General features: G+C 23.4%; 4 protein-coding genes across 12 annotated transcripts in view; 2 read left to right on the top strand and 2 right to left on the bottom strand.

The window, feature by feature from the left end:
- The window catches only part of LOC122507885 (centrosomin), a 36,865-nt gene extending 15,737 nt beyond the window's left edge, over positions 1-21,128 (bottom strand). For 3 of the 4 annotated variants that reach the window (XM_043620853.1, XM_043620854.1, XM_043620857.1), the window contains exons 1-2: positions 17,872-18,974; positions 5,139-5,194 (exon numbers count right to left, since the gene is read on the bottom strand). In XM_043620853.1, coding sequence (XP_043476788.1) covers positions 5,139-5,194; positions 17,872-17,972 — 157 coding nt within the window. In that variant the 5' untranslated portion in view covers positions 17,973-18,974. Of the gene's footprint in view, positions 1-5,138; positions 5,195-17,871; positions 18,975-20,927 lie in introns of those variants that run through there. The other variant, XM_043620855.1, reaches the window with a different exon arrangement.
- A 513-nt stretch (positions 21,129-21,641) lies between these two features.
- On the top strand, positions 21,642-30,341 carry LOC122507887 (golgin subfamily A member 1). Its single transcript, XM_043620859.1, has 8 exons — positions 21,642-22,031; positions 22,646-23,039; positions 23,179-23,267; positions 23,464-23,592; positions 25,015-25,542; positions 28,301-28,828; positions 28,934-29,164; positions 29,251-30,341. The coding sequence occupies exons 1-8, from the start codon at positions 21,921-21,923 to the stop codon at positions 29,404-29,406; spliced, it is 2,166 nt and encodes a 721-aa protein (XP_043476794.1). The 5' UTR covers positions 21,642-21,920; the 3' UTR covers positions 29,407-30,341.
- A 2,342-nt stretch (positions 30,342-32,683) lies between these two features.
- LOC122507888 (probable phospholipid hydroperoxide glutathione peroxidase) lies at positions 32,684-36,670 on the top strand. Of its 5 annotated transcripts, none has more exons than XM_043620863.1 (7): positions 32,684-32,807; positions 33,409-33,458; positions 33,981-34,016; positions 34,103-34,196; positions 34,267-34,376; positions 34,480-34,571; positions 36,086-36,670. In XM_043620863.1, the coding sequence occupies exons 4-7, from the start codon at positions 34,108-34,110 to the stop codon at positions 36,305-36,307; spliced, it is 513 nt and encodes a 170-aa protein (XP_043476798.1). In that variant the 5' UTR covers positions 32,684-32,807; positions 33,409-33,458; positions 33,981-34,016; positions 34,103-34,107; the 3' UTR covers positions 36,308-36,670. The 5 variants fall into 5 exon arrangements, with proteins under 5 accessions (XP_043476798.1, XP_043476799.1, XP_043476795.1 ...); XM_043620864.1 differs by having other exon boundaries at positions 33,981-34,032; XM_043620860.1 differs by having other exon boundaries at positions 33,409-33,542.
- An 8,520-nt stretch (positions 36,671-45,190) lies between these two features.
- Positions 45,191-71,864, bottom strand: LOC122507866 (long-chain fatty acid transport protein 4-like). Of its 2 annotated transcripts, none has more exons than XM_043620824.1 (12): positions 71,847-71,864; positions 71,526-71,539; positions 65,535-65,738; positions 57,551-57,701; positions 56,602-56,839; positions 56,249-56,474; positions 50,526-50,730; positions 49,840-50,032; positions 49,525-49,671; positions 49,037-49,174; positions 45,678-45,835; positions 45,191-45,556 (listed from the first exon to the last, which is right to left on the bottom strand). In XM_043620824.1, the coding sequence occupies exons 1-12, from the start codon at positions 71,847-71,849 to the stop codon at positions 45,248-45,250; spliced, it is 1,986 nt and encodes a 661-aa protein (XP_043476759.1). In that variant the 5' UTR covers positions 71,850-71,864; the 3' UTR covers positions 45,191-45,247. The 2 variants fall into 2 exon arrangements, with proteins under 2 accessions (XP_043476759.1, XP_043476760.1); XM_043620825.1 differs by lacking the exon at positions 71,847-71,864 and adding an exon at positions 69,358-69,789 and having other exon boundaries at positions 71,526-71,584.
- Positions 71,865-72,089: the final 225 nt, after the last annotated feature.

Raw genomic sequence — 72,089 nt, 5'->3', positions numbered from 1 at the left:
TGATAAGATAAAAAGGAAGATGACGATAAACCATACAAAGAAGCTACTATGTGACTTCAAAAATTCCTAACTTGGTACTGAAAATAATTTTCAATTTTTCGATTTTTAATTTTCAATTCTCAAAATTACAGAATGTCAAAAAAGAGATGGATTTAGAGAAATTCTGGTTTCGCAAGATTCATCAAATTTAATTATCAAGAAACATGAAATCTGCCAAGAAGGCATGACAAATCTAGAACACTAGGCCATTCTTGGAACAATTCTTGGTAAAATGTAATCGGAAAATGTCGCCAAACTTTCTGTCGTCTAAAATGTAAAATTTCTATTTCCAGAAATAAATTACACTTTCCTCGAGATCTAAAATTTCTAATTTCTTTGAAATACGCAAATAAAACTGACCAAAAATGATTTCGAATGGTTTAGTTACGAATAATTTTCTTGCAGGGCTCGAACCAGTGAAAGTATTTAAAAATACGGAGATTAAGGACCAAAAATGAAAATTTACGGACCAATTTTGGACAAAAATATAACCAGTCCGAGTAAAATAAGAGAACATTTTACTTAAAACTACAAATTAGAATTCTCAAAACTATAAAACATAAAGAAATCGATCAATCCGAGTCGAAGACTCGGAGTTATCGATTTTTTATTTTCAAAAAAGTTCTTTGGCAATTTTCAAATGCACTTCTTTACAATATTCAATTTTGTAAAATTTCAATTATTCGTAAATTCTTCAATTAAATATATATTAGAAAATAAAAACTTCAAATAATATAAAAGAAAATTCAATTAAACTTTTTCAAAAAAATTAATTTCAAAATTAAATTATTTCTAAAAATTCACGCGCTATATTGCTTTTAATATTCAATTATTATATAAAATTTTAACTGAATTTTACTTTCAAATCAATTTTTGTCAGAAAACTCTACTAAAATTCTCAATTATTTAAATACAAAAATAAATAATTTATTGAATAATTGAATATTTCTTAGAATTCAATTCCCATATAAAGAATTTTATCAACAAATTTTTAAATAGTTGAACACTTTTGACGAATTTTAATAAAATTTTTAAGAATAATTACATTTTTCGAGAAATTCGATTAAAATTGAATTAAAAATAATTGAATCCCTAAAAAGAATTTTATTATTTTTGAACAATATTTAATTTTTGCAAAGAAAATAATTGAATTTCTGCAATAATTTGTAACTTTTCCGAAATTAAATTTTTTTTTTGTTTTTAACTAAAATGTAATAAAAATTCGTTGCAAGACTTCTATTATTTTCTTAAATAGTAAAATTCTTCACAGGATTTCAGTTATTTTTAATACAATTTAAAGTAAATTCTTAGAAAAACATAATTAATTTCAAAAATTTTATTAAAATTCATTGAAAGAAATTAATAAACAATTATCAATTATTTTTAATAATTTTTGCAAAAGTTTCTGGATAATTTTCAAATCCATTTGTTTACAATTCATTTTTATAAAATTTCAATTATTTGTAAATTGTTCAATTAAATACATACTAGAAAATAAAAACTTCAAATAATTTTTTAAATAAATCCGCAATTGAACTTTCTGAAAAAAATTGATTCCACAGAATTGTTAGTTAAAAATATAAAAATTCAGATTTTCAAAGATTTTAATTTGAAACCTTTTCAAAATTCAATTATTTCTAAAAATTCATAAACTCATAAAGAATTTTATCAATAAATATGTAAATAATTGATTTTTTTTGACGAATTTTAATAGAATTTTTAAGAGTAAATATATTTTTCAAGAAATTTGACTAAAATTGTATTAAAAATAATTGAAATTTCCACGATGAGTTTTATTATTTATAAAAATAATTGAATTCCTAAAAAGAATTTTATTATTTACGAAAATATTAGAATCCCTGTAAAAATTTTATTATTTATGAAAATAATTCAATTATTATTGCGAAGAAATATATAAAAAATTTGTAAATAATTAAATTCCTATAGAATTTTTATTATTTTATGAAAATAATTAAAAGTTTGCGTAGAATTTTATTAAATTTTTTTTAAATAATTGAATTCTTTTGGATACTGTTATCAAAATAGTAAATATTAAAAATCATTTATGGAGGAAAATTTTTGAAAATAATTTAAATTTTGCCAAGAATTTTATTAAAATTGTTTAAAATAATTGAATTTCGGAGAAGAATTTAATTATTTCTAAAAGTAATAGAAATTTCGACGAGAATTTTAAAAAAATTTTTAACATAATTGAATTTCTGCGAAGAATCTTATTAATTTTGAAAAGAATTGAATTTCTGCAATCAATTGTAATTTCTCCAAAATTCTCCAAATTATATCGTGCAATTTACGAACTTTTCGTCTTTTCTCAATCAAATTACGGACTTTACGGACCTTTTTAAAAAAAAAGCGGACTTTTACGGGCTTCAAGCAAATTTACGGACCTAGTTGGAGCCCTGTTCTTGTCAAAAAGAAAAAACATTTTTGTCGAAAAAAACTATTTTCCTTTTTACATAACTCAAATAGAGTTCATTAGTCTCCAGTTAGATTTTTATAATTCCTATTCCCGGGTACATAATGAAAAACAAGGAGAAAACCAAAAAAAGGGGACTTGAAAGCTCTTCCAAGAAGATGTTTCACTTTGAATCTTTTATTCAAAGAGGTCTTCATTCTTTGGGTCTGGCGATTCGCTTCGTTCCCGATTAAAAGGAGAGAAAAAAGAAAAATTCGGAATTCAGAGAAACAAAAAGAAAAGTAAACGAGCGAAAGAAAAGGTAAAAGGAAATTGCTCGGCTGATCTACATTTCACGAGTGGCGCCTCTGATTAGCCGAGATCCATTCATAGTTGGTCAGCGGATCATTCAAATTTTATTTATGTCACTGAAACATCAAACGAATTACGCCGATTGTTCCATTGAAATTTTAATTTGCAATTCGAATTTCCAGAAAAATAGAAAAATCAAAACGAATTACAGAATTCTCTTTTTAGCGAGAAATTTTGAGAAATTTAGAAAAATATCTTTTGATAATTGAATTGAAATAATTATTCAATACTAAATTCGTTCAATTAGAATTTTTATCATTTAATCATTAGAATTGAAGCATAACGATGATAATTTCTGATGAGTAAAAAATCGGAATTTTCGGAAATTGAAAGATTGTTGATAAATTCGGAGACAAAGAGAAGTTACATAATTGAGAATAGAGAAATACAAGAGGAATTCTTATCTGAAGATTAATTGTCAAGATCGCGGAAGTGCAGAATCATTCGCTAAAGTGTAAATGTCCGACACGTCTGACATGAATTTGCTATGGTAAAATCCAAAATTTACAACATCTTGTTGTACTTTCTCAAAGCGTTTACCAGCTTATTCTGATACAGTTCATTGCCCTTCTGTCCAGTCTTGATGATTGCAATTATTTTCAACACAGCCACAATGATAAGTTTCATGCACAAATGCGAGAGATCACATGTCTATAAATGCGTCTATACGAAAATATACAATGTCTGTTTGCTGAAATTCAAATAATTTTGTTTCAACTGCTGTGAAAATTCGTCTTTTTTCAATTTTTTCTCATAAAAACTTTCGTTTATCCAAAATAAAACTTTTCTTTTTACATTTTTTTTCGGCAAAATGATAAAGATTCGAATATTATTTTAACTGCTGTAAAAATTCTTCTTTTCCAAAAAGAAATTTGGGGAGAATTTTGGTACTTTTTTCCGCCAAAATTATAGAAATTCGAATTATTTTATTTTAACTGCTGTAAAAAATCTCCTTTTTCTCCTCTCTAAAAAGATCCATTTCTCTAAAAAGAAATTTGGGAAAAATTTTTGTTCCAAATTTGCAATTCTCCTTTTAAGTTATTTTTTTCTTCGCTAAAATGATAAACGTTGTCAAATATTGCCAAATGATAAATATTGTCAATTCAATTCTCAGTATCCAGTTGAAATATTCTCCCTCTTGTGTTCCGGTCGTTACCTTTTCTTATGCTTCATCCATCACTTTCAAGATCGAGTAACTTTGGATTTAATTCTAACTACACCGCATTCTTTGTTCATTAAAAAAAATTCCAAATTAGCGAACGCCAAATTCCCTAAAAAATATTCAATTCGTAAGTCCGAAGAATCGAGAAAGAAAATCGAAGATAAACATTATTCTGTAAAACTAAAAAAATATTATTGATACTTATATTCGAAAAAAATCAATTTTACCAAATTTTAATATTTTGTCAATTATTTGTATTCGCTTCTAGAAAACAATCGTCTAATAATAGTCAAAAAAAGGACTAATTTGAAATTTTCCACGTCCTCCTTTGGTGGTCGAGAGTACTTAAAACAATTCTCAGAAACTTTTGTGTCGACAATTTTGTCGCAGTCCTACACTGTCACTCAAATTTAGAATTTTGACAATATTTCAGGAAAGCTTTGATACTTATTAAGTGTAGAACTACTTATTTATTAAATAAATGAAAAAAAAATTATACAGAAAATTAAAATTTTTTGTACTTAATCAAAAAATCTGAACATTTACAATTGTTTCAAATAAAAAATAATAAATTAAACACAATTACTGTTTAATTAAAATTACGATTAATCGAAACGAATCCTGTCTCTAATCTATCGAGCTTCCTCGAAATGTATAAAAAGTAAATTGTCAATTTACAAATTGAAATGAAAAAAAATACTGTCAATAAAAAGACTATCATTTCGAGTGATAAGAGCCAATCGAAAATATCCAAAATGCAAATGACTTTTTTTTCGACATTTTCGATAATCATTTCCGTTAACTGTGGCAAAATGATACGCTTCACTTGGGAACCAATTTGTCTCGGAAATTAACAATAAAACGTTGGGTGCGGTAGTGACGATCGAGAAAAGCAAAGAAATATAGTCTCATTGTCTATCATATCAAAAGTACAGTGAGAAGACCTTCGAACAATGAACCAATTCATTTTGATGTCTGATCGATTAATGACCCCAGACGAAAATTATTTCACATTATTAATATCGTTTAAATTAAATCTCAAATATTTCTCAAGTTATTGTGAAGTTGTGACAATTTAGACAAAAATAAAAATATTACAACTACAATTTTCGAAAAGCGAATGCAAATAATTTAGAATAAAAAATTATTCACCATTGACTAGAGGAAGTGTTTGATTCATAGTTATGTCCTGCAGCGGCATATTTGTACTGAAACAGAAAACAAAATTCCACAATGAGTAAATTTGTAAATTGATAAATTGGCCAAATAAATTAATAAAGTATTAAATAAATAATACATATTTATAAATAAATAAATATATAAAAATAAACTAAATTTCAAGAAAAGAATTTTGTAAATTCTTTTCGCATAATTATTTTCTGACAATTGATGAGATTTTCAAATCGAGTAAAAATTTTTTTCTTAAATTGCATAATGTCGAATTTTTACGATTCAGATTTGATTTTTAAAGAATTCGAAAAGGTAAATAGAAGACGATTTCAAGAGAAGAGAGTTGATCTTCCTTTGAGCTAAGAATAAATATAAGAGTAAAAACTATACTGGTTCTTAAACTTGAGAAAGTCCTAATATTAGAAAGATGTTAGGGGATTTAAACATTGGGAAAAAAAGAGGGATGTGAAGTTATTTGTCTACTACTCTTGCCACACGTTTAAATTCATGACCCACACGTGAAAATTAAATACACATAATTAATGTCCCTTTTTCCTATTCTGAATTCTGCTATTTTCATTAATTCAAAAACTAAATTCTACTGTTTTAAAATTTCATTGTAGAATAAAATCTGTCTAATTTATTTCTTTTATGTTTTTTTCTAATTTTTAATTAATTTAATCTTCTAACTTTCTAATTTCTTTTAATAATAAATAATTGAATAAAAAATAACTAAATAAATTTATTTATCATTTAACAAATAAATAAATAACAATAAAATAATAAATAACGAAATAAAAATAAATGAAACTAAAATAAAAATTTATAATTAAATAACAAAATTAATTAATCGATAACAACTTTTTTTTCTGCAAAGTCTTTAAGGAACACCCAAAAATATACACTATCGAAGAGTTATTGAACGAATTATGGTCCATTAAAATAAATTGATGAGATAATAAACGGAGTTTTAAAAATAGCAATCCATCTGTGTAGAAAAGAACCATTTTTACCTTCTTTTTTTTGTTATCAACAAAAAAACGTTTCGAAAATATCTTCAATACTAAATATTTATTCAACTATTTTTATAATCAATTATTGAATTTTTTTTTTTTTTAAATTTTGAATTTAAATCACTGAATTCTTTTTTGTAACTTTAAAACACTTTTAGAAATTCTTTTTTACAAAACTAAGCACACTTTATGTGACCGGAAATCTTTACCTAAAAGTGTCTTATTCATACGGGCGGATATTGTCCCTAACAGATGCTGATCGAATTTCTGAATACAAGAGAAAATCTAACAGGAAATCGGTGCTTTTCTTTGTTTTTTTGAAAATCGACCCCCGTAGGATAGTCGATTTTTGTCAATCTTTGTTAAACATATTTTCTATGTAGTTTTTGACCCAGTTTAATAATAAATTTATATATTTTTAAGGGGAATAATTTATTAATATATTTATAAACGGGAATAATAATTTAATTGCATAAACAATATTTTTTTTTAAGGAATAATTAAATTAAAATATATTTTATTGTAAATAATAGAAAAGTAAAAATAATTAAAGAGAAAATAAAATAAATAAATAAAATAAAAGAAATAAATAAAAATAATTCAAAAAATTAATAAAAGCAAATAAAGAAATTTTAAGAAAAGGATAAAAATAAAGAAATAAAAATATAAACATAAAAGAAAATTTGTAAAATTAATAAATGACCGGAAAAACGAAAAAAAAAATGTTGAAAGAAATTCCGACAGGCGCGCGTAAAAAATGAATTTCTCATAATTTAATAATTGTAATGACGAATATTGAGAAATTTTCAATCTAATTTTTTCGGTTCTTTATTGTCTCTTTCCTCTTTTGAATATATAATGTTCCGCACCAATGAATATTATTTGCGAAGAAATTATTTTTTCTTTTGCAACAAAATGGAAATTAGAGTCAAGGGACCGAAAAAAAACTCATGAATCGACCCACTTTTTTTTGTTTTGTTAATAAACTAAAGTTTGTCAATATTTTTCATTGATATAAATTGAGATAAGACTGAAAAATAATTTAGTCTATCGACTCCCTGAGATCCTGACAGTTTTCATTGGAAAATTTCTCATCGAAATGTCAGTGTTTCAATTTGTAAGTGTTTACTTAAATTTTTTTTTTATTTAATTTAATAAATTTATTTTTTTAGGTAATTTTATTGGTTTTTTTGTCAATCACAAAAAAATTTAATTAATTTAATTTAATTAATTATTTAAAAATAATTAATACGAATAGAAAAATTAATAATTAACACGAATAGAATAATTAATAATTAACTCGAATAGAGTAATTAATAATTAACTCGAATCAGAATAATTAATAATTAACTCAAATATAATAATTAATAATTAACTCGAATGTAATAATTAATAAGAATAGAATAATTATTAATTAACACGAATAAAAAAATTAATAATTTACGCAAAGAGAATAATTAATTAATAATTATAATAAACTCAATAATTAATTTAATAAATAATAATAATTAGAAAATATTTGGAATTGAACAGAATTTTGTTGAATTAAAGAAATTGAATGAAAATTGCAATTGAATTTTTTTGAATTTATTTAAAAATTAATTATTAATTAATTAAATTAAATTAATTAATTATTTAAAAATTAATTAATTTAATAACTACTTAAAAATTTATAATTTATGAATAATTGCATATTATTATTTTTCTTGATTAGTAATTTACAGAATTTAAAGACGAAATTTTTTCACAGATTCTTCCATTATCAATTTTAATATTTCTATTGTTTGGAAGAAGTTTGGGATCATTTGGACATGACCATCATCACCACAAAGCCTATTCGTTTGCACATTACAATGGACCTGTCCATGGCCATCACCAAAAAGTCTCTTGGGTAGATAAGCATGGACATCATCATCACGATTATGTTGCATCGCCTCATTATAAGTTCTCTTATGGTGTCAAAGATTATCATACCAAAGATTTTCACGGTCATAAAGAACATCATGACGGTCAGTATTAAAAAAAATTATTTACTGGAAATTCTAATTATTCTAATTTAATTAAATTCAAATAATTGAATATTTTATTCAAATAATTGAATATTAAACTCAAATAATTGAATATTTAATTTAAACAATTGAATATTAAATTCAAATTCAATAAATAAAGTATAACTTTATTGAAATAATTTTTTAAGCAAAAAATTAGAATTTATAATTTTAATTAAAATTTTGTTACTTACTAATTTTTTTTTTTTTAATTCAAAAAATTATTTCAATAAAGTTATACTTTATTTATTGAATTTGAATTTAATATTTAATTATTTCTGTTCAATTATTTGAATTTAATATTTAATTCTTTCTTTTCAATTATTTGAACTTAATATTTAATTCTTTCTTTTCAATTATTTGAACTTAATATTTAATTCTTTCTTTTCAATTATTTGAACTTAATATTTAATTCTTTCTATTAAATTATTTGAATTTATAATATTTAATTTTTTCTATTTACTCCTACTTTATTTTTAATTATTCCCGTAATATTTTTTCATTCCCAAGATAGACTTTTACCAGAATTAAAAATTTCCATCCAAATTTTTTAAAATCTAAAAAATGTAACGAAAATTCCAATTTACGGTTGTCTTATTTTTCTCTCAATCAAATTAAAAAAACTGAATGGTAAATTTTTGAAAAATTATTCAGGACATCACGTGCATGGAGAGTATACTGTTCACGAACCTGGCGGTAATATTCGAACTGTGAAATATCATGTGGATAAATACGGTTTTCATCCCATTGTCCACAATAGTAATGGAATACATCATCATTATTGAGAGAGAGAGAGAGAGAGAGAGAGAGAAAATTCTCAATCATCATTTCAAATCATTTCTATCACTTTATTGCTTGTTAGCCATTTTTGAAAATACACAATTGTTACTATAATTTAATTTTTTCCAGTTATTTTTATCCAAAAAAACAAATTTTCCTGTCGACATTTTTCTCTTGGGTATTTTTTTTAAATATTTATTTTAAATTGAAAGCGGTAATAAAAAAAACTTTATTGAGTAGTAATAAAAAAAACTACTGAGCAGTAATAAAAAAATATTAAGCAGTAATAAAAAAATATTAAGCAGTAATAAAAACGTAATATTTGTTTACTGCAATCTAATATTTAATTTGTATCAATTAATTATAATAGAAATTAATATGAGTAATGAATCATTTAGAGATAAAAAAACGAAAAAACAGACTTAACCATATGGTGCCTATTTATTTTTCATATGCAAATTAATGCACATAGTCTGCACTTAAATTTCAAATTAAAATGTACACATCTGGCTCGCATGAGGAGATTTTATATCTTATTTACTATAAAGTAATTTAAAAGCCATTTTGTGAATAAAATAAGAAAAGAAAATTAATTTGAAAGCTATTTGTTACACACTAAGTTAAAAAAACAAATAAAAAAACATGTGACAAATTTTTTACTCTAAATTGTATAGTTAAAAATTCGAAAATAACACGAAAATCGATATTAGTGAGATTTTGGAAAAAGTCCAAACATTAAAATAGTTACCGATGTCACGAAATTTAAATAGAATGTTTTAAATACCTTTAAAGAGCAAATTAACATTTTTTCCCCGCCACAGAATGTCAAAGAAATTTATTCCTTTAAATTTAATTTAAAAATTGAAAGATATAATTAAAAATTAAAAATTAAAATTTTTGACAATAAAAGTAGACTTTTTGGATAACAAAAAGTAAATGTAGCGCAAAAATAAAAAAGTAAAAAATTAGTTCTAATGAAAACATTAAAAATTCTTATTATGAATAATTATGAGGATCTAATTAGCAGTAATAGAAACGCTAATCCAACCATTACGAAATTAAACACTTAATTCAATTTTCCGGAGTAAATTCTCGTGCAGAAGATGAAAAACGAAAGGAATGCTTCTCGGTTGGAAATTTTGTCATTTCTCCGTAATACCTGCATATATACGATTAAGTTAGTTCTAACTCGTCCCGATGTAGACTTCCAAGAATCTCTAGAAGGGTTCATTTAAAATGACGCAAAAAAAATATATTTCTCCCTTTCAGCCATCTTCTTTGACATTCTGTGCGGCTTTTCCTCTACAAAAAACGGAAATAGAAACAAACAGCAGATGTTGCATTTGAATTAAGTAATTAATAATATTAAATCCCGGCAATATTAATTCCTAATATTAATTCATAATATTAATTTTCCGTAATTTTAATTCGTAATATTAATTTATTTTTTTTAATATATTATTTTCAATAATATAAATTTTTAGTAATTAAATTATTTAGCTCGCATTGAAGTAAATTAACAAGTACCGCATAACTACACTTCAAAAGACATTACTTAATGTCAGGAAATATTTTTCAAAGAAGTATTTTTCTGTATACTTTTTTTTCCTGTTCGGTAAAAGTGAATAAAAAAACACGCGTCGAGCCCTTAAGAATGAAAGAAGAGCTTGAATAAAAATAGCATTGTAATTACGTCCCAAGCTAACGACTCTATCATCTCAACCTTTTAAACTTTCGAAGTAAGCAACTTTATATTTTTTTTTTTGATAAAATATAAAATACTGTGTACTGCGATTTCATTTTTTAAAAACAAGTTTCCCTATTCAATGTCTAGGTTTCGATTACCTGTTTTTACGTAATAATTCACATATACTTATATTTTGTTTAAAAACCAGACTTGTAATTAAATCCGTCAATTTAAAAAAATTCAATCAATATAAATAAATATGTATTCTATTTCTTTCAGTAGAACAAAATGCATACAAAATCGATTATTTGAATCAAATAAATTTTTTCCACTTCAATAATGAAAATTATTATTTTTTTGGAATAAAATAATAATTAATAAATTAAAATCTATATTAATGATCGTTGTATTCCGGTAATCTGTTCGCAGTTTAAAGTCAGTTGTTGTTTGCTTTTTTGTTTAAAAATCATTGAATTCTTGCAAAGAATTTTATCAAAAAATTTAAGAATAATTGAATTTCTTCAAAGAATTGTATTATTTACAAAAATAATTGAATTCGTGCCAAGAAATTTAACAAAAAATTTTGTAATTGAATTTTTTCAAAGAATTTTATTATTTATGAAAATAATAATTGAATTCTTGCAAAGAATTTTATCAAGAAATTTGAGAATAATTGAATTTCTTCGAAGAATTTTATTATTTATGAAAATAATTGAATTCTTGACACTAATATTATCAAAAAATTTGAGAATAATTGAATTTTTCCAAAGAATTTTATTATTTATGAAAATAATTGAATTCTTGACAAAAATTTTATTAAAATTTTTGAAAATCCAAATTAAATTCTTTTGAAGAATTTCTTTGAATTTTTTTTTTTAATAATGGAATTTCTTTAATAATTTTAATTAAAAATTTTGACAGAATTTAATGAACAATTTCTTTCATGCTTTTAAAATAATCGTGTTTCTTAATAAATGAAATCAAACAATTAAATTATTGAATTTTAATAAAATTTTTAGAAAATATAAAAAATTCTTCTCAGAATTTTATTACAATTTTCTAAAATAATTTTATTCTTTTTAGAAATTTTATCAAAATATATAGAAAATAATTGAATTTTTTAGAAAAATTTTATTAAAAATTTTTAAAAAAATTGAATTGTTTCGAAGGATTTTAAAAAATTTTAGAAAATAATTGAATTCTTTAGAAAAATTTTATAATGATTTAAGAAAAAAATTGAATTCTTTCGTGAAATTTTATTGTGAATAATTGAATTTTTGTAATGATTCTATTAGTTTAAACAATAATTGAATTGTGAAAGATTTATCAAAATTTTAAAAAATAATTGATTTTTTTCGTGAAATTTTGTTATACATTTTTTAAAAATTTAATTCTTTTTTGAAATATTTTTAAAATTGTATTAAAAATAACTGAATTTTTGCAAAGAATTTTACTATTTACAAATATAATTGAATTTTATCGAAGAATTTATTAAAATTTTAGAAAATAATTAAATTGTTTTGAAAAATTTTATAACGAATTAAGAAAAAAGTGAATTCTTTCATGAAATTTTATTGAAATTGCCTAATTGAATTTTCGCAAAGATCTTACTATTTAAAAAAATAATTAAATTGTTTCGAAGGATTTATTAAAATTATAGAAAATAATTGAATTGTTTCGTGAAATTTTATTGAAAGTTTAAAAAAAATAGAATTTTGGCAAAAATGTTATTATTTATGCAAATCATTGAATTCTTGCGAAGAATTATATTTAAATTTTTAAAAATATAAACATTAACAATTAATTATGTACTAAATAAGTCACTAATTCAAATTAGTAAAAAAAATTTACTATAATTAAAATTTACTAATTTAGAGAGTGATAATAAATATATTCCGAAATATAAATATTAATATAGTAATAATAGTAATAATAATAAAAATAATAATAATAATGATCATCACAATCACAATGGAAAATAAATATAATAATAATGTATTTCTAAACGAAACTCTTCAGAAGTGTATAAAATTTAATTTCGTGGGTTTCTGACCCTTTGAGAGATTCGAATGAGTCGTGTGGGTGAATAAAAAAGATAAACGCCCAAAAAATTACTTTCAATTTTTTCGTCCTTGATTTGAAATTTCGTTTATTTGCGAGACTAATAGAATAATAAACTATAAATATGAAAAAAGTTGAAATAGATAGAAACTAATTTATCAAGATTAAAAATTCTCTCTATAGTTAAAGTTTTATAGTGAAAATAGAATTTTTAAAAGCAAACGAAATTTCACAAATTTTTCACGAGCAATTTTTTATTTATTTTTAACTATATACCTATCATGAAAGCAATATATAGTTTAATACAGTGGCAAAACATCTTGAATGGAAGTTTAAAATTGGAGTTAACTAGACTTTTCATCTCTCAATAAATCTGCTGATTAAAGTTATACTTTGCAAAGGGAGAGCGAAATCAATGTACCCAGGGACAATAATTTATTCATAAAAATTGTATATCTTAATAAAAAAAGATTTTAATTCCTTTCTCTATAATTTTTTATTGAACCTCTCTAACTTATCAATTCCAAGAAAAAATAAAGAGAAATTTAATCTTCTCAAATTAAGATTATTATTAAATAATTAATCTATTAATTCTGGAAAAAATGAAGCGAAATTTAATCTCAAATTGAGAGTGTATTCGAAGAAGAACTATTACACCAGGTATCGTCTCATTTGACTGATAGTATATTATTACCGTTAAGAAATATTTGCAGACAATTAACACGTCAATCTCAACAGAACGAAATGTTTATTATTATTTTGGAAAATTTATTTCCGCTCTATTTTTTTTTTTTTTGCGAAAGAATATAACAGAATGTTTTGATGTGTAAGCTAAGAATGACGTCATTAAGCTTGAAAGAATAATCAATACGTAACAAGAGCGTATTATGGACCAACGTGTGATGCTGCTTGTTGCACAATTGGACGAAATACAGGAAAAAAAATTCTATTTTCCATATAATGTCGGATTTGTTTTTAAATTCGGAAAAATATAAACAAGGATGTAAAATAGGAAATTTCCTTTTTTTCTCCTTTTTGTTCTATTTTTGCTGATGAAGAGCAACAGAAAATCCAATTGAAGAAGAAGAAGAGATTTCTTTCTAACGAAACTGGAAATCATTTTATATCCTCAATGACTATTTTTTCCAGAATAATTTAAGGGATTAAATTATTTCCAGTTGATTTTTAAAATGAGTGGGGTATCAGTGACTGGGATGTGAAGCGACCTTTACTCGAGGAGGGTCGACGATGTCGACATCCTTTCAAATGCGCATGCGTATTTCCCACCAAATTATTTCTGGATTCCAATTTTTGCAGAGATTATCAGCAGGCCAGGAAATTTTGTCAATAGACCCGCAAAAACTAAAAAGGAAACAATAGCAATTAATTGAATCTAATTGTGAAGAATACGTATTTATTAAAACATTATTATGCAATTTTAAATCATTTCCAATTTGTCAATTTTAAATAGTCAATTGGCAATTGTCAGTTGCTAATTTATAGTCAACAATATTCAAACAATGTCAACAATGTCGAAATTAACAACAATTTCAAACATAACAAAAAGTAAAGAATTCAAAAACTGAAGAGCACTTGAAAATTAACAATCAAATCATGTGAGTCTGAATTTTTTAATTTATTATTTTTTAAAATTAAAACTGAAAAAATGGGGGACTAACTCTGCTGGAGATGGAAAGCCAGGATTGTTATTTTTATTGCTATTTATTATTTTTTGAAATTAAAAAGGAAGTTATTGATGAAACTAAATTTTACCAACAAGTTTATAAGAAAACAATTACTTTAAATACGTTTCAATTTTACAAATTGATAAATGTTTCAATTAATGATGAATTAAGACTACTTACGACATGACAAGATATATTATTTTTTATGTTACTCAATAAAATTATATATTTTTTTTCATCAATGCTTTCCTTTCAATTAATATTACTTTTATCAGAAAAAGAAAATTATGATTTAAATTATCAGTAGTTCGTTCGTTTTCTCTATATTAATCGTAATACAAATAATTACATATCGGGAGCAAAGTTAACGTAAAATAAATCAAATAAGTTAAAAATAAATAAATCTAATTTATAGATTCTAATATTTAACTAATTTTGTTTCAGGAAAATAAAAATATTTGTACAAAGCAATTATCGGAATTAGAACAACAGTCGAAAAAAATTTAACAAAGGAATCTTTTTGTGATAACAAATTTCGAAACATAAACTCTCCAGGAAACAATATTTGGTACAAGATTATTTAGAAATTTTCCCATTATCCCAGATACAAATTTAGAAAACTTGAATTAAAACTAAAATTTTTCAAAATCGGTATCGAATAATTTTACAGAAATATTTAAGTTTTCTTCGAAAAAAATATATATTCTAAAGTTTCGAACGTTAAAATGGACGAAATTTTTTTCCATTCAAGTATTTCCCAAAAATTACAAAACTAAAATGAAAATAGAATAAATAAAATATTTTCATAGCTAAAAATTAATTTTTTAAAGTACAAAAAGCTCTTTTTTTTAATAATTTTGTGCTTTTCTTTAGTAAATCCGTTTCTATCAAATAAATAAATAGAAAAAAAAATTCAAATTGAACAAAGTGACGAAAAAATCTCTCTTCATTGAACGTTCAAAAATTTAGACGGGAAATAAATAAATAAAATAAATTTCTTATTGCGAAAAAAGCGAATAAAAATATAATTCCAATTTTATGGGAAATTATTTTTTTTTAAATTCGTTAAATGAATTCGTTAAATTAATAACCGGGGATTAAATAATTGGTTCAAATTAACGCTTTTGTTTATACGCGGCACTAATTTATTTTGACTCTCTTTTGCATTTCATGTAGGAGTATATTTCGTAGGCGTAGTAAATATATACAACTCGATATTCCATTCTTCACAAAAACTCCATTTATGATGTCCGGAAATATTGAATTTATGTTAATTGATGCAATTGCGTTGCATCTTTTCTTTATAATGAAGAAATAAATCAATATTCCCATACAATCAATTTCTGGAGCAATAAATAATCGTATCGAAATCAATATAGTTCAAAAATCAATCAATTGATTTTCGATTCGAATGAAGAAAAAATTCGCAAACATCAATAAGTAAATTTATAAATAAGTATTTTATTATTATTTTTCCATACTTAGGAATTAAAATTCTTCAAAACATTCAAAATAAAACATTTTTAAAATTTAACAACTTATAAGAATATTAATATAAAACATGAAGATATCAATTACTCCGAGTCTTCGACTGGGAGTAATTGATATCTTCATGTTTTATAAAAATTTTAATTTCCATAAAATTTAAAAAAAAAATTAAATTATTTACACAAATTATAACAAAATTCGTTGCAAGAATTCAATTATTTTCATGAATAATAAAATTATTCGCAGAGTTTCAATTATTTTTAATACAATTTTAAGTAAATTCTTCGAAAAATGTAATTATTTTCAAAAATTTTTTTTAAATTCTTCGAAAGAATTTGATTATCAATTATTTTTAAAAATTCGTGCTATAATGCTTTTAATATTCAATTATAATCTAAAATTTTAACTAATATTCATTTTTTTATCAATTTGTGAAAATAATTGAAGCCCTAAGAAGAATTTTATTATTTTTCAACAATATTTAATTTTTGAGAAGAATATTATTAATCTTGAAAATAATTAAATTTCTGCAATAATTTGTAACTTTACCAAAATTACATCTTTTTTCGTGTTTTTAACTAATTTAAAAAAAATTGTAATAAAAATTCATTGTAAGAATTCAATTATTTTCCTAAATAATAAAATTTTTCACAGGATTTCAATTATTTTTAATACAATTTTAAGTAAATTCTTTTGATAAATGTCATTATTTTCAATAATTTTATTAAAATTCTTCAAAAGAAGTCAATTATCAATTATTTTTAATAATTTTTACAAAACTTCCTGGAGAATTTTAAAATTCATTTGTTTACAATTCAGTTTTACGAAATTTTTAATTATTCGGATATTATATTACTTTTGAAAATATAATTGAATTCTTTAGACGAATTTTATTAAAATTTCTTTTTAAATAATTGAATTCTTTTGTGAAATTTTATTGAAATAGTAGGTAGACATTGAAAATAATTGAATTTCGACAAAATTTATTAAAATTATTTTGAAAGAAATTGAATTGTTACAAAGAATTTCATTAAAATTTTTGAAAATAATTTAAGTCTTTGAAAAAATTTAATTAAAAATGTATTGAAAATATAGGCAAAAGTTTTTAAAATAATTGAATTTCTTTGATAAATTTTAATCCAACTTTTAAGAACAATTTCATTTGTCGAGAAATTTAATGAAAATTGTATTAAAAATAATTGAAATTCTATGATGAGTTTTATTATTCATGAAAATAACTGAATTATTGCGAAGAAATTTTTTAAAATAAATGTTTTTTTTTAAATAATTGAATTTTTTTGAAAAATTTTATTATTATAGTAGAAATTGAAAATTATTGAATTGAGGAAAATTTTTTGAAAATAATTGAAATTTTTGCAAAGAATTTTATTATTATTAAAAATAATTGAATTTTGACGAGAATTTTTTTTAATTTTTGAACATAATTGAATTTTTGCGAAGAATTGTATTACTTTTGAAAATAATTGAATTTTTGCGAAGAATTGTATTACTTTTGAAAATAATTGAATTTTTGCAATCATTTGTAACTTCTCTAAAATTCAATTTTTTCCAGTACTTTAATAAAAATCCCTGACTTTTCCCTCATTTTCCTGACCTATTTTACTTTCCCTGACTTCCCTGATTTCCCTAACCTGTGGCAACCTTGATTTAGTAATAGAGAGATAGAGACATTTTGTAATAAAATTTATAAATAAAAAAATTATTACAGTCTCCATTACTTTCTCGGAAAAATTTGTTAATTTCCTCTGCAGAAAAAATAGACCCTATAAAGAGAATAGAATACTTAGGTAAATTGGGACCCTTCATGAGCCAATTTCAATACTCAATAACTTTAGAAATTGTTCAAAAGCTATAAAATTATACTACAGAGAAATTTTACTACCTGAAGACATGAAAGAAAATTATTTCTAAGTACCGGCAATTTCAACTTACTTTCTGAATGGACTTAAAGCACTTCCCCAAATACTAGTTCTCGTTGGCGATTGAAGGTTGTTTTGATTTGTATTCGAATATCCTAAACCTCCGAGAAACATTTTGATTTTTTCCCCCTTCCTTACTTTGGAAAAATGCAATAAAAATATATATATATATTACAATTCTATTAACGATAACAATCCAATTTCTATTAAATACTGATTTCTTTGTACTTTCACCCTTTGGCACAATTTTTGGCGCGAAAAATCAGTCTTATGTAAGAGCAGAAAATTTAAAGATTAAGTGAGTAAAATTTCAAAATTTGGAAAAATTTCTTTCTTTCAATGATGAAAAGCGATGAGGGGGAGAGGAAATAAATCTAGCTTTTGTAAAATGTCCTTTGTAATGAAAACTGTTTTCGAAAAAATCACTTGACAATAATTTTCAGTCCGGATGCTGTGCCAAAATGAAACTCAAGGCGAGATGAGCACGTTGCCTGAATTATTATTGTCCATCCCTTACGGCGCACATTCGCCTCAAATGTATCAGAATCAATTCGTGATAATTCAAGATGATTTCTAGATAAATAACACTGAACACAAAAAACACAATGTTAACCGATTCTAAACAAACAACGAAAAAAAAGAAATTATCACTTAAATCAAATGTCCAGAGTTAAATCACATTGGGTCCATTCGTTAAAAAATACTGTCACCAACTTTTTCAGTCAAAAAATCCCAGAAAATCCGTTTATGGCACAGAACGAGACGAACTAAATAAACAAAGTTTAACAGTTAATTAAAGAGTTGAAAATGTCATTCGAAAGAAAACTTCACTTTTGTGGTAATTTTCCTTTTTTCACCATTCTCTTTGCAAAAAATAATCTCTTTTTCGCCGATGGTCTATTATGACCCATTGTTTTAATTTCTTTTTTCAATTGTCCTTTTTGTCTCCCACTAAAAAAGTGATGTCAAAAATATCGCACTTTTAAAAATAAGAAACTTGTGTCATTAAAAATATATTAATGCAATATTTGTTCTCTACTGCGGGTGTAAATAGAAATTGACGATAAATTTTATCACATATACACACAAACGACTATTCGACGGACTAGAGTCGACTGAAGAAGACGGCAGCGTGGATGCGCTGGAATGATGAAGAGGGGGTGAGAAATGCAACGAAAGAGGGGCAGAAAGCTCCACTGAAAGTGGGAGTTCACACATGTGATGATCGATCTGAAATTCACAATAAATCTCTCTTTCGAATTTCCAATATTCTCAAGTCTCAAGCTCCAAAATCAATGAATAACGACACAAATTTTGATCAAAAAAATCAAAACCTTTTAGATAAAAAATCTAGAAACAATATATTTTTTTTAACACAATTTTCGTGTCACGAATCTTGAAATTATTATCGAAGTCAAGCAATCTAAGCTCCTTAAGTAGTTCGCAAAAGGTCAAGGTGTCTTAAGATGCGAATCGATGGAAAATAATGCAGTAAAGTTGATCCTCCTAATTTTGTTTACATCATTAAATCTTTTCTAAAATTTTCAACTCAAGTAAACGAAAAGTTTACTTCTGCGTAATTTCCACTCCAAAAAACTGACCTAAACAATAAAAATACGTATTAATTTCTGTAAGAACTAATTGTAGAAATTAATTTTAGAAATTAATTTTAAAACTCTTGTATTAATTATAAATCACTGCAACTGTAAATTTAATAATAGTAATCGACATTTATTCAATAAATGATATAAAATTTCTACAGTGAGTGGCTTTTGACCTCAAGAATTGTTGATATGATAGAGCGAGAAGAAAATAAATTAATGGAAAGTTTCGAAGTAACCTGAACAATTTAAATAAGATAATATTTATAACTTGTGCTTTTGGCTTGAAAAAGGATCTGTGACACTTAAGCGAATCTGGAGCATTCAATGGATCGATAAGAGGATATTTAGAAAAGGAGAAAAAACAATAAATTAATAAAACACTTGCCAAAAATTATAATAAGTGTCCTATAAATTCCTAAATTATTAACCAAGAAAAAAAATATTTTCAAGTATACCACAAAAAGATAATTCTTTTCTTTTTCACCAAAAAAAAAGTAATTTCAAATAAATAAATAAAATAAAATCCTTCCTGAAATAAATTATTTTCTACATTTTACAGCTAAACTTCGTCTCTAAATCAATTATCTATATTCATTTTAAATAATTTTCCGAATGTTCGATTAGAATTTAATTATTTGAATACAAAAAATCAATTTTTTATAATAATAGTAATTGTCCATGTTTTTTAATTAATAAAAATTAGTAATAAAAATAATAATAATAGAAATTATAATAAAGAAATTCTTACAATTAACTTTTTAAAAATACTTTTAAAAAAATTCTAAGAATTAGTTTTTAAAAATATTTTAATGTAATTTTTCAAAAATAATTAAATTTCTTAAAAGAATTTTTGTATAATTTAAAAAAACTAATTAATTTCTTGAGGAATTTTTAATTAAAAATTTAAAACATGATTATTTTCGCACTATAAAAATCGAAATATGTTGCACTTTTTTAATAAAAATTGTGGTATTTTGTTGGAATAATTGGAAAAAGAGTCGAAAAGGTCGCAATTTTTGAAAATAAATCGAAAAAAGTCTCAATTTTCTTAATTTTCCTGACAAAAAATTGTTTTCCCCGACATTTCCCTGACTTTACTGACATGTGGCTACACTGTAAACAATTATGATTAATAGTATTATGATTCAAATATAGAAAGTGATACAAAAATAAATTCCCTTATTGCCGTTTTTGTGCATTCAAAGCTTGAAAGATTCTGTGGAGATAACCTTAAAAATATTATGCGAGATGAAATATGAAAATAGAGGTTATGTGAGAAATGTGAAATTATGACAAAAACTGCACACAATTTATGCATCAATCATGTTCCCCTTTAAGAAAGAAGAACACTAAAAATATTCCGATTATTGTTTTAGCTTTATTAACTTTATTATAGAGAAAAACCCCCGTGTGTATAGGATAAAAATAACACAAAGACGCAAGTCAAAACTGAATGGTTACTCACATTTCAAAGCAGTTTATAGACGCTATAGTGTCGTCCTCCATTTTTCTCGTGATATTTGTTCAAATTAACGCACAATTAAACACTATTTATCCATTAAAAAATTGTTTTTACACTCTCACAACAACAATAAGAATAAAATCATCAGCAAACCGTCATTTTCAAAACAAACGTTTGATTGTTGATTGGTTTACAAACTCCATTTGACGCCATTTTGTTTCACACTAGTTCCATTAGTTCTGATTGGATGTTCGACAAGTGTTGCCAACTTCGTCTTTTAAAACTTCCCTCCACTTCCCTCATGCAATTTTTTAACAAAAAAACCCTAATGCGTTGTTTTTTTATTTTAATTTGATCCTAATTTTGACAGTATCAGACAGTCTTCAGTTTATTATTGTATTATAAATCATGCTAATTTTAAAATTTCCAAAGTTAATATTATAATCCCGGTTTAGTGCGAAAATGAATGAAATAGTTGAAGTAGTGTTAAAAATTGCTCTTGGCACTGCAATTCTTAATTCGTGTAATATTTTTGTACTTAATATTATTTACACAATATTCTGGCTTTTTCTGACTGCTTTTGGAATTTTTGTATTCTCGACTTATTTCCCCTTTTAGATATAGAAAAAGTGTATTCAAATTTCCCGCGATAAACTAGTTACTTTCGATCGTTTCAATTTCCTAGAATTTTGTGTACGAAATTTTTAGGTTAGTTACGTCACTTATAAAAGTGATAATGGCAGTCGTGTGGTGGATGATGATTTTTGTTGTTGTCAGTTAAAATGCAACAATTACCGGATCAACAATTATTAGTAGAGTGTATAAAACAGAAATTAATATAAAATGAAGTTTCATAATTTTATCTACGAGGATATAACGATTTGAAGGTACTAGAAATTGACCCATATTTCGTTATCAATTGTGACGTTGACATTTGACAGGTGGTTACTGACATCCACCTTTAATCCTTATCAATAAAGAAAAAAAAGCTGCACTATGTTCGCTAGTTTGAAGAACAAAATAAGAGAAGAAATTGGAAGTGACGTTTCTACAGTTGTCAGAAATGCAGGAAGTGTCAGAGGAATTAATTCCAAACTTTTGTCCCAGGTAAATTGTTTTACAATTATTAGATTTTCCTATATTTCCTACATTTACGACCTTGATAAGATTTAATTATGTTTTCCTTACGCGGCGTCAATACTTTTTATTAGATCTTGTTTTTTATTTCACTATCGTCACAGAGAATAATTCGAAATTGATTTAAATTCATTCAATAGATAAATCGATTCATAATTATGATAATCATATTCATAAAATAATTTTATAATTTATTTTATTGTTAAAAAACTTAACGCTTTTAATACGTTTGACAATTTTTCTATTTTTCGATTACATTTTAAAGTATTTTATTTTTTGTTACTTAAATTGTTTTCATTTGGTTCAATAAAAAGCCTCCGAATCGTTTTTTGTTATTCTTAGATAATTGTTTTTGTATTTGAGTTTTCAGGTCATTGTCAACAGTGTTATATTCGTCACTTTCAATTAATATTCTTTAGTTTATTAGTTGCATTCAAGTTCACGAATAGAAGCCTTTGTTGTCTTTATAAAGATTCAATTTATATTTTACATTATCTTTTTAATATTGCATCATTTTTAATAAAATAATTATTTTAGAGAATTTATAATAATTTATAATTATAATAATTTTTTTTAATTTACAGACAGGATCAACCAGTAGTGTCAGTGGATCTCAGATATCTCTAGACGATTCTCGAGATGAAAATCCTATTTCGTCTTCGCCGCCGATATCGTTAAAACGTGAGAACAGTTTTGATTTTAAATTGACCGATGGCACACAACTTTCTTCCAAAGATGTTAAAAAATTTGAGAATAGAGAAGACGAATGGCGACGGAGACTTCAGAAAAAGGAAACTGAATTGCTCAAACGAATGGAAAAACGAGATGAGGAATGGAGAATAAAGATACAAGAGAAGGAAAAAGAATGGAAGAAAATAGTTGAAAAACAAGAAAAAGAAAAGGCGAAAATTGAAGAGGAAAAATTGAGAGCAGAAAATGCGAGGCGTTCATTGGAATTGTCTTTAAATGAAGCAGAAGGTATTTTCAATTTCAATTTGTTTTCTAATTTTGTAAAGTATTTAAATATTTTTTAAATTAGAAAAAATTAATAAGATCTATGAAAAACTATTTTTTATTTTCAATTTCGACATTAACTCAAAATTAATTTTTTCTATAGAATACAAAAAGAAATTGTACTCTTTTCAAGAAGATGCTGAACAATTAGAAGGTTTTCAAACTCAAGAAATGGCCAAAATCAAGCACCTTGTAAGTTTTGCATAATTAAAATATTTTCTACTTTTATTTATTAAATTTCAATTTTTATTAAAATTAAATTTATATTTACATAAATTTAATTTAATTTTTCGTTACATTTACAAAATGATCAATTAAATTCTACTAAATTTGTAAATTACAATTTAATTTGCATTTGTGTTATAAATTTTCTCAATTCTCTATAAAGCTTTTAGCCAAAGAACAAGAAGTGGAGGAGAAGTCACACCATTTAAAATTCGCAATGACCGAAGTGGATAATTTAAAAACAGAAGTTTCCCGTCTACGAAGATACGAAGACGAGTTAAATAATGTTCAAGTGAGTATCGCTTGAAAGAGATTAAATTGTTTCGTAACATATTTCGAAGCTTCTTATCACATTGACAATAATGAAAATTTACATATTATGAATATGCAAATAATTCTCTCTATAGTGAAACCCAAAATTGAAGCCAAGAACAGAGACACACAATTTTTTCTGCGTGATTTTTTTTTTTTTTTAATTTTGCACTTTATCACACAAGCATGATCCTTTGAATTTTTGTTTGTATCAATTTTCGCTTTTTTTGAGTGGCTCAATTTAAATTTTTTTTCTATTTGTTTTTTTTCAAAACCCTCTTTTAATTTAATTTGCAATTTCAGTTGGGGATAAGCATAAAAATCTTTCTTTTAAAGATTATTTCTTTATGTTTCTAATTTGCTTAAATCTTCAATTTAAATATTAATTAATATTTTTGATCTTGAAAATTGTTTTTTCATTGAAAGAAATTCGGATCAAAGATATTTTTATGAATTTTTTTTATCAAAATTTTGCATTTTTAATCTAAGGAAATATTTTTTCTGGAATATTAACAATTATTTTAATAATCGGGAAATTCTTCTTAAAGGACTGTTTTTTTGTGGGCATTTTGAGATTTTCGCTTTGTGTTTTGTCCTTATTTCCTGCACTTTCATAAACTACGAATATTTTCGCGATACATGGCAAAAGAAAATATTATCGCATATATTCTTTCGGAAAAGAAAAAGTGTAGGTAATTTTTCTGCCGCTTGGAAAACACGACTACGAAAATAAAATTTTTGTGTTAATTCTAAATGATTCTGTTTACATTATTCGGATATAATGTAAACAGAAATGAAAATTCTAGTAGAAAAAAATTTAAAAAAAGAAAAACAAAATAGAGTGAGAGAAAGGGATCGGAGAGTTGAAAAGTTTGAAGCACAAGATTATTGGAGAACAAAACAAAAATTTGCGGCTATGATCGCAAAATTCTGCTGCTACCGCTGATGCTAGAGGTACGTCTTTCAAGCTTTGATGCACTCTGCTATACATCTATTTCAAATTTTGAGAAATTAAATTCTGGTGATTCTAAAACTTTAAGGTGCTTACGAAATAAAAAATTAAGCGAAGGGAACAAGACAGTAATTTCGCTTGGGAATTTCAAACTTCATTCACATTCATTGCTTTCTTTTTTTTTCATTTAACCACTTTAGCTTTCGACACATTTTTATTGATAAAAACCTTTTGAAATTTTTATTTTCGATTATCGACTTTACAGTCAGTAAATATTTTCATTATTCAAATTTAATATTTTAATTCGAATTAAAGAAATTAAAAGAAAAATATTGAAATAAAATAAAAATTATAGGGAATTGATCCATTGGTCTGTACTTTCGCATCATTTTCATTAATTTCAGAAATATTTTGTCAAAAAATTTGCAATACTGAATAATTTGTTTTCAGGACGAAATGGAAACATTGCGGCATTCAACGCAAAGAGAGAAGGCACAACTTTCGGGTCAATTGGCACAAACCGAGGAAGAAGTTCGTCATTTGAAGGATAAAGTTTTTGTTTTAGAGCAACGCGTGGCCTTAGATTCAAATGATCAATTAACGGTTGATGAACGAATTGCCGACCTAATGAGGGAGAGAACACTTCTCGAGAGAAAATTGGAAGAGACACATTTACATTTGTCCGATATTAAAACAAGTTGGTCGGGAAAAATTTCAAGTCTTGAGACACAAGTCGGCAGATTGAGTAGACAGGCAGGTGAAGAGGGTTTGGAGAGGAGGCGAGTCGAAGAGGAAAAGGAGAAATTGAAGCAAAAAATAAAGCAACTCGAGAGTGAAATTGAGGTGAACAATGTGGTAATGGCGACAAAAGACGCCAAGCTTTTGCGCATGGCCGAGGACATCGACGAGATGGCCACGGAACTGAAAGAGCTCCGGGCCAACGTCGATGATGAGGTCGAAGAATTTAAACAACAAATTGTGAGTTACCCGTGATTCGCAATCGATGATGCATGGGCTAGAACATCTTTTTGGAACAAAAAAAAAGACTGTCTGGCACACTATCAATTGTTCATCCTAGGATTCTTATTCACACTTTTAATACACCAAAAAAATTCTATTTATTTCATTATAAAACAAAATGAATATACGAACGTTAAAAATATTGTTAATTGTTGAATAACTATTATTGTTAGTTATCTTTATAGTCTATTTTCTTTTTGCATTCGGTTCAACTTTCAAAAAAAAGTTCAAATTATTTTTTATTTTGTCGATATTTATTTTAACGTAGAACAAATTATTCATTTTTAGTTACTAAATTAAATTCGAACTAATTCGAGATAAAAAAAAATCTTGAAAGTACATACGTGATAAAATACGAAAGAAAACTACCACTGAGACACGATTTGTCGTTACTGCATGACCAAAAAAAAGAAACAATGCTTGAGGCTTGAAGCACATTTTTTAGTTTTTCGTCTACTTTTTTTTATAAAATATTATAAATGGCACAATTATGAATTTTGCTTTTTCTTTAACAGGGTTGCTACGCAACCTAGAAACCTGGAAAACCTAGAAATGTCAGGGAATTTTATAAACCTTGAAAAAATTTATAGAATAATATAGATTTATAGAATAATTTTTGTTAAAAACACTAAAACAAATTGAATTTTGAAGCAATTACAAATGATTGTATAAATTCAATTATTTTTAGAAATAATTAAATTCTTCTTCGAAATTCAATTATCTAAAATTTTGTAGGTAAAATTCTTTATGAAAATTCAATTTTAAGAAACATTCAATTATTTAATAATTGAATATTAAAAGCATTAGAGCGTGAATTTTGAAAAATAATTGAATTTTGAAAAGATTTTAAATTAAAATCTTTGAAACTCTGAATTTTTCATATTTTTAACTAACACTTCTGTGGAATTAATTTTTTGGGAAAGTTTAATTGCGGATTTTTTTAAAAATTATTTCTAGTTTTTATTTTCTAATAAAAAATAATTAATTGAATAATTTTCAAATAATCAAAATCTCGTATAATTAAATTGTAAACAAATGGATTAAAAAATTCTCAAGGAACATTTGTAAAAATTATTAAAAATAATTGATAATTGACTAATTTTGAATAATTTAAATACAATTTTTGAAAATAATTACATTTCTCGAAGAATTTACTAAAAATTGTATTAAAAACAATTGAAATCCTGTAAAGAATTTTATTATTTAGGAAAATAATTGAATTCTTGCAACGAATTTTTATTACATTTTTTTTAAATTAGTAAAAAAAGGAAACAAAATTAATATTTGGAAAAGTTACAAACTATTGCAGAAATTCAATTATTTCAAGAGTAATAATATTCTTTGCAAAAATTAAATATTGTTCAAAAATAATAAAATTCTTCTTAGGAATTCAATTATTTTGAATACAATTTTAAATACAATTATTCTTAAAAATTTTATTAAAATTTGTCAAGACAATTCAATTATTTAAAAAATTGTTGAAAAAATTCTTTATGAAAATTCAATTTTAAGAAACATTCAATTGTTTAATAAAATATTTATTTTTATAGTTAAATAATTGAATTCTCGTAGAATTTTCTAATAAATATTGATTTAAAAATTAATTTCAAATTAAAATCTTCGAAAATTCGAACTTTTCATACTTTTAATTAAGAATTCTATAGAATTAATTTTTCTCATTAAGTTTAATGGAATTTTTTTTAATTATTTGAAGTTTTTGATTTCTAATATATTTAATTGAAGAATGTCAAAATAATCGAAATTTGGTAAAATTAAATTGTAAACAAAAGAATTTGATAATTCACAATGAATTTTTTCAAAAATTATTTTTAAAAAATTGACTTAAAGAAGAATTTTAGTTGAAAATTCTAGAAATCTATAATCGAAATAATGAAAATAATTTTTGAAAAAGTTACAGTAACAAAGTAGCAAGTTTTATAAAATAATATTTTTTTTTATAAAATAATATTTAATTTATTTATAAAATATTTTATATTTTTTTTCTATAAAAAAAATAATGATTAAAAATTTATTTAAAAATGAAGATATTGATGTTTTCGAATAATTTTTGTTTTAAAAACCTGGAAATGTCAGGGAATTTGAAAAGAGCAAAAAGCGTGGCAACCCTGTTTAATTTCAAGCATGCCGTTGCATTGATTAGTTTTTATATTTTTTATTTCTTGTTCTTATTTTGAACCTAATTTAGGAAGCTTTATTATCATTTTTATCTACAATCGAAGATGTATTTTTCATTAAGAGAAAAAAATAAATAATAAAGTGAATTATCAGAATATGTATTATTTCTTATTGGCTTATTTTTACCTTTTCTTTACAACATTCCTCCCCTTGCTGCTTTTTTATTAATTCGTTTTATTTGTTACGAAATATTTTTTTCTGCTTATTTGTAGAATAATCGTCTCAAATTTTTAACAATTAAGTTTTAACACTTTTGTCGTTTCTTAACGATCTTTCCTTTAACGAAAGATTTGATTTTTTTTAATATTCTATTTTAATTAATTAATTTAATTTATTTTAAATAAATATATTTAATTTACTTTAAATAAATATATTTAATTTATTTTAAATAAATATATTTAATTTATTTTAAATAAATATATTTATTGTTATTATATAATAAATATATCAATAATTGCTAATTATCATGATAAATTTGGAAAAAAGATAAAAACTGAAAATCTTTGTTTATTGTCGACAGGAAGCATCGTCGAAGGAAGTGGAGGGACTCAAATCGCAAATTGAAGAAATGAACGGAAAATTTGAATTGACAAATTCTGAATTATCACATTTGAGATTATCATTGGAAGATGAGAGGACAAATAATTCGTCACTTCATTTAGAAATGGCTCGTCTAAGGGAGAATTTAGAATCTGAGAAGACTTCGTCAGGAACACTTCGTGTGTGTTTAGAAAAGGAGCGGAACGAAAAGGATTCGGCTCTATTGAGAATTGCTCGAATTTCCCAGGAAATGCAACTTGTTCAACAAGACAGTTGTCAACAGGAAACTGAAAATGTCGAACTTCACAGTAAACTTGAGAAATTGGAAAATATTTTAAAAGTCAAGGAAAAAGATATTGAGGATTCATTGAAAAAGCACGAGGAAACAAATAGAAGAATTCAAGAATTAGATGATGCTGAACGATCCAGAGAGAGACTGGAGGGAAATGAGAAGGTGCTGAAAACAAGTCTTTCCGATATGGAGGAACAACTTCAAGAAAAAACCAAGGTATTTATTTAAAAAAAAAGAAAAATTGAAAAACTTGGAAAAAATTAAATTAGTTGGTAATTATTTAATTATTTCGAAAATTAATTTTGAAATCTTCTTTTCCAGACAATTAAAGTTTTGCAACAACGATTGGCTGATATGAAAAAAACTCTTCAACGGGAATTAAGAGTGCCATCATCGTCATTAGACAGTGATGTTGAGTCATCAGTGGCTGTATTGAGTCCCAGTTCATCGAAAACAGTCACCTCGAAGCAAACTAATTCCAGGGAAGACGATATCAACTTCAAATATCTGAAACACGTTCTTATTAAGTTTCTAACCAGCAGAGAATACGAAGTAAATTATTTTTCAATTTTAAATCAAAATAATTCATTCCAATTTCAAAAAAAAAAAATTAATTTGAAAAATTAAAATTTTTTTAGGCTCTCCACTTAACAAGAGCGGTGGCGACACTTCTTCATTTTTCCCCCGAGGAAGAAAGACTATTGCAAGAAACTTTAGAATGGAAAATGTCTTGGTTCGGAACAAGGCCAAATTTGGGTTTCGGACAAACAGCAAAAGCCATTCCACCAAGTTGATAAGAAAAGTAATAAACTTTTTAGATAGTGAAAATTTTTCCAAAACGATAGTTCGAGAGTGAGTCTTACAAATACCAAAGTAAATTTACTTGAATTTAGAATCTCCAAAAAAAGACAGAAAAAAAATTGGAAAACTTTACTCTAATAAATAGAAAATATTGTCTGAATATTAGCATTTTTATGCTTTTCTATAAAAAGGGAAAATATTGTATAAGATACTAGAATTTTTCATACTTTTCAAAGTTCGTTAAATTTCAATTTTACGATAATTTTCAAATAAAAGAATTTTTCCAAAACCCAATTTTTAAATTTGTATAACGTAAAAAGCACAAAGAGTAAAGTGCTATTTGTTGTATATCTATTTTCAATGTAATTATTAAGACTTAAAAAAAGTAATTGAGGGAACTAATTAACTTAAATGAACGTTAATATATTTATAAAATGGAATAGTGTAAAAGAAATAATTGTATTGCAATTCTTTTTTAAATGTCTCTTGTCAACGAGTTTTTAATTTTCCGAACAAAAATAAGTTATTTTGTGTTAATTATTATAAATGTAGATGGAATTATGTGATATTGATTATATTGCCAGTCTCTGTGTAGAATTGAATTTTAGGGCTCATTAATATAAGACTCGCAAATCTCAAAAACAAAATAAGTATTAAGTCGCGCTAGTACAATTAGATTTAATAAAAATTAATTAGTGCATTATGGTATCAGACACGTTCTGCCATTTATATCAAAAACTCCAGTAGAAAACTGATAGAGAATGACAGTGAATTGAAAATAGGGAGACACGTTGATCGTGTCTTTTTTGAAAAAAGGTATAAAATTGTGCCTAATCCAAAAAACGTCATACTGCGTAATAATTATAATAATTAAATTAATCAATTCTCAAATTGTATATTATCGATTATTAAAAATACTCTTAACTTATTTAATTGTTCTTTTTATACTGTCATCATCTTTTGTTCTTTTCCTTATGAATAAGAATTAAAAACTTAAACTACAAATTAAATTTTTCATGACTATATTAATTAAAGATGACCGAGTGATAAAATCATTATCAATTACATTTTTCGGGAAATTCGATTAAAATTGTATTAAAAATAATTTAATCCCTAAGAAGAATTTTATTATTTTTGAACAATATTTAATTTTTGCGAAAAATATTATTACTTTTTAAAATAATAGAATTTCTACAATAATTTGTAACTTTTCCAAAATTAAATTTTTTTTTCGTGTTTATTAACTAAAATTCTTCTACATAAACATTATTATTAATAATTTTTGAAAAAGTTATACAAGAATTTTCAAATTCATTTGTTTACTATTCAATTTTACAAAATTTCAATTATTCGTCAATTCTTTAATTAAATATATATGTATTAGAAAATAAAAACTTGAAATAATTTCAAAAAAAATCTCTAATTAAACTTTTTCAAAAAAATTAATTCCACAGAATTATTGTTAGTTAAAAATATAAAAAATTAGATTTTCAAAGATTTTAATTTGAAACCCTTTCAAAATTCAATTATTTCTAAAAATTCACGCTTTAATGCTTTTAATATTCAATTATAATCTAAAATTTTAACTGAAATCCATTTTTAAATCAATTTTTAGTCCAAAATTCTACTGTAGAATTCAATTATTTAAATATCAATAACAATTTAATGAATAATTGCAAGTTTCTAAAAATTGAATTCTCATAAAGAATTTTAACAATAAATTTTTTAATAATTGAATTCTTTTGACGAATTTTAATAAAATTTTTAAGAACGTTTCTCGAGGAATTCGATTAAAATTGTATTAAAAATAATTGAAATTCTTCAATGACTTTTATTATTTATAAACATAATGAGATTCCTAAAAAGAATTTTATTATTTACGAAAATAATTGAATCTCTGTAAAAAATTTTATTATTTATGAAAATAATTGAATTATTGCGAAGAAATTTATAAAAAATTTGTAAATAATTGAATTCCTGTGAAATTTTTATTATTTTATGAAAATAATTAAAGGTTTGCGTAGAATTTTATAAAAAATTTCTAAATAATTGAATTCCTGTGAAATTTTTATTATTTTATGAAAATAATTAAAGGTTTGCGTAGAATTTTATAAAAAAAATTTTAAATAATTGAATTCTTTTGGAAAATAATTGAATTTCTGCAATCATTTGTAATTTCTCTAAAATTTTCCGAATTATATAGTACAATTTACGAACTTTTCGTCTTTTCTCAATTAAAATACGGACTTTACGGTCCTTTTTTCAAAAAATAGATTAACTAAGACAACCTTTTTTTATTTTGAATTTTTTTAGGAATTGTTAATAACAACATTCAATTTTAATATTAATTATTAACTATTATTGGGATTGCGAACATTACAGGGAATTGACCTTTTGCAAAATAAGGCATTAGTGGTAAATTAGTAGATAAATTAGATACTAAATAAACATTTTCCAAAAAGCGAATTATTAGTTATAATAATAATAATAATAATAATAATAATAATAATAATAATAATAAACATAAAAATAATAATTATTATTATTATTAATAATTCATTATTGACAATTATAATTTAATAATAATGTCATAATATTTATTATTATTATTTTTTCTATTCTTATTAGTAGAAAGCTTCAATTATTCGGTTTAAAGTTTCCACATTCATTTATCATTATGTATTAAATGCCCTATAAATAAATTGCATGTTTCTTTTTTATTTTTTCTGTATAATTTCACTACATCAGTTTCAAAAAAAATTCACGCTATTTAGTATTAGCGAATTTTTTTACACGTTTTTTAGCTTTCCTTTTAGAATTTTTCTCATATACTTTCCTATTCAAAATTCGCAATCTTATGTGCGTTCGTGTACGTACCAGACACAATAATACCTTTATATCTAATTTATCCAGTGAATGTTGCTTGGAATCTTGAAAATCAAATTACTATTTATTGCAATATTTATTATTATTATTAATAACTTTATATTTATTAATATTAATACTAATTAAAAATAATAATTATTATTAAAAATAAAATAACATTCATAATAATTTATTAATATTAATTACCATTTATTGTAATATTTATTATTATTATTATCAATAATTTTATACGTATTAATATTAATAATAACAATTAATAATATTTATTATTAAAAATAAAAATATATTAATAACAATAACAATCTTATTTTCTGGATTTGAAACACATTTAAAAATACGCGGCTAGACTTTCAATATGGTCGTCACTTCGTCCGCATTCTGATTGGTGCTTGGTTCCACGTTTTTTTTGCCTGCGCGTGGCGAGACCTTGTTACTTGGATCATGGGTCAGAGTGAGTTTCGTTTTTGGATGAACCGGATGAATATTTACGTTTGATTTTCAAAGAACGGTAAGAACTTTATTACAATTTTTAATCCCGTGTATTTATGTGTAAACTACTTTCATTTAAATACGTAAATAATTTTCGATAATATATTTATAAACAAATTATTACACTGTAAAAAAGGATTTTTTGAGAATTTACTAATGAAATTGTAAGGTTACAAGGATTCTGTAAATTGACAACGTTAGACGTAGTTTGAAAGCAAACCATGTTTAATAATGCGACGTCTAACGTTGCATTTTTACAAAAAATTTGTAAGGTTACAACGTTGGACGTAGGACATATTTCGAGTCACGTCAGACGTTGTTTTCTTACAACGTCTGACGTGACTCGAAATATGTCCTACGTTCAACGTTATAACCTTACAAATTTTTTGTAAAATTGCAACGTTAGACGTCGCATTATTAAACATGGTTTGCTTTCAAACTACGTCTAACGTTGTCAATTTACAGAATCCTTGTAACCTTACAATTTCATTAGTAAATTCTCAAAAAATCCTTTTTTACAGTGTATATTCATTTATCAGTAGAAAAGAAAAAGATAACCTCAAATATTTTATCTTTTCAACAAAAAAAAAAAAAAATATATTTTGTATTTGATATTTCAGAATATTTGCAAAGTTGAATTGAAACATCGGTGGATCCAGAAAAAAAGTCGGTGAGAATATGAATATTAAATCTATAATCCGCACATCTCTGATATTTATAAACACAAACATTGGAATCAGAAGTTTTGCAACAGGTTTCTATTGAATTCGATATAAATTTGATCTCCTTTTTCCTTTAAATAAAAACAGAGACATTTTTCTATTGTGTAATAGTGATTTCCTGTTTAACATATTAATGTTAATTTAAAAATAAAGACACAACCGCTGACAATATTCCACGCATGCGTTTTTAAGTTTGTAGTTTGTAGTTTAATTTTTAATTTGTTATTGCTCTAACTCAAGAAAGTCTATTAATAATTAATTTACATGGACTTACTTCAAATTCTTGTTGTCATAATAAAGCTAATTTATAATCAATTCGTTGTTAAAGAAATACTTTTACTGTTCTTTTATTTGTAATTTTATTTTTAATTTTTTATTTAGAAAAACTGGGAGTACCGTTAATTAGTTAACTCAATTTTTTTTTCAATTTTATTCAAATTTTCTTGATTTTTCCAAAAATTTCTTTTTAGTTTCAGGATTATCAATTTTGCTCTGGTACTATTTTGGTGAGTTTATACAAATGTACGGTACTCCTGGTGATATTTATTTAATTTTAAAAAAAGAATGTTAAATTAATAAATTTTTTTCCTAGCAACAATGAGTGGGAATGATGATTTTAAAAGTGCAACATCAATTTACGATTTCACGGCAAAATCAATAAAAGGGGAGGATGTTCCTTTATCAAAGTGAGTATTTTGTTTTTTTTTTCTAATTTTTTCAAAAGTTACATCAATTTTATAAGAGGATTGTTTTTAGCTATAAAGGACACGTTTGTATTATTGTCAACGTGGCTTCCAAATGTGGACTGACAAAAACAAATTACAAAGAACTTAATGAGCTTTATGATAAATATGCAGAATCCAATGGTAATTAAAAAATTAATAACTAAGAATTAATTTTCTAATATTTTTGAATTTCTTTAGAGAATTTTATAATTGAAAATAATTTATAATTTTGGTAATATTTCAGGATTGCGTATACTCGCTTTCCCTTGCAATCAATTCAATGGTCAGGAACCAGGTACTTCTGATGATATTTGCAGTTTTGCTAATCGAGAAAAGGTAATTATGAAAAAAATTTCCATACATTTTCAAAAAGATAATTAAAATTCAGAAAATTTATATTTTTAAATTTATTCAATTATTATCAAAACAATTTCAATTAAATTCCTCGGCAGAATTCAATTTTAAAAAAAAATTTTAACACAATTCGAAAAAATTTAATTTTTTTCTAAAATTTTAATAAATGCTTTAAAATAATTCAATTATATATATATATATATATATATATATATATATATATATATATATATATATATATATATATATAAATAGTAAAATTCTTCGCAAGAATTCAATTAACTTTATAAATAGTAAAATTCTTTGCAGGAATTCAATTATTTTCAAAACAATTTTAATTGAATTCCTCGGATGAATTCAAATATTTTTAAATAAAATAAATTTCAATTATTTCCTAAAATTTTAATAAATTCTTCGAAACAATTCAACTAATTTTTATGATTTACGAATTTTCACGAAGAATTTTATCAACAACTTTCGAAAATAATTAATTTCTTTTAAGGAATTTAATTAAAATTTAACTGAAATTTCTTATATTAAAGAATTTTATAACAATTTTTGAAAATAATTGAAAACTTTTTGAAGAATTTTATTAAAATTTTTAAAAATAATTGAATTCCTGAGATAAATTTTGATATTTCATGAAAATAATTGAATTTTGAAAAAGAATTTTATTAAAATTCCTTAAAATAATTGATTTTAAGGGGAGAATTTTATTCTTTAACAAGATAATTGAATTCTTTTGCAGAACGAACTTATTATTTTATTGAATAATTGAATGTTTCTTAAATTTGAATTCTTTCGTCAAGTTTTAATAAAAATTTTAAGAATAATTACATTTTTGGAGAAATTTATTTAAAATTTTATTAAAACTATTTAAAATTCTGCCGTGAAAGTAATTGAATTCCTAAATGAAATTTTATTATTTATGAAAATAATTAAATATTTTCGTAGAATTTTATCAAAAATTGTTTTCAATAATTGCATTTTTCAATAAATTTTATGAAAATTTTTAAAAATGTAAGAAATTAGGACAAGAATTTTTTTAATAAAATACAAGAATTTGTATTTTAATAATTTACATTATTAAATACAAGAATTTTTTCGACATTTATTAAAATAATTGAACTTTGGAGAAGAATTTTGTTATTTATAAAGATAATTGGGATTTTTACGAAATTTTTTTTTCAAATTTTGTACATAGTTGAATTTTAATAAAAAGAATTTTATTTTTTTTGAAAATAATTGAATTTTTGCAATTATTTGAAATTTCTCCAATATTGAATTTTTTTAGTGTTTTTAACAAAAATTTAAATTAGTAAATTTTCAAAGTCTATTATTTTTAAAATTGCTAAAAATTAATTAATTTAAATGTATTCAATTAATTAATTAAAATGCATTTAATTAATTGAATGAAATCAATTAATTAAAATTGTAATTAATTAATTTAAATATAAACAATAAATATTCAATTAATTGTGTTGAATAATTTACAGGTAAAATTCGATTTATTCGACAAAATCGATGTCAATGGAGATAATACTCATCCATTGTGGAAATATCTAAAAAAGGAACAAGGAGGAACTTTAGGCAGTTTCATCAAATGGAATTTCACAAAGTTCATTGTGAATAAAGAAGGAAAAGTTGTCGAGAGACACGGACCTAACGTGGATCCAAATAGTATGGATTCAAATCTCCAAAAATATTTCAATATGTAAAATTCATTAATTTTTACAAAATGCACAAAATTCAACACCAAATTGAATATTAAAAGTGTTTTATAAAAATTAATTAATTATTAATATGTTGCACATTTAAAATTGTATTCTATACAATTATTGCATTATAGAGACGTAGAAATCAAAGTTTATTAAGATTTATAATCACGTTTGCGAGTTATTTTTTATAATATAAATCTCTTTATAGTTATTATAAATTATAATTTATAGATTTCCATGCAAGAGAAGAAAGCATAAAACTCTTCATAAATTTCATAATGTACGCTATGTAAACCAATAAAAATTAAATAATTATCGATGCGAATTATTCTTAAATAATAAAATTTTGGTAGAAATGAAAAATATCGTTTATAATTTAAAGACTCACCTAATTTTTATGTTTAGAAAATAATTTTGCCTTTCTAACCTCAAAATTAATTCCAATTGTATAGAAAGATTCCAAAGATATTTATGATATTTATCCAACTGTTTAGATTCATTTCGGTTTGTTCAATAGTTTCGATGACAAAGAATCCTGGAATTATTTACAGTTGATGATAATTTTAATTTAGTTTCCGTGATTGATTCGTTGACATATACGTTTTATTAATCTAATTGATCAGATATATTCCTTATATTTTCGGTTGTACTTTATAACTGTTTACAACAAAATTTCAGTTTGTTCAATAGTTTCGATGACAAAGAATCCTGGATTTACACTTGTTGATAATTTTAATTTAGTTTCCGTGCGGTTGATATAAATGTTTTAATTAAATTGTTGCAGATATTCTTTATATTTCACGTTATACTGTCTTTATAACGGTTTTTAACGAATTTAAGCGTTTCCGGAAATAAACATAAACAAGGAAACTTACACTGCCCTCTAGTGACTAATTTCAGAGATTAACTTCCGCTTCCGCTTGGAATTTCTGTATTAAATAAATTGATTTCTCTTTTACTTTAATTAAAATTTTTCTCTTATTTAAAATTATAATAAATTAAAAAAAATATTATTTTCTTATTTAAAAATAATTAAATATTAATTATTAATATATTTAATTATATTTTTTAGAAAAAATTACTTAATATGTTTGAATTTGCCGCCTTTTGAATGGACAAGTTTCCATTAACATCCGCGAGTGGCGCTGCTACGGATTCATTCCGCTCCTCGTCTGTCAGCAAAGATGGATGCTACTTGTGTTTACAACATTAAAAAAGGTAAGAAATTCAATAAAATCAATACAAATTTCACTCCCAAACTATTCATATACAATAATTAATGTATTCCGGGCCGAAATATAGTATAATTTAATGAGTACAAGCTCTTTTCTTTACTTAAAATTGTAGTTTCAATGAGCTCCAAAAAAAGGTAGGTTAGAATCTACTGTCGCAAAAATCTTTCCAAAATATCAGTTTTCATTAAAAATTATCAGTATTTTATAGAAATTCGTCATATTTAGTTGATATATTATTGTTTTCTTAATACCAATAGAAGAAATGAGGTATTTTTGTAATTATCATTTTTTCAACATTCATCCCCTCCCTTTTGCCCAAAGCCGCCATTTTCTTTACATTCCCCTCGGATTTCGTGAGTAACGTGTCGATCGGCCGTCAATTTAGTTAAAAGTTCTTAAAATTAAATCAATAAATGTCAAGTTTATTAAAGTTTTTCTCGCTTTTGGTAAAATTCTTCATCAGTAAAAGGAGGTAAGAGTAATTTCCCCCGAATTCTTTCATTACTGATCGCTTTCGCGGATTTCATTGTCGAGGGTCAATTCAACAATCAATACTTGTGGAAATAATTCGAAGCAAATTTGTTCGGTCAAAATAATTATATTTCAGGACAAAGTTTTTTGTTTATTTAAAAGTGGAACTTTGATTAAATAATTTGATTTATTGAAAAGAAAGTATTTTTTTTTAATTTAGTTTACAATTTTCTATGGTTTATCTATTTTCTAGCAGTTGGCACCACTTTTTCCCCCACTTTCCTTTTGCCGCCATTTTCTTTACATTCCTCTCGGATTTCGTCAGTAACGTGTCGATCCTCCGTCAATATTGTTAAAAGTTCTTAAAATTAAATCAATAATTGTCAAGTTTATAAAAGTTTTTCTCGTTTTTGGTAAAATTCTTCTTCAGTATGAAGGTAAGAGTAATTTTTCCCCGAATTCTTTCATTATTGATCGCTTTCGCTGATTTCATTGTCGAGAGTCAATTCAACAATCAATACTTGTGGAAATATAATTCGAAGGAAATTTGTTCGGCCAAAATAATTATATTTCAGGACAAAGTTTTTTGTTTATTTAAAAGTGAAACTTTGATTAAATAATTTGATTTATTGAAAAGAAAGTATATTTTTTCTTTGAATTTAGTTAACAATTTTTTATGGTTTATCTATTTGCTGGCAGTTGGCGCAACTTTTCCCCCCACTTCCCTTTCGCCGCCATTTTCTTCACATTTCCCGCCGATTTCATGAAGGGCGTGTCGTTCTTCCGTTAACTTTAATAAAAATTCACAATATTAATTAAATAATTATCAATTTATCCAAATTTTTCTTGATTTTGGTTAAAATAATTGTGTTAGTGACAAAGGTAAGATTATTTCTTCCCTGAATTCTCTAATTATTGATTTTTCTCATTTTTTTTTCTCTGATCTCATTGGTAGAGTGTCAATTTTGTAATCAATATTTGTAAAATTAATTCAAAGTAAATTTTTTTATGCAAAATAATATTCTGTATTAAAAATTTGTTTTATTTAAAAAAAAGTGTAATTTTGGTTTAATACAGTTTTAACTTTGAGAATAAAGGAAAAGTTTCTGTTCTTCCTAGAATTTACTTGATTTTTTTATTGTTTACTTAGGTTTCTGATTTGTCTACAGAAGCTGCTATTTAATTTTTATTATTATAAAAAATATTATTTAGTTGATGTTTTTATTTTTTTAATCTAATTTTATTTTTAGTTTTTAATTTTAATTTAATTTTTTTCTAATTTTATTCTTGGTTTTTAATTTTAATTTAATTTTTTATTGTAAGTTTTTTTTAAACTTTGTTATATTTTCTTGATTGTTTTCAGCTTCAATGAGACGTAACAAAGGGATTTTAATAAAATTTTACTTGGTAGAATTTTGTCTTATTTTCAGATTCTACGTTTTTTTTAGGCAAATCGTACTATGAATATTATTGAATAAATAATTCAATGAATAAATGCTTTTTATTTCAAATATAATTTATAATCAAATTTTTTTTTTGGGAAGAAATTACTTAATTTCAGAATAAATATTTTTATAAATTTTGTTTTGAATTTTATGATTAATATTTTTGGAATATATTTTCAGCTTCAAAGGATTTTGTTTGGAAGAAGTCGTTGGTAGAAGTAACCGTCGAATAAATGTGTGTGTGAAAAAAAGAAAAATTTCCAACGTCATTCAAAAGTCATTCCAATGAAAGAGTGGAAATTAAATTTAAAGTGTGAGTGTTAATTTTTTTTCTTTTAAAAAAATTTTTTACAGTGATTTTGATGATGAATAATAATCATAAATAATTTTCAGTTTACAAAACTGATAGTAAATTTTTTAATTTTTTGTTTTGAGAAAATTTTTGAAATATTTCCATATTTTTCTAAACAAAATTAATATGTCAGATAATTTTTTGCTTAGGAATTTTAAAAGCGGATTTTTTAATTTAAAAAATATTTTTAATATTTCGTTTTGAGAATATTTTTGAAATATTTGTTTATTTTTCTAAACAAAATTAATAAGACAGATAATTCTCTGTTTAGCAAATTTAAAAGGAAAAATTTAGAACAAAATTAATATGACAGATAATTTTCTGTTTAGAAAACTTGAAAACAAATTTTTTAAATTGAAAAAATTTTTAAATTTATTCTTTTGAGAGAATTTTTGAATATTTGCATATTTTTCTAAACAAAATTAATAAGACAGATAATTTTCTGCTTAGGAATTTTGAAAGCGGATTTTTCTAGTTTAAAAACTATGTTTAATTTTTCGTTTTGAGAATATTTTTGAAATATTTGCAAATTCAAGGTTGCCACAGATCAGGGAAAGTAGAATTTTTAGGAATTTAAAAAAATTCTTTGCAAAATTCAATTATTTTTATAAATAACAATATTCATCACAAGAATTCAATTATTTTCAAAAGTAATAAAATCCTTCGAAGAAATTCAATTATTTCTATAAATTGTAACGAATACCTCGTCAAGAATTCAATTATCTTTATAAATAGCAAAATTTTTTGCCAAAAAAATCAATTATTTTCAAAAATTTAAATAAAATTCTTTGCAAAATTTCAATTATTTCCAAAAGTTTTTCATAATTCAATGATTTTCAATATTTACTATTTTCAAAAAATTTAATTATTGAAAAAAATTTTTGATATAATTCTACGAAAATATTCAATTATTTTCATAAATAATAAAATTTTATTTTGGAATTCAATTATTTTCACGGCAGAATTTTAAATATTTTAAATAAATTCCTTGAAAAATGCAATTATTCTTAAAAATTTTATTAAAACTTAACGAAAGAATTTAAATTTAAGAAACATTCAATTATTAAATAAAATAATAAGTTTGTTCTGCAAAAGAAATTAATTATCTTGTTAAACAACAAAATTCTCCCCATAACATCAATTATTTTAAGGAATTTTAATAAAATTCTTTTCCAAAATTCAATTATTTTTATAAAATATCAAAATTTATCACAAGTATTCAATTCTTTTGAAAAGTAATAAAATACTGCAGAAATTAAATTATTTTCAAAAGTTTTTTAAAATTCTCGTCTATAATTAAATTATCTTTGTAAATAGGTAGAGAAATTCTTCTCAAGAATTAAATTACTGTCAAAAATTTTAATAAACTTCTTGTCAAAATTTCAATTATTTAAAGAAACTTTAATAAAATTCATCGCATGAATTCAATTATTTTCATAAATTATTATTTAAATTTTTCTCAGGAATTCCAATTATTTTTAAAAATTTTAATAAAATTCTTCAAAAAGTTTTCAATTAGGTATTTTCAAAAATTGTTATAAAATTCTTTAATATAATAAATTTCAGTAAAATTTTAATTAAATTCCTTAAAAGAAATTAATTATTTTCAAAAGTTGTTAATAAAATTCTTCGTAAAATTCGTAATTCGTAAAAATTTTCAATAAACATTCAATTATTGAATAAATTATTTATTTTTGTGTTTAAATAATTGAATTCTCGTAAAATTTTCTTATAAATAGTGAAAACAAATTGAAAACATTTTTAAATTTATTCTTTTGAGAAAATATTTTGGAATATTTACATATTTTTCTAAATAAAATTCATAGGATAGATAATTTTCTGTTTAGGAAATTTGAAAGCAAAATTTCAAATTTGTAAACATATTTTTTCTTTTGAAAAAAACTTTTGACTATTTGCATATTTTGTTTTGAAAAAATTTAATAAGACGAATAATTTTCTTGAAATTAATGCCATTTATTGAGTGATCAAACTGTCATATTTACATCCAACGAAATGATTAACAAAACATTCATACGGTACATACGCAATTCAATCTTACATTTATTTCATGTGTATACTTGCTCGCCCGTATTCAAGCTTTTTTTTGTATATATATATATTTTTTTTCTCATTTAAAAATGTTTAGGACGATTTTTGAAGTTTTCACGCTTTTTCGACAAATTATAAATTTTTAACTATTCTTAGCAAGGCACACGACACGATATTGTTATTTCTTTTTCCATTATTGACAAATTAAGTTTTGTTGGAAGTCGACTTGTCAGCAGCAGGTTTATTTAAAATTTAATAACAGCACCAAGTACTAATACAAATTTATTTAATTTGATTGTTCACTTTTTGCTGAGCATTTTTTTTTCAAGTCATAATAACAAAATGTTCGAGTCATGTTTTTTTTCATTTTCGCAACTATATAGGAGTTTCAAAAAATTAATAATATTTAAAGTTTTTATCGTCTTTATCACTAATTAAATAAATTATTTTGAGAAAAGGTTTGAAACGTTGACTTTCATATTTTTAAAAATTTGTTTGCTTTAATTTAATAGGTTAATTTCAATAAGGTTTCTTTAAATTTAATCTAGACGGAACATTGTAATTTTAAATTGGGGTTTCATCTCTTGTGCTTGCAAAAAAATTATTCGAAAAATTAGCCATTAATGTAGCTAATAAAAAACGAATATAAAAGGGCCGATTTAGCAGCACACATACAAGGGTATATAATTGAGCTTTATTTTAGAAATTATTTTTTTCTAATAGGGAAATTTTCTTTTCTTCAATAAGTACTTCTGAAATTTAATTGCTTTATAGAAATTTTAGAATCGAGAAGTGTGCTTTTAGTAAATGCATTTTAAATATTGAAAAATATCACAAAAAAAATACAGGCCTCGGATATATTAAGTTTTCGACTATTTTCGAATGATGCGACTTTTTCGACTTTTTTTTCTAAATTTTGCAACAAAATACCACATTTTTAGTATAAAATGCAACTAATTTTGATTTTTATAGTGTGAAAAATATAACTATAGACAAATTTTTGAAAAATTATTTTTGAATATAATTTTTCTATAATTAAATTTTCGAAAAATACAATTAAAAATATTTTGAATAATTGAAACATTGTAAAATTTAATTGAAAATAAATCATTTTTTCAAGTATTTTATTGCAATTTTTGAAAATTAACTTTTAAAGAACTTTAATTGAAAATTTTGGAAATAATTGAATTCTCAAAAAATTTTAATAAAAAATCTTCAATATTGTAAATTTAATAAATATGAATATTAATGAAAATTAGATTATAAAAATAATATTAAAATATTTTTCGAATAAAATAATTCTCAGAATTTTTTCATTCTAATTTTTTAAAATTCGCAATTATTTTCAATATTTTCGATTACATATTTCCAAAAATTCAAATACATAAAAAAATTAATAATATTTTCGAATTATTTTTATTATTTTGGAGAAAAAAGTCGTGTTCAAAATTTTTCAAAATAATTATTACTTTTTTTTTAAATTATATAAAAATTCTTTTTAGAAATTCAATTATTTTCGAAAAATTACATTATTTTGGAGAAAAAAGTCGTGTTCAAAATTTTTCAAAATAATTATTACTTTTTTTTTAAATTATATAAAAATTCTTTTTAGAAATTCAATTATTTTCGAAAAATTACATTACAATATTTATAAGTTTAATTAAAATTCTTCAAAAATTTGATTTTTTAAAAATTCGATTTTAATTGTTTTGCAAAGATTTTACCAAATTTCAATTATTTTTAAAAAGATTTTACCATATTTCAATTTTTTAATTGTATCTAATTGTAAAAATATTGTCTTTCAAAAATTATTTAGAAATATTTTTAAAAAATTTCAAAAATTTCTTTATTAAAATTTTTGAAAATATCCTACCTTAATATCTTTAAAAAGAAAAATGAGCAGTTTTATTTATTATAAAAATTTGAATTTTTTTATTTAAATAATTGAATTCTCGAAAAATTGTCGAAAAATTATTAAAGATTTAATTTAATTATTAAAAAATTAATATAGATAATTGATTTAGAAATGAATTTTAGTTTAAAAATTGTAGAAAATAATTGAATTTTGGAAATACAAAATACAATTTTTTGTGACAATAATGAATTAGATAAACGACTTTTTCGATTTTCTTTTCTATTTTTACTTTTTTGGCTCGTTAAAGTCGATCCGAGGCCTGAAAATATATTAAAAATTTCACAGACTTCTGTATTACTAGCTTCGTAGGTTTGAAAACAAATACTTCTACAGAAAATAAATTTTTGATTTTTCATTACTTGGAAATGCAATTCCATAATTGATTTAAAAACTTTTAAGCGTATGTTTAATTTTTGGCAATTTTTAATTCAAGAAAATTATTAAAATTCTTTTCTAATGAATAAATTAGAATAAAGGAAATTTTTTTCAAGTTTTGAACATTTAAAGAAAGGACATTTTTTTCTGTTTTTTTTTTTAAATACGAAAAATAATTTAAATTAATAAAATTACTTAGGAATTAATTTCTACTATACAAAATAATTTTTTTTTGTACAAAAGAAATACAGATAGAATGAATTGAAAAAAGTAAAAAAAAAAAAAATGTCGTTCATTTAAACGTTCGAAACTCTAGGATCGTAAATTTCTACTTTTCACAACGAAATCGATATGAGAATGAATTTAAAAATAAATAACACTTAAAAACGATTTTTATAAAATAGAAAAACAGTTTAAGGCATTTCACCTGCGAAAGTTTGTAACGAATTACTAATATTTGGAAAATTTTTAAAAATAGTATAATCGAATTGAAAAAATGTTTTCTTATTAAAAATTTTGTTTAAAAATTTTGTTAAACAAATTCTTTTTTGTACACATAAGACTTGCAGATGAATTATCTTAAATCACAAATTCATGAAATTCATATAATATTAATAATGAATTCTAGAAAAATGTCAAGAATTGACAATTTTGCTCTAGATTTCAAGACTATTTTTTTATATATTTCTCGAAAGACGTGTAAAGAAGCATTGTGCTTAGAAATTTCTATAATTGCATACAAGTTCTTCGATTATTTAATAATCTATAAATATACTAAATGCTCGCTTAGAAAAGTACTTTACAAAGACTCATTGCACAAGAGACGATGATCTTACATGTATATATTATAAAAAAAATGTATAGGATATATTATATCCAAACTTCTAAATTTTTATCATTTCCCTTTTTTTTCTATAAACATATTCTGGTCTTTGGAAAGACCCAAAATGTGTATATAATCCTATTATTACTCATTATGAAAATGTTCATTTTGAAGAAAATATTATTTCATCGTTTAGTGATCTCTGTTTTTGCCCTATATTTTTCCTTATTTTTGTAGAAGGAATTCTCTCAAATTTTCTTCTTAGTCTTAATTTTCTACAATTTCGCTGCTCCCGTTATGATTTTTTCATAGAGTTCTGGTGTTACCTCAACGTATTCCTTATTACCGTCACGGAAATAAACTTTATCTTGAATCTTGTTGGGATCGAAACCTTCTTTTTGGAGGGTAATTTTCTTTAATTTGAAAGTGCTGGTCATTTCAAGTTCCTTCACGATTCGCAAGAAAATTGGTCTTGCGTAGGAAGGTAGAGCTTTATCTAGACCTTCAGCGAGAGCTTTAAAGTCCAAAAGGCAATCGGGGTCGACAATTGCTGCCATTCCGGCTCGACCTTCAATTCCTGGTACCTAAAAGCAAAAAAAAAAATCGAATTTAAACTTTAAAGTTTATTTTATATTTATTTAATTGAAACAATTAGTTCTTTTAAATTATTTCTTTGTTTCTATATTTTGGAAAATATTGACAAACCTGAACACCATAAACTGTTGTGTCTCGGTGTCCGGCTACGTTGCTGACGACACCTTCAACTTCCGCCGTTGCAACGTTTTCTCCTTTCCATTTAAACGTATCTCCTGTTCTGTCTTTGAAGTAGAAATAGCCTAATTCATCTTGAACCAAGATATCGCCTGAAAAAAATTATATTTTAGATATTATTATTATTTGCAAGGCTCGAACTAGGTCTGTAAATCCCGTAAATGTCTGTAAAAGTCAGTTTTTTTGAAAAAAGGTCCGCAAAGTCTGTAATTTGATTGAAAAAAAAAATAAAAAATAAAAATTAAATTCTTCCCAGAAATTCAATTATTTTCAAAAAATTTTTTAAATTCTCGTCAAAATTTCAATTATATCTTTAGAAATAATTTAATTTTTCTCCAAAATTCAATTATTTTCAAAAATTTTCCTCAATTCAATGATTTTTAATATCCACTATTTTCCAAAAGAATTCAATTATTTAAAAAAAATTTAATAAAATTCTACGCAAACCTTTCATTATTTTAGTAAAATAATAATAATAAATTATTAAATTTTCGTAAAATAATAAAAATTTTACAGGAATTCAATTATTTACAAATATTTTATAAATTTCTACGCAATAATCATTCAATTATTTTTATAAATAATAAAATTTTTTGCAGAATTTTAATTATTTTTAATAAGATTTTAATCGAATTCCTCGAAAAACGTAATTATTCTTAAAAATTTTATTAAAATTCGTCGAAAGAATTCAATTATTTCCATAAATAGCAAAATTCTTCAGATTTACTAAATTCTTTTGAATATTATTTTTAAAAAAAATTCTTTACAAGAATTCAATTATTTTTATAAAGTTCCATAAAATTTTAATTTAATAAATAATAATAATAATAATATTTAATAATAATTTTTTTAAAAATAATTCAATTAAAAATGTTTAAAATTGTTTTTAAATTCTCAAAATTTTAATTATCTTTATAAATAATTAAATTGTTCTCCACAATTCAATTATTTTCAAAAATTTTAATAAAATTCTACGTAAACCTTTAATTGTTTTCATAAAATAATAAAAATTTTACAGGTGTTTAATTATTTACAAATTCTTTACATATTTCTTCGCAATCATTCAATTATTTTCATAAATAATTAAATTTTTTCAGGGATTCAATTATTTTCGTAAATAAATAAATAAAAATTTTTAGGAAATCAATTATTTTCATAAATAATAAAATTTTTTGCAGAATTTTAATTATTTTTAATAAAATTTTAATCGAATTCCTCGAAAAACGTAATTATTCTTAAAAAATTTATTAAAATTCTACTATTCAATTATTTTTCAAAGTAATAAAATTCTTCACAGATATTCAATTATGTTCAACAATTTTTAAAAATTTTCGTCAAAATTTTTAATTATCTTTACAAATAATTGAATTTTTCTCCAAAATTCAATTATTTTAAAAAATTTTAATAAAATCCTTGGCAAAATTTCAATTATTTTTAAAAATTTTCCTCAGTTGAATGATTTTTAATATCTACTATTTTCCAAAAGAATTCAATTATTTAAAAAAAATTTAATAAAATTCTACGCAAACCTTTCATTATTTTCAGAAAATAATAAAAATTTCACAGCAATTCAATTATTTTCGTAAATAATAAAATTCTTTTTAGGAATTCAATTATTTTCATAAATAATAAAACTCATTGCAGAATTTCAATTATTTTTAATACAATTTTAATTGAATTCTTTAAAAAATGTAGTTATTTTTAAAAAATTTATTAAATTTTGTCAAAATAATTCAATTATTTATGAAAATTTGTTGATAAAATTCTTTATAAGAATTCAATTTTAAGAAACATTTAATTATTCAATAAATTGTATTTTTTTGTATTTAAATAATTGAATTCTTGTAGAATTTCCTAATAAAAATTGATTTAAAAATGAATTTCAGTTAAAACTTTAGATTATAATTAAATATTAAAAGCATTAGAGCGTGAATTTTCAGAAATAATTGAATTTTGAAAAGGTTTCAAATTAAAATCTTTGAAAATCTGAATTTTTCATATTTTTAACTAACAATTCTGTGTAGGAATTATTTTTTTTTTGAGAAAGTTTAATTGCGAATTTTTTTTTCTGGAAACTATTTGAAGTTTTTATTTTCTAATATATTTAATTAATTGAAGACATTAAGAATAATTGAAATTTTGTAAAATTTATTTTTAAACAAATGAATTTGAAAATTCTCAAAGCACTTTTTCAAAAATTATTAAAAATAATGCATTTATAGAAGAATTTTAGTTAAAAACACGAAAATTAAATTTTCCAAAATTTAATTTTGGAAAATTTACAAAAGTAATAATATTTTTCGCAAAAATTAAATACCTATTATCAAAAATAGTAAAATTCTTCTTAAGGATTCAATTATTTTCACAAATAATGAAACTCATCACAGAATTTTAATTATTTTTAATACAATTTTAATCAAATTTCTCGAAAAATGTAATTAATTCTTAAAAATTTCATGAAAATTCGTCGAAAGAATTCAATTATTTAAAAATTTGTTGATAAAATTCTTTATGGGAATTGAATTTTAAGAAACATTCAATTGTTCAATAAATTATTTTTTTTTGTATTTAAATAATTGAATTTTAGAAAATTTTCTAATAAAAATTGATTTTTAAATGAATTTCAGTTGAAATTTTAGATAATAATTGAATATTAAAAGCGTGAATTTTTAGAAACAATTGAATTTTGAATTTAAATTTTTTGAAAAAGATTAATTGAATTTTTTTATATTATTTTAAGTTAAAAACACGAAAAAAAATTTAATTTTGGAAAAGTTACAAATTATTGCAGAAATTCAATTATTTTCGAGAGTAATAATATTCTTCGCAAAAATTAAATATTGTTCGAAAATAATAAAATTCTACTTAGGAATTAAATTATATTTGATATTATAATATTGTAATCAAATGGATTTGAAAATTGTCAAAGAACTGTTTCAAAAATTATTAAATATAATCGATTTAAAGAAGAATTTTAGTTAAAGATTCTTGAAAATAATAATTGAATTGATAATGATTTTATCACTCGGTCATCTTTAATTATTACGAAACATGAAGCATGATCACGATATCGATATCTTCATGTTTTATAAAATTATGAAAAATTTAATTTATAGTTTTAAGTAAAATGTTCTCTTATTTGACTCGGACTGGTTATATTTTTGTCTGCAATTTATCCGTAATTTTTCATTTTTGGTCCTTAAACTCCGTATCTTTAAATACTTTCACTAGTTCGAGCCTTGTTATTGTAATTTATTTACAATAATTTTTTAACTTTGGTGTAATTAACGTACCAGTCAAAAACGCTTTATCTCCTTTGACAAAGACGTTTTCGATAATTTTCTTCTTAGACGCTTCTTCATCTAAATAACCGTTGAATTCCCTAGATGCATTGCCCTGCTTAATTAATCCTATAAACATTCCTGGTTCATCTGAAATTTTTTTTTTAATTTTTCATTAATAATTAATTAACCTTTTTCCATTAAAAAATTGATTTACCAAATTTTTTTAGATTGATTCACTAAATTTTTTTAGATTAATTTACATTTTTTTTTATTGATCTACTAAATATGTTTTATATATTTTATTAGCGAAAAATAAATTTTTCAAAAATTTTATATTAAATATATTGAGATTCAGTTGTGTGCAAAAATGGATATTAATTATTTTTCATTGAACGTTAAATTTTTTATTCTCAAAAATAAAATATTTTTACGATATTGCACAATTATTTGCAATGTATTTGAATTATATTTGTGAAATCGATAAATGCGTTTCTTACTGGTTTCCGTTCGAATGCAAAAGCCATTTGAACCACGAATTGGTTCGCAAGTTTCTGGATTTATTTTAATAAGTGCTACTGGATGTAGACTCTTAGGCAAAATACTAGGGACAAATCCAACAGCTCCCACCTGATTATCCACATTTACTGTAAATAAAAACATTTCTTTTTATCTCAAAGAAAAAATAGTCCATTCATAAAGAGAAATTAGAAAAATAGAAAATTACAGGAAAAATTAGTATGTTTATAAGTAAATAATTAAAATTAAATTTATTCTTTTGGGAGTTAAAATTAGAATTTTTTAAATTTCTTTACCGATATTAGCGTTTCCTTCACTTGAACCGTAGACCTCAGTAATTTGTTCAATTTTGAAACGATTTACGAAATCTTGCCAAAGTTGAGGTCTCATTCCATTGCCCACCATTAATCTAACTGGATGAGCAGTATCTTCAGGTCGTGGGGGAGCAGAAAGTAAATATCTGCATATTTCACCAAGGTACTGAGCAAGCTGTAAAAATAGAAATGTTTTATTTTTCCTTAAATCGAGCGCCAATTAACAGAACTATTACTTTTTTCAATTTTCAATTCTATTAATCTACTCTCTAAATTTGAATTAGTAAAAATGTTTACTAATTTAAATTAGTGACTGACTTTTTACTTTTAAATTAGTAAATTTTACTAATTAATTAGTAGAAATGACTATTTATTGGTAAAATTTACTCATTCAAATTTAGAGAGTATATAATTAATTAATCAGTTATGTTTAATATGAAAAATGAATTAATTTATTCTTAACTTTATTTAAAATTAATTTATTATTAATTATTAATACCAACATATTATTAATTATTCATTAGAATAGAATAGAATTTGTTTTTTGTTGAAACAAATTTTGCTTAACATAATTAATTATTAATCATATTTAATGTAATAATTATATATATTAATTAATTGGAGAGAAAGTAGAATTCAATTTAGAAAGAGCTAATTAAATATCGTACCGTGCAATTATATTTAATACAATCGGTCCAATAAGCAGTTACTGAGAATTTTGTTCTTAATACACTTGGTATTCCTTTAACTAATGCACAACCAGTTCCAACCAGTCCTCCTGCCATATGATACAAGGGAATAGAATTGTACATAATATCACTGTCTGATCTTAAACCCAACATATGATATGTAGCCATTGTCACCAACAAATATCTAAAAAAAAAATTATTTTTGAGAATTAAAAATTTAACGTTCAATTGTTTCTTTCAACAATAAATATTTAGATTTTTTTCAGGGAAATCGGGGAAAATAAAATTGGTCAGGAAAATCAGGGAAATTTTCGAAAATAATCGAGAAAATTTAGCCACGGTAATTAATTATATTTTTATAATGGGTTTTAAATTTTTTTTTAATATATAGGAATCAGATTAAAACAAAATCAAATTTTTGTTTCAACCTTGTTTTTTAATTTACAAAAACATTTTAAATAAGTTTGTGTCAACTAACCGGGAAATAGCCGGGAATTTAATTTGACCGGGAAAAACCGGGAATAAGCCAGGAATTTTATGCCGAACCGGGAATTTTTTCACCAAATTAAAAAAAGTTTTATTATTTTAATTTGTTTTTAAAAAATCGCTTTGTATTTTAATTTGTATAGTTATTTATACTGTTCTCTAAATTTGAATTAGTTGAAAATAATTAATTTGATAGTAAAAAAGCAGTCACTGATTCAAATTTAGTTAGTAAATAAATTTTAAAAAAATGATCGAATTAATAGAAATTTTGTGAAATTCAACTGAAAATAATTAAATTTGTTAAAGAATTTCATTAAAAACTTTTTAATAAATCGAATTTTTAAAGTATTTTAATTTAATAATTGATAAATAATTGAATTTTCTAAAGAGTCACATTCTAGTATTCATGTTTCTTAGTGCGAAGATTAATAATTAAAATTTTTATTAGTTAATTTGAAAAAAATACACACTTAAAAGTTTTTAATAAAATTGAAATTTCGCAAAGTTTTTTTGAAAATTTTTAAAACTAAGATTTTTGAAATTTTTTAAATTCTATTGTTTCAAGACCGGAAAAAATTAGGACAAAGCCGGGAAATATCCGGGAATTTTGTTGAACGAAAATAGTAGATACCCTATATAAATTTTTATAATTTGTTTTTAAATGCATTTATTTTGAAATTAATGCGTGCAATAAATAAAGAAAAATTGTTTAGTGAAAAAAAAGTTGTCTTGAAGACTATAGACTTTAGTTGAAAAGTACATATGCGTTTGACTGCTGGACTTTAATCTTATTCCCCTCAAGTTGTGAGGCCTCTCTGACAAGATTACGAATCATTCATTATATTCACTGTACTCCAGTACTCACTTTAGATCACTTAGAAAAGTTACATAATTTAAATACAACAATTTTTTAAAAAATGTTACTTAACGTTTGCTTTTAGAAAATATTTATATTATCATGGATAACTTAGTTTTATCATGAATTAAGGAATAAACTTCGCTCTTAGCCCCCATTTAATAATCCACCTTCCGATAATGTCTGATGAATTTATCACTTATTATTTCTTATGGTTATCTGACAGTTAAGTGAAAATTGGATCAATTGGGACTTGATATTCCAATTAAGATTTTTTATATTGATGATTTCCTTTCAAAAAAAAAAAAAAAAATAGTCAATCTTTTCTGATCTTTAATATCGTACAATTAAAATTCAATTTATCATTTGTCATTTTCAAGCGTTTGTCCCTATCGATAAATTAATGTCCTTGTCACAGATCCTTAATTTTCTCCCTAATTGATATGAAGAGTTGAAATTACCTCCATTACTCAATCGCGGGTAATATATATATATATATATATATATATATATATGTATATATTTTACCTAATATTTTCTCTTTTAAATATTTTTATCGTAAAATGCTTTCCGACATTCATTTAAATCGTTTCCTGTGATTTTTTTAATTACAATCGTAACTTTTTAAATAATTTTTCTTTTTGAATGATTTTAATTTTAAAATTAATGTATTGATGGTCATTGAGTTCTTGCGAAGAATTCAATGAAAATATTTGAAAATAATTCAATTCCTTCGAAGATTTTTATTATTTATGAAAATAATTGAATTCCTTCGAAGATTTTTAATATTTATGAAAATAATTGAATTCTTACGAAGAGTTTTAAGTTCAATTTTTGAAAATCCTAATTAAATTCTTATGAAGAATTTCTTTGAATTTTTTAAATGATTGAGTTTCTTTAATAATTTCAATTGAATTTTTTGAATGCAATTGAATTTTATCAAGAATTTCTTTGAATTTTTTAAAATAATTGAATTTCTTTAATAATTTCAATTGAATTTTTTTAATGTAATTGAATTTTATCAAGAATTTCTTTGAATTTTTTAAAATAATTGAATTTCTTTAATAATTTCAATTGAATTTTTTGAATGTAATTGAATTTTATCAAGAATTTCTTTGAATTTTTTAAAAATAATTGAATTTATTTAATAATTTCAATTGAATTTTTTAAATGTAATTGAATTTTATGAACAATTTCTTTGAATTTTTTTAAAATAATTGAATTTCTTTAATAATTTAAATTGAAAATTTTGAATGTAATTGAATTTTATCAAGAATTTCTTTGAATTTTTTATAATATTCGTAATTAAAAATTTGATTACACAGGTCAACAAAAAAAGACTTACTTTTTTTTTATGAGATAGCGGAATGGTTTCCTATGTATTTTTGGACGCTGAACACGATCCCGAATTCCAAAATTGCCCATCACGTCAGGATTTTGAGAAAAGTGGGGGTAAAGACCCCAAAAACGCTTTTTTGAGGATTTTCAACATTTCTTTTCTCTTTAACCTGACGTGCTAGAGACTTCCACAAGGTCTTAAATTAAAGCTTGTAATGTGCACTACAAGACCAATATCCATAAAATAAAAAAAAATTAAAATTTTTTTCAAAAAATGGGGTTGAAGACACCAAAAATTTGTGTTTTTGGATTGCTTTAATAGACTTCTTGCAATCGCTTGGATTCGCTTGAAAATGGGTACTTGGGGTTTTTGGGGTCGCTGATTACGAATCCAATATTTGTTTGCAAAAATTTAAAACGGCGAAACCAAGATGGCAGATGTAAAAATTAAGAATTGCTTGGATTCGCTTGAAAATTGTTATTTCAGGGTTTTTGGGGTCGCTGATTACGAATCCGCCATTTTTAATTTTTGCAAACTAATATCGGATTCGTAATCAGTGACCCCAAAAACCCCAAGTAACCATTTTCATGCGAATCCAAGCAATTGCAAAAAGTCTATTAAAGCAATCCAAAAACACAAATTTTTGGTGTCTTCAATCCCATTTTTTGAAAAAAAATTTTATTTTTTTTTATTTTATGGATATTGGTCTTTTAGTGCACATTATAAGCTTTAATTTAAGACCTTGTGGAAGTCTCTAGCACGTCAGGTTAAAGAGAAAATAAATGTTAAAATTTCTCAAAAAAGCGTTTTTGGGGTCTTTACCCCCACTTTTCTCAAAATCCTGACGTGATGGGCAATTTTGGAAGTCGGGATCGTGTTCAGCGTCCAAAAATACATAGGAAACCATTCCGCTATCTCATAAAAAAAAAGTAAGTCTTTTTTTGTTGACCTGTGTTATTGAATTTGATTGAAATTATATTTGAAAATAATTGAATTCCTGAGAAGAATTTTATTATTTATAAAAATAATTAAATTCTTGTGAAGAATTTTATCAAAAAGTTTAAAAATAATTGAATTCCTTTGAAGATTTTTATTATTCATGAGAATAATTTAATTCTTGCGAAGAATTTTAACAAATTTTTGAAAATTCTAATTAAATTCTTATGAAGAATTTCTTTGAATTTTTTTTAAATAATGAAGTTTCTTTAATAATTTTAATTGAAAATTTTGAAAGTAATTGAATTTTATCAAGAATTTCTTTCAAGTTTTTATAATAATCATAATAAATAATTTTACACTATCAAATTTTATGAAAATTATTGATAGAAAATTAAATACTTTTAAATAATTTTATTAAAGTTTTTGTAAATAATTAAATTCTTTTGAAAAATTTCTTCAAGTTTTTTGAAAATAATGTACATAGTTTTTTTTTAATAATTTTAAATTAAAAATTTTAAAACTAATGTAGTTTTTTTTGAATAATTTTAAATTGAAAATTTTGAAAATAATTAAATTAAACAACGAATTTTTTTCAACTTTATATAAAATAATCGTGTCTGTTAATAATTATAATTAAAAAGATTATTGAATTTTATTGAACTTGTATTGAAAATAATTGAAATCCTGAGAAGAATTTTATTATTTATAAAAATAATTGAATTTTTGAGAAGAATTTTATTATTTAAAAAATATTTGAATTCTTGAGAAGAATTTTATTAAAATTTTCTAAAATAATAAACAATAAAAATTGATTATGTACTTAATAAGTGAATTTTAAAAAATTTGAATCTGAAATTATTAAAAAATAAAAAATTTTTGTAATTTGTATAATAATAATAAATTGATTATTATGTTTCGCGGGCGTAACACTTTTTAATTGGTAATTTATTTTTCCATTTGTTTTAATATTTATTTAAAAAAATTTTTAAAAATGTAAAAAAAACCACCGTCAGAAATTTAACTAAAATTAATTTTTAATTCAGTTTTTATTAGAAATTTCTACATCTACAAGAATGTAATTATTTAAAATAAAAAAAAAAATTATTGAATAATTGAATGTTTCTTAAAATTGAATTCTCATAAAGTATTTTACCAACAAATTTTTAAATTTAATTAAATTCTATGACGAGTTATCATAAAATTTTTCCGTTCAAATGAACGAAATTTATTTATTTTTTCTTTAAATTTGAATTCCATTGGAATATTATGTTATTTATTTAATAAATAATAATTTATAAAGATTTAATAATTTTGTTTTTGTAATAATAATAATTTTGTAATTTTGTTTTTGCCTCTAATAATAGTTTGTGATTTTTTATTTTAATTTTAATGAATTCAAAACACTGTCAAAAAATTTCGTTCGTTTGAACCTTTAGCATGTTTGTAAATCATTTGTTTTATACCTAATTGTTATTCGTGAAGTAAAAGTGGACGGAAATTTGGACATTACGGAATTTTTCTACTTTTTCAAAATTCCCTCAATACTTTCGTTTATGGAAAATAAAAAATAATAATATAACATAAATTTAAAGAGAAAATACTAAAACTCCTTTTAATGATTTTTTCAAAGTCACAAGAACTTTAAAAAGCTCGTAAAATTCGACAAATTATATGAGATGTTGAGGACAATATTTAAAAAAAAAGAAAGAAAATACTAAAAAGAAAAAAGTAAGGAACAAATCAATATGAACTAAAGTCGTTTAAAAAGCATAATATGAGTCTTAATTTTGTTGTTAAATTACCGGCGACCATTGATCGAGGTCCTTGTTTCGCCTATTCTTTAGGCGTGTCAAAGTTGACCTACATATAACGCTCAATAATCATGAATAAGGAATAAGACCAAGTAACACAGATAGAGACAAGTTGTGCCAATGACAACTTAGGCTTGATCGTTATGTATATTTCCTTAAAATTGTCATGTCTTGCGATGTTTAATTTTTGAAATAATTAATTTTAGCATTTAGCGACTCAATTTATTTCCCATCAGTGGAATTTCAATTAAATATAATATTGATTGGATACCTTGAATTTGGTATTAGGGCTGCCTTAGGTAATCCGGTGGTGCCACTCGTGTAAATATAGAGTAATTTGTCCCTATAACCGGGTTCTCGATCGACAATTGGCTGTCCTGTACTGGCCTCTGATAATTGTTGATCCAAATTTTTAGCACCATTTGTACTGACATTTTCACCACAGCCTTGTTTGAATTTTTCCAAATCCGATACTGTTTCCCAAATTTCATCAATTGCTGAAATCAAAATTGAATTTTGTTTTCCATTTTCCAGATATTTTTTTTTTTTGGACTTAAACTTGAATTGTAGCTTCCTCTTTTTTGATCTCATCAAAAATTTTTTTTATTTTATTTCAGTAATTACCGAATGTTAGTTCTTTGGAGAAAATGATGCCTTTTACTTTTGCCACTTTTAAACAATGAACTAGTGAATTTAGCCGCAAGTTGGTATTGATTAAGGCTGTGACAACACCAATTTTTCCCAAGCCCAACCATGTGGCGATAAATTCTGGCTTATTTGGCATCATCAACGCCACTGCATCTCCTTTTGAGTAGCCAGCTTTTTGGAAAACTGACGCTATTTGGTTGCTGTATTTGTCTATCTGAAAAGAGTATCGAAATTTTATTTTTAAAATTATGATTTTGAATATTTTTATTTTATCGATTACTTGAACTATTTGCTTTTCATTTTCCTCTTTTTATAAAATTATTGGTTTCATTCAGTGGAATAAAAATAGAAAAATAGGCGATAAAGATTTACGAGCTTTATTTTTTTTAAATAAACAAAAGGTAATTTTCGTAAAATCGATAATTGGTTCAAATACTCCTATACAAGCATTACTTAAGATTTATCGATAGATTATTATTTTTTTATTGTAAATTGAAATCAATTTACTTTTGATGAAAGTTGCACTTTAGAATTATTTCTTGATTATTTTTATTTATCACTATGTAATTATTAAATTTATCATTCAATTATCATCAAATTATCGTCAAATTATCATTAAAAATGTTAAGTCATGTGAAGTTGACAAAAAAGCAGAAGTATTATGTATGAGATAAAATTAAATTTAGTGTCAATTTTGTCATATTTTGCCCTTTGATCTTTAAAAAAATCAATTTAGCAGTTTGTGTCACCGTCTGACTGATAATATTTTTATATACTTCATAAATTGTCTGAACATTTCAATGAAAAAATAAGAAACGGTTTTTTTTTCAAACGAAAGTTCTCAGTGAAACTAACTGGTAAAAATTCATTAAATTCATTAAATTAATTAAAAAAAGAATTTATAAGAATGTTAGAATTTACTTACATCGGCATTAGTCCAAATGCGACCTTCGAAAATAAAGCAGGGCTTATTTGGATAAAGTCGAGTTCTTTCCCTAAAAATTTTCATCACCGTGCTATCATTACGGACAAATCGTCTGGTTTCCAGATCGGCATTAACATAACGATACAGAAATCTGTAATTTAAAGAAATTAGGTTTTACTAGATTTTATAATCAAGGAAAAGTTTAATTTCAAATTAAAAAAATAAAATCGATTATCTAATTTACAGAGGGAGAATTTGTTATACTTGATATGTTAGGTTTGTTATTCTCTAGACTAGCTTCTAGATACAATAATCTTGACAATTATTAGGTTAAAAAGAATTTTATTACTAAAATCAGCATCTGTTTGGCAACAATTGAGGCTCCGGATCTTAAAAGAGCACTTGCACTATTTAAAATCAATGCTGAAAGTGACCTTTTAAGATCTGTATTATAAATATTATATACAAAAATCTAGACATAGAAAACATAATTTTATTACTAAAATTAGCATCTGTTTGTCAACAATTAATAGAAAATGTATATTCTAATTATAAATTTTGTCATCGATTGTAAGAGAAAATTTGTTCTAGAAATGGTGAATGAGTTTGGTAGTCTGTAATGTATTGACAAAGGTGTAATTAGTAAATTTTTGATGTAGCATACTTTATGTGGGGTCATCAAAAGGAAATTACAGTTCAAATTTGTTTTTAATGGTACTTTTTAGTTTTATTCCAATACTTATTGCATAATTCTGTTCATAATAAGCTGTGTGCTTTTATCAAACATTATCGTAATATATTATGAGGGCTACGATCGTTGTCCTTGTGAAGAGCGCTGCTTTAATTTTTAAACGTGGTAAAATTTTTGCTTTATCAGCTGATGCGCTTTTATATTGAATCAAATTGTATCATATACGCAGAATAGATCAGAATAGATGTAAATAGTTATGTACGTAATACTACTTAACTAAATAACCCTTATTAATTGAATAAACCATTTGCAAGTCTAAAATGTAGAGCAAAATTTGTATTCTTATCATATTTTCTTTGCATTTTTATTTACAATCGTGACGCTCGCAGAAGAGAGGTATTTAAGAACCAAAAAAATGTTAGATTGTCTTTATAATTTTTTGAATGAAAATACACTTAATATAAACAACTGATGCTTAAGTCTGCATTAGAACTTTAGTAATAATTAATAAAAACTTGGTTTCAAATTAAACAGAGAAATTGTTAGTTGAGATAAAAGTAGCATAGACATAATCTTTAAATGATTTGCTTCTAAGGTACGATTCTTTGGCAGGGGGTCACAATTATTTTTTTTAATGCAGTTGTCCTTATATCACATCACAAAAAGGGACAGGAGAGTAAACCCAGTGTGCACGTACTGGAACAATTCTGGAACCGTTCTAGAACTGTTCTTTATTTCCATTAATTGTTCTAGAACAGTTCTAGAACGTGCACACTGGGAAGCAACTTGTGGCACTTTGCAGAAAGATTACACTAATATATAATATTTAAGTTCGTAACAAGAGAAAAAGAGGTCAAGAATAGTTTAGAATCTTGTGACGTAATATGCGAATGCACCTATTTACTTTAATTACCATTATGATAAATAATGTTATAATTTTAAATAAAAACATAATGTTGAATAAATAATTTTTGTTTCATTGCAGTTCGAATTGACGAAATAAGGACGATGGACCGAAAGGAGTTAGTACAGCAAGATGACCAAAAGGAAGAGCGATAGTCATTACGAGCAGAAAGAAGAGCGATAAATATTACTCAGTAGGTGGACCCAGCTTATGTATACCTAGTGATGGGACGAGTAATATTTATCTGAAGAAGACGAGTGGAGAGAAGAACAGCGGATATTACTCTTTAGGTGGACCCAACTGATGTAATCCCAGTGATGGGAAGAGTAATATTAGCAAGAAGATTGCAAGAAAGAAGAGCGATAGATATTACTCAGTAGGTGGACCCAGCTGATGTTTACCCAGTGATGGGACGAGTAATATTTATCTGAAGAAGACGAGTGTAAAGAAGAGTGATAGATATTACTCTGTAGGTGGACCCAACTGATTTACCTTCAGTGATGGGAAGAGTAATATTTATCTGAAGAAGACGACTGGAAAGAAGAGCAGCAAATATTACTCTGTAGGTGGACCCAACTGATGTTATCCCAGTGATGGGAAGAGTAATATTTATATTATGTGAAGTGAAGTGTGTAAAATAGTGTTATAGCTCGCGTAATAAAACTTCTCGATAACCGCGTCGCGATCGATCGAATAATTACCGCGAAGCGAAAAAAAAGTATTTTTTAAACCGTATTTGCAAATCGTAAAATTGTTTAGTTTTCATTTCATAGTGTTGTGAATAATTAATTTCGGAGTGTTGTGAATAATTGCTACAACCTTTAGGATGAAGATCATGTGTTCAACAGAGGATATAAAGGTAAAGTTTGAATTTATTTTTTTGACAAAATCTATAGCCTCTCCTCCGACCTTAACAGCGGACAGTAAAATTTACATTCATTTTCCTAATATTATATGTTTATATAAATTTAATTATATTCTGGAGATAAAATATAAAAAAGTAAATCAAAATTAAATTTTTTTGAAGAAAATTTTTTATTTGATAGTAGTAAATCATTTTTTTAACCAATTATAGTGGATTTTTTAATAAATTTTAATTTAATAATTTTAATGAATTCAATAACTAATTGAATTTATTTTAATTGAATCTTGAATATATTATTAAATTTATATAATTAATATAATATAGAAGAGTAGGTCCTTCTGAAATTAGAGTATACCTAACTTAACTTTTCATTTTGTTGAAATAAATTTTTAACTAGTCGAAAAAAAATTTTATTTTGTGACATAAAAAACATTATTTAAAACAAATCAATCAGTAGGCCCGAAAATAAATATACTTTCATTTTACTTTTAAGAAATAGGATTTTTTTTCGAAACGTGGCAGTACTTAGAAACTCTTTAAAATTCATCTCTAATTCAGACAAAATTTGTTTCTTGAAAAACGACGTTGGTTCTTGATATTTTTTATAGGAAGTTTTGTGTCGATTATTAAATTATAGGGTTTTTTTTGTTATTAAAGAAGGGGTTTTGTTTTTTTAAAAAGTGTTTTTTACCGAAACACGGCAGTAGGGGAAAGGTGTACGAGATGATCCCCTGGGGCAAGATGATCCTTTTGAATTTTGGAGATCCTATTAGCGTAACCTTTTAGACAAATACGATAATACGTTGTCAATGACATACCTATGAATCAGTCAAACTGTCATGACAACACGCGTCATTAAAAAAATTCTATTGTAAAAAATAAAAATTTCATACTTTTGATCTAAGAAAAGCTTAACTTTGTACTTAGATAACTTTTGTTGTAGCAGCTGAAATTCCATTTTTCTTGTACTCACAGCTTCAGTATATCTTCAATTAAGTGTTCTGATTGATATTATGGAATAACAGAGCTCGTAGGTTAAGTTACGAACAAATTACAAAATAGTGACATTTGGGGCAAGATGATCCCTCAATGGGTGTACAAGATGATCCCCCCTGATTCCCATGTATTTCGTCTCACCTCAAACTGAATTTTCTAGTATTAATAAAAAATTCAATTTTTCTCGTTTTTTATATGTTTTTATTATCAAAACTAACTTATTTAAAACAAAAAGTTGAAACCTACATCTATTTTATTAATTTTCTTGTTGTAGACAATGCCTCGTAATTATAAAATAGAAAAATGAATCTTGGTGAGTGTTTAAAGGTATTTATAACCTAAATAAAGCATATTTAATATTAATATACGTTATTTCTTCAATTTAGTCTCCTTTTCCAATAATTGGGGTAAGATAAACCTACGGATCATCTTGCCCATACCGTGGGGATCATCTTGGACACCCCGGTATCCAAGATGATCCTTTTGTAAGGTTTTAGAAAAATTAAATTTACTTGTTAAATATTAATTAACTGCATACATTTCTAATCAGAAAAGTTAGATAGATTAATTATCTACAAGTTCGTACAAAACAAACTCAAAAATGTTGATTTTTCTATGAATAATGTTCATTCTCCCTTAGGGGGATCATCTCGTACACCTTTCCCCTACTTAGAAACTATTCAGAATTCATCTCTGATTCAGGAAACAATTTGTTCCTTAAAAATCGATGATGGTCTTGATATTTTTTTACAGGAATTTTGATGTCGATTATCAAATAGGGTTTTTTGCTTTTAAAGAAATTCATCTCTGGTTTAGATAAAATTTGTTTCTTATATAAAAACCGATGCTGGTTTTGACATTTTTTTTTTTAGGAATTTTTGTGTCGATTTCCAAATTTAGATTTTTTTTATTAATGAAGGGCCCTTGTTTAAAAATAGAGACTTTGTCTGAAACGCAGCAGTACTTACAGGTACTTAGGAACTCTTTAAAATTCATCTCTAATTCAGACAAAATTTATTTCTTGAAAAACGATGTTGGTATCTTGATATTTTTTTTATAAGAATTTTTGTGTCGATTATCAAATTAGGGTTATTTTTGTTATTAAGGAAGGTATTTTGTTTTTTGCTTCCTCATAGAGGAAGGATTGTATTAGCAAAATTTTTGATTGTGATTTTTTGACATATTTACAAACTTTTTTTCATTATACCTAATCTTTTAGTACTTTATGCATGAATGGGCATTGCCCGTATAAATGTTATAAATAAATATAAAAAAAATTTTATGTAATTTTATCTCAGAAGTCCAAAAAACGGATTTTAAAAAATTGTCCCCATGTGTGTGTGTGTGTGTGTGTACTAACATTACATTTGCCTCAATATCTCAGAACGAGAAAGAGCTAAAGGCTTCAATTTTTTTTTAATTTGTAGGTCTCCCCGGGGGACATAAAATGAGAGTATTTTCAGCCCGATTCATAAAGTTTAACTATATTTTTTTTGCATTTTTCTTTTTGTAAAAAAACGTTTTTTGGCCATAACTTAAAAAAAATGTTAGGACACCTATAAATATTTTTCTTTAGTTTTGTAGAGTTTTTTCAGACGCATCTTTTGAGCCTTCATTGAACATTTTTCGTCTATATTAGCCGGAGATATTAAAGTTTTAAAAATCCAAATTTTTCGAAAATAACACTTTTTTGAAAATTTTGTTGAAAAATATAAAAGTAACTTTAAAAGTATCATTAACAACTTGTAGAGCATTAAAAAACGTTTCGATTGACATATTTTTTAACCTCATTTGGTCAGAAATTATCAAATTATTGGCATTTGAAAAATCAAAAATTGTGGAAAATATAATTTTTTCAACATTCTTGTTTATTAACTTATGTGTAATTATTAAACTATTATAACCATCTTATAGAATATATAAAAACATATTTGTTGGGCCAAGATTTAATAATTTTTAACTCTTTCATAAAAATTAATTCTTATATTTCAATTATTATTATTTCTATGAGGAAGCAAAGTGTTCATGAAATGAACACCAAAATTATAAAAATGTACAACTTGGCAGCGGTTTTTAAAAAGTGTTTTTTTCCGTAACGCGGCAGTACTTAGAAACTCTTTAGAATTCATCTCTGATTCGGATAAAATTTGTTTCTTTAAAAACGATTCTGGTCTTGACGAATTTTTGTGTCGATTTTCAAATTTTGGTTTTTTGTTATTATTAGAGAAGGGCTTTGTTTAAAAAAAATTGTTAAACCAAGGTTACAAATTTCTATAGCACCTTTTTTATAATCTAAATAATTTAAATTTTATTCTTTTTACTTTGCTTTTTGTCTTTTTTTGTTTTTTAAATTTTTTTTTAAATTTTTGTGGTACTAAAAATTTAAATTAATTTGTTTCAGACGCAAGACTGGATTGGATAGCATTCGCATGTTTCATCACTGGTGAGTGAGATATTTTCTTCAAAAGCGTGAGTTATTTGGTTTATGTATATTATACAAGGCAAAAAAAACTGCGCAGGAGAAAAAAAATCTCCTGATATTCATAAAGTTTATTCTTCGTTTAAGTTGCTGACAATTTCGAAGTTTCAAAATATAATAGGTGTTTTTAATTATATAAATAACGTTTTATTAAAAATTTATGGAGAAAATAATCAATATAATAATAAATTTTTATTAAATATTAATAGATTATAATAACTATAGTAAATGTGATTTTTAAACAAAGAAAAATTAAAGAATAAATTTTAAATTATAAAAAGTAGAAAAATAGTGTTAAAAAATTTAAATAAAAACAAAAAAGATTGTTTTGAACTTTGAACAAAAATTTTCTTATCCATTTTATCATTACATATGCCCTTTTCGTAATAGTTCAGCAACTGTTTTTAGTTTTTTGTTCATAATGTTCAATTTATTATCTATTTGTGTTACAATGTTGCCAGTAAGTAATTTAAAAACGTTATCAAAAAATTTCACTCCTGGTAAACATAATGTTTGTATAGAATATTATAAATAATTGTGCTAAACAAGAAATATATTAAATTGTTGAAAATACGTAAATTTAATTTATTATTATTATTATTATTATTATTAATTATTAAAATACATTGTGTACATTTTGATTTATTTTCTAAAGTGTTTTTAATTTAAGAATTTCGTTTCTTTTGACTCGACACTTTTCTACTTAGTTGAGCTTTCTGAAGTATAACGTAAAATATTGTCTGACCAAAACATTTTACTTCTACTTGTGAAATGATTTTCGGATAAAAGGTTTTCAAAAATTAATCGTTTGATGAACTATTATGAATCTGTGGTATATGAATGAGAATAAATTAAATAAATAAGTTATCAAAAGAATAAAAATAAAAAATTTGCTAATTGGAAAAATAAATTGATTAATTAAAAATTATTTATTAGTTATTTATGACTAATTGAACATATTAGAAAGTTAAATAATCAATTTTTGTCAGTTTACCTGTTTTATTGAATCAAACGAATCTTTTATTCAACGTGAACTTTACTTTGCTTTTTTTCTTTTATAAACTTATAATTTAAAAGGTCTATATTAAAAAGTGTAAAGACTTTTTTTTTACACTTAATATCGAAAACCTTGAAAATAATTATCGGTGGTATGAAAATTAATATTTTAATTAATTATTCAAAGTGTCATAAAAATAGTTTTTTGTTTATTAGAAAATTTATTTATATATGTAAATTATGAATTGGTAATTGATAATTAAATATGGCAAAAGAAATTAAAACATTTTTTTTTATTTGAGAAAAAAATTTTTTTTATATCTTTAACTTTTACAACGATTTGAAACGTGTATGACTTTGAAGAACGTAAAAGTTTATGTTAAACGAAAGATATTTTATTAATAAATTCACTAATTTGGTAAAAGAAAAATTATTCTAGGACTTGAACTTTTTTTTGTACATAAAGGTAATCGTTTGGAGTAAAAAATAACTTTTAAAAATTTGATTACGCAATTATTTGTAAAAACAGTTTTTTTTTAAATTGAATATTTTTGAAAATTCGGTGCGAAATAAAGAATTATTTATTAATATTATAAAATATGATAATAAAAAAATTAAATTAATTAATAATATAATAAATTAATAATATACTGTTTATTTTGATATATAATTTATTTTTAAATAATTCATCATTGAAAATATTTATTTATTCGAAAAACAAAAAAAATTAATTTATTGCATTTGAATATATTCGAGTCGCATTAGTAAATGATTAAAAAACAATTTCGTTTAACATAAACGTTGCGCACTTCAACGTCCTGAAACATGTGCTGCTTTTATATGAGGGTTAATTTTCAAAGTGAGTCACTTAACTTTCGATCTTATTTAACATTGTCTGTAGGAATCGTGTACATATTTTGCAGTAATAAAAATCAATAATTCGTGTCCTATTATTGGTGTCAGATTAAGATTTTTCATTTATAGAAAGGAAATTAGAATTTTGATTAAAAAAAATTTATGTGGGAAAAAATTACGTTGTTGTTTTGTACTTACTTAATATCTCTCGGTAGAGTTCTGATGATGATGTAGATTTTTCGATGAAATTTGTAGATTAGTGGAATTACTGCGGCTGCTAATATAAACTGTGCAATCCTAGCAAAGGATCCAATTCTTGAACTGACGCCGGCCGCCATTAGGCCGACAATAGTCAGCACGAGTAATAAGAATCTGACGTCCATAATATTCAGGCAACCCTCTCTGTAACACGACACGGGGAAAAGGGGTTGTCAGACCTGTGTAATACTCTAGCAGCGCCCTCGACACAATCTAAACTAAATTCATAACTCAATTACGTCATAAACGCCACTGACAGAATTTTTTTTTTTTTTTCTTAAAATATATATGCAAATATGCAATGTTTAAAAAAATATACAATATTTTATCTGCAATTCGGAATATTTTTGTGTTGACAATTTTTTTCAACTATTTATTTACAACTGTGAAGTTTACAATATTTGTAAAATTACAAATATTGTAAATTAATTTTAATAACAATTTAGAGAGAAAAATAATTTTCAATTTAATTTAAAAATACAATATTTTATTTATATTCACAACTTTGAAGTTTACAATATTTGTAAAATTACAAATATTGTAAATTAATTTTAATAACAATTTAGAGAGAAAAATAATTTTCTATTTAATTTAAAAATACAATATTTTATTTATATTCACAACTTTGAAGTTTACAATATTTGTAAAATTACAAATATTGTAAATTAATTTTAATAACAATTTAGAGAGAAAAATAATTTTCTATTTAAGGGCATTTGAACCTTGATGACGTTTCAGTTTGTGCAAAGCATGTGTGACGTCATCAAGTTTCAAATGCCCTTAATTTAAAAAAAAAAACAATATTTTATCTGCAATTCAGAATATTTTGGTATTGACAATTTTTTTTTTCAACTATTTATTCACAACTGTGAAGTTTACAATATTTATAATTAAAAACAATTTAGATAGAAAAATATCTTTCTATTTAAATTTTAGTCTCTAAAAATTGTTTACAATGTTTCTTGATCGACAAGTTTTCTATATCAATCGTTGATGATAAACGTTGTGAACTTTACCCACAATTTTTTCAAAGAAAAATTATTTAGCGTTTAAATACAACTAAAATAATAATAAAATTTACATAAATGTAAATTAATATTAAATAGTAATTAAATAAATAATTTTCTAATGGAAAATTCTAATGGAAAGATTAAAAATAGAAAAGTAGGAAAATAAAGAAATATTAATAAAAAATAATAATTTTTAAATAAATATAAATAGATATTAAGTAATAAAATATTTGTAAATTTTTAAACGGAAATTTTAAAAAAATAACTAAAAAAATAGAAAAATAAATAAAATAAATTTTGTCTTCGTTGACAACAAAGTAAATAATAGATAGCACTTGATAATAATACCTAATGTAATTAAATATTAAATAGTAATAAAATATTAAATTTTTAAACGGAAATTCTAAAACAATAATTAAAAGAAATAAAAAAATAATTTTTTTTTAAAACGAAGTAAATAATAGTAATTGATAATGTAAATAAATATTAAATAGTAATAAAATAGTTACAATTTTTTGAACGGAAATTCTAATAAAATAATTAAAAAAGTAGAAAAATAAATTTCGACCCGTTTGGAAACAAAATAAATAATAGTAAAAATAATATTTAAATAAATGTAAATAAATATTAAGTAGTAATAAAATATTTAGAAGTTTTCTCAACTGACATTCTAATAAAAAAAAAGATTAAAAATTAAATTAAAACTAATAAAAAGTAGAAAAGTAAATTTTGCCCCAGTTGAAAACAAAATAAAAAAAAATTTTATATCAAAGTTAAAGATTTCTAATCAGTAGTAAATTTTTTTCTAATTATCTATTTTTTTCCTTAAAAAAATTTGCATTACTTTGCAGATTAAAATTTTTCTATGCAGGAATATTGTATATTTTTTTATAAATAGTATAATAATTATATGCATATTATACTATACAATGTCTATAGATTTTTTTCTACAAAGAATATTATTCTTTGAGTAGTTTTAAAAATAATTGTCGTGTAAACGAATATTTTCAATAAACATTGTTATCAATTCAAACTTTCAAAGAATTTTTAAAAGAAATGTTTTATAATATTAAAAATTAAGATTCTATAATTTTTTTTAAATTATTCATTGACGAATTTAAGATAATAGCGTTTAATTTTTTCAATTTAAAAAGAAGAAGGTAATTTTTATGTTAAAATCTTCAAAATATTTTATATTTATTTTTTCTCTCATAGTTTTGTATAGTTTAGAAATTTTCCTTTTTTCGATTTTTATTTTTCTATCTTTGTGGGTTAGGTAAAGAATCATTTAAAGCCTTTGATAAAATATGTTAATTTTCCTTAAAGATCCTTTTCCTCTTGAAAATTTTCCTTATCAGTTAATTGCAATACTTTGAAGATAAAATTATCGCTTTTTATATTGTATCATTAGGAATTAATGAAATTAATAAAACTTGTTAATTAACTTATAAATTAAATAATAATGAAACTAATAATTAAATGAATAAATATATAAAAAATATAGAATATTTATTGAGTATTTTAAATTTAAATAATATTTATTACGCATTAAATAAATAAATAAATAAATATTAGAGAAATTGATTAAACAATATTAAAGTTAGTTAAATATTAATGAGATTAATAATTACAATAAATATAAAAATCTAGAATATTTCTATTAAAATGCAAAATCTATAAATATAGAATATCGGTGAAGTTCACGTTTATAATCGACAATTAATGGAAAAAAATTATTTTCCACGTGGGAAGCAATATAATTTTTCTTCGTAAAATAATTGATAAATATTTATAAATATTTATAAAAATTTATAAAAATTTATAAAAAAATAATTTTTAATCAAAAATTTATAAAATATTGATTTGAAAAATATTTTTTTTTCTAATTTGTTGATGTAGAAATAATTAATATTAATTTACCAATGTTATGTAGAAATAATTAACAATGGAATTAAACGGTTTTTGTAAACAAAAGCGTTTAAAAACTTTTTTCAAAGTTTTAGTAGAGAGTTAAATTAAATGACAGTTAAATATATTTAAATAACTATTAGAAAAATGAGAATGAAAAAAGTTTATATAAATATTAAAAATCGCAAAAAGGAAAATTAGAAAAATTGAGTCGAATTATAAGAATAAATTAAACTTAATTAGACTGATTGAAACAATGTTCAATTGAAGATTTCGTTTACGTTTTATTTTAAATTGCAGAGAATTTATAAAAATATTTCTAATTGAAAATTAACTTTAGTTTTAAGTGGCAGAGGATTTATAAAAATATTTTATTTAAAACACTTGTGGCTTAAAGTGGTATTATAAAATTATATTTCCCCCCCCCCTATTGATTAATGCAGTAAGTGTTATTTAATGAAAAGGCCCTATAAATAGTGATGCCATTGTACCCTCAATTGATTTGCAACCAACAACAAAAGGGCGTATCGTCTGATTTTTGAAGATAAAAATATAAAAAATTTGGAGTAAAAAATAAAATTTTTTGTTAACCTGACCATTAAATATTAACAATGACAATTGACCTTTACTTTGTATATCGTTAATAGTTTTTCGAGTGCCGGCTGACGGGGTATATACCATACCGGTAAACGTCATGGACTCTAACCATTATTGATCGTTTCATGCGACGAAAATTTTAGCATTTTTTTTAAAGTATTATCCTTAAATTGTTCTTTTTTAAGCTTTTCAAATTTCCGTAAATTTTTATTCTTCTGTCAAGAAATCGAATTTTCTAATTAACGTACCTTTATGTTTATGAGGAAAATAAGTTTTTTGAATTGTTTTTCAAAAATGGAAAAAAATTTCACGATGAAAAAATGTTCTCTTTAGAATTATTTGTTACTAAAAATGAATTTAGAAAAAAATATTTAATTAACACGTTTATTAACACGATTAATAATATTAGGTGAAATTTTTTTTTGGGGGGTGAAAAATTTCACTTGAGCTTGCGAACTTGCACTGTGCACGAGAGAGTTAACACTGTCTTCTGCTGTCTTCCTGTTTGAGTTGTTTAAATGGAGTAGTGAGACGCGATTCGTTTTAGTCCCCTCTTTTTCCTCGACGTTATAAGTCATTGTATACTTCCGCTGATTTTGAGTGTATGAACGAAAAGAATTAATCGAGTTCCGTTTATCAATCACCTCCCTCCAGCAATTAATCACTGAACGATAATTCTCCTAGTTAAACAAAATATTATTTATTAAAAAAAAATAATTGCCATGGGAATGTATAGAAAAATTTATTTACGCAACATTTTCTTTTTCGAAATGTATAACAATGTTTGGATATTTTATTAAAATTTAATTGATTGTGTTATTTAAAAGATAATGAATAAATAAATAAATTAAATAATAAAAAAACAATTAAAAAAATATGATAAAAATAATTAATTAATTAGCGTGATTTATTAAATTAACAAAGTTAACTTAAATTCACAATATTGATTTAAAAAAAGGTAAATTTAACAATAAATATATAAAATTCATATAAAAATTATTTTACAAAAAAATTTGTGACTAATTTATGACTTAAAATAAAAAATTTATAATTAATCGAATAAATATTAAAATTAATTTGTAATATAAATATTCGTATTGTAGTGAATTAATTAATTTCTTATTTACATGCATAAATTTTTTATTCGTTGTACAATTAAATTATAATCGATAATTTTTTGATATAGTAACAAGAATAAATTAGAATAAATATTTAATTTTGTTGCAGCGCAATTAAACAAAGTAAAGATTTTTCCTTAGTGTAATATAAAACGTAGATAAAACTTCCGAATGCTTTGTAGCTAAACTGTCTGTATATATAGATTACATTCCGTTATTTGATTTAGTCTCAGGACTTCTAAGTTCATTGTACCTTTTAGTCTGCGAAAAAGTTCCTAAAATTCCAGTCACTGAGAAAAAATGTCTTTCTTTCAAATAACCAATTACTTGTTTGTTAACAAATAAATATTTACTTGATTAAATAAAATTTTAAATAAAAATAAAAATTAGAAGTAAATATTTATTTGATAGAAAACAACTAATCGGTTATTTGGATCAAATAAATTTTTTCCAGTGCAAAGGTGGTTTTATTGTACTTAATTTTTTTTAGATTTCTTATAAATTAGGATGTTTCTAAAATTCTGAACGTTGAAATTAAATTTTTATTACAATAATTTTGCGTTACTATCAAAAAAATTAATTTTTAATATTCTAAATATAAAATTTAAGTTTTTAATTTACATTGCAATCAGTAATTTACGAAATTATTTGTGATAAAAGATATTTCAAAATTTTTTGATCGTTAAATTATAATGTAAAGTGTTAAATTATAAATTTAAAAAGTATTTTTCAATTTTTAAATTCAATTTATAACTTTTTTTCTTTGTGATTGATTTTTTAATTGTCGAATCTCGACTTAATAATAATTTTAATCATTTAATTGCAAGAATAATGTTTTAATAATAATATTTTCTAATAAAAATAATATTTACAATGAACAAAATGTTCTTAATATTATAATATTTTAACACAACGAACAAAAAACTATAAATACATATACAGAAATTATTTAAAGAACTTTATAAGTTCAAATTGTTAATAAAACTATTAATAAAACTAAAATTTATCAAATTAGAAATTTATAAATAAAAGTAAAACTTTTAATAAAAAAAACAATAAGTAAAAAATTCTTTTTGTTTATTTTATTTTCATGCTTCTTTATTAACATAAATAAAAAATTTCTTTTGTTTATTTTGTTTTCATGCTTCTTTATCAACATAAATAAAAAATTTCTTTTGTTTATTTTGTTTTCATGCTTCTTTATTATCTATATAAATAAAAAATCCGTTTGTTTACATTTTTTCATGCCTCTTTATGTCAATATTTTTTCTAATATTTTAAAAAATAAATTTACTTACTCATTTATTTTCCCCTGGATATAATTTTTTAACAATATATATTTTTAAATTAATTTCTACAACTCGTTAAGAAAATATATTTGGAAATTATCGACAGTAAAATAAAATAAAGTTTTATTGAATTTGGAAGTTTTTGAATTTTGAAAATCCATTTAAAATGTAGTACTTCAATAAAATATAATAATAATAAAAATAATAAAAATAATAAAATACAATAAAATATAAAAGAAGAAATAAAATATCAATATTAGGAAAATAAGAGAAAATGATAGTTAATAATTAAATAGCCGTTAATTAATTAAGTTTTTAAAATCACATAACCATGAAAACGCACACACTGTATGATAAACGAAACAAAGAACTGGCGATGCTGCGCTTATAATCGCAATAGGTTGCACATGATTTTTTTTTGTATTTGTTATCTTGTACACACAAGTATGTGTTTTTGTATTTTTTTTTCTTTTTTTAAAAACACTAATTAACTATTTCGACTAACGAAATGAGATTTGTTATATAAATTCACGTATATATTCTTTAGTCGAGAAGAGAGTTGGTTAAATTTAA

Source organism: Leptopilina heterotoma, unplaced genomic scaffold, assembly GCF_015476425.1.
Source record: "Leptopilina heterotoma isolate Lh14 unplaced genomic scaffold, ASM1547642v1 Lhet_52, whole genome shotgun sequence".
Classification (NCBI taxonomy): Eukaryota; Metazoa; Arthropoda; class Insecta; order Hymenoptera; family Figitidae; genus Leptopilina; species Leptopilina heterotoma.
This window is presented reverse-complemented; position numbering and strand designations above follow the sequence as displayed.

Bases quoted from the DNA above. Each gene is read 5' to 3' on its own strand.
- LOC122507887 (XM_043620859.1), top strand. From the start codon at position 21,921: ATGTTCGCTAGTTTGAAGAACAAAATAAGAGAAGAAATTGGAAGTGAC. The intron at 23,040-23,178 runs GTATTTTCAATT...TTTTTTCTATAG, and splicing joins GTCTTTAAATGAAGCAGAAG to AATACAAAAAGAAATTGTAC. The intron at 28,829-28,933 runs GTATTTATTTAA...CTTCTTTTCCAG, and splicing joins AACTTCAAGAAAAAACCAAG to ACAATTAAAGTTTTGCAACA.
- LOC122507888 (XM_043620860.1), top strand. From the start codon at position 33,467: ATGAATATTAAATCTATAATCCGCACATCTCTGATATTTATAAACACA. The intron at 33,543-33,980 runs GTTTCTATTGAA...ATTTCTTTTTAG, and splicing joins AATCAGAAGTTTTGCAACAG to TTTCAGGATTATCAATTTTG. The intron at 34,017-34,102 runs GTGAGTTTATAC...TTTTTTTCCTAG, and splicing joins TTTGCTCTGGTACTATTTTG to CAACAATGAGTGGGAATGAT.
- LOC122507866 (XM_043620824.1), bottom strand. The intron at 50,033-50,525 runs GTACGATATTTA...CTATTTTTACAG, and splicing joins GTATTAAATATAATTGCACG to CTTGCTCAGTACCTTGGTGA. The intron at 45,836-49,036 runs GTACGTTAATTA...AATTTTTTTCAG, and splicing joins AGATAAAGCGTTTTTGACTG to GCGATATCTTGGTTCAAGAT.